At 41.4% G+C, this 62,293-nt stretch overlaps 2 protein-coding genes across 3 annotated transcripts in view; both read left to right on the top strand.

Annotated features, from left to right (window-relative positions):
- Window positions 1-23,332: 23,332 nt before the first annotated feature.
- On the top strand, window positions 23,333-52,168 carry LOC128784727 (ovostatin-like). 2 transcript variants are annotated; one of them, XM_053936581.1, is made up of 36 exons: window positions 23,333-23,412; window positions 24,961-25,144; window positions 25,810-25,966; window positions 26,737-26,789; window positions 27,278-27,298; window positions 28,062-28,230; window positions 28,881-28,965; window positions 29,631-29,748; window positions 30,368-30,488; window positions 30,717-30,826; window positions 31,680-31,838; window positions 32,590-32,814; window positions 33,027-33,084; window positions 34,085-34,230; window positions 34,615-34,758; window positions 35,369-35,539; window positions 36,121-36,241; window positions 37,288-37,378; window positions 38,030-38,258; window positions 38,399-38,525; window positions 39,141-39,262; window positions 39,889-39,940; window positions 40,246-40,329; window positions 41,311-41,487; window positions 41,973-42,054; window positions 43,146-43,302; window positions 43,761-43,835; window positions 45,125-45,290; window positions 45,459-45,679; window positions 46,773-46,988; window positions 47,117-47,241; window positions 47,436-47,526; window positions 49,964-50,035; window positions 50,597-50,699; window positions 51,473-51,547; window positions 51,975-52,168. In XM_053936581.1, exons 1-35 carry the CDS (start codon window positions 23,348-23,350, stop codon window positions 51,523-51,525), a joined length of 4,350 nt encoding a protein of 1,449 aa, XP_053792556.1. In that variant the 5' UTR covers window positions 23,333-23,347; the 3' UTR covers window positions 51,526-51,547; window positions 51,975-52,168. The 2 variants fall into 2 exon arrangements, with proteins under 2 accessions (XP_053792556.1, XP_053792555.1); XM_053936580.1 differs by having other exon boundaries at window positions 23,348-23,412; window positions 52,018-52,168.
- Window positions 52,169-60,992: 8,824 nt separating this feature from the next.
- LOC128784728 (ovostatin-like) overlaps window positions 60,993-62,293 on the top strand; it is a 25,681-nt gene continuing 24,380 nt past the window's right edge. Inside the window, exons 1-3 of the mRNA XM_053936582.1 lie at window positions 60,993-61,072; window positions 61,576-61,759; window positions 62,091-62,247. Of these exons, the coding sequence (XP_053792557.1) occupies window positions 61,008-61,072; window positions 61,576-61,759; window positions 62,091-62,247 (406 nt within the window). The 5' untranslated portion in view covers window positions 60,993-61,007. The remainder of the gene's footprint in view (window positions 61,073-61,575; window positions 61,760-62,090; window positions 62,248-62,293) is intronic.

The following is a 62,293-nucleotide window of genomic DNA, read 5'->3' as shown; positions in this document are numbered from 1 at the left end:
ATAACCCAGGGTATCTGAAAGTCAACTGAACACTAGTTTGTGTGTATCCAGTCAAGCTCACTGTTGGATAAGAAGTCAGAATTAGTTCAATAAACAGAGGCTCCAAGTGTTTTGCCTTAACTGGTTGATATGCTAAACCTGATCTCTGAAGTCTTATGTCAGCTTACTCTCTTAAAAAGTAACCAAAACTAGAAATCAGTATAAACTTTCATCAAAGAAGATCTTGCACACTCTCTGCCTGTGAACACTCAATGTCATGTTGTCCTCTTTGTTTACTTTTCCCGCCTCCTGCTTCCTTAGACTGCTCATAAGGAGGCTTTCCAGTAGATCCAACAAAAGTGCAATGACATCACATGTTTGTGCACATGAGAATGTGTCACTTCATTTGGTTTGCATCATGTACTTCCAACTGCTTTTCAGCAGGCCTCTGGATACACCCACACAAAGCATTTTCAGGTATTTCCTAGCAGAGTACCCAACCGATGCACATTTAAACAAATCGCTTACTGCTGTCTGTAGAGCAATGCTTTCAGCATCTCATCAGCCAAAGGGTGTTTTTTTCTTACTGCTTCTTCTTTCTCAACTTGTCTTGTGCAAGAGTTGTTATGGAAATAAAGTCTTATCTCAAAGAAATATCTTGCTTAGTTTGGATTAAATAAAATGAGCAATCTTCTTATGTTTCCTCTTCCAATAATAATAAAAAAGGCTTTATTCAATTAATAAAGCCTAAAAGACATGCTTAGCACATAGTTAAATTTTCTATACAAAGATCCAAACCTCTCTCGCTTTTCCACTGCACTGTTTCAGATATCCCACAAATTAGAAATAAATCCACAATATGCTATACACATTGGGAAGTCATGAAAATCATGTTTCTGGTTAAACCAGTGCAGTTTTTGAAGATGTCTCAATTGTAAATTAATAAGGTCAAGTTACAATCTGTTCACCAGTCAAGACCTCACGGTTGTCTACACCTCTCCTTGCTTGTAAAGCAGTTCAAAACATTTTCATGTTCTACTTGACAAAGGGGACAGGCTAAGACTATCTCCAGTACCATTAACATCCTGACTAGGGATAATTTATTAGGACACATCTCTGTGGCAGCTGTTCCTATCTGCCTTGTACTGTCCTGCTTTGCAGAGCTCCCAGGTTTGCTCCTCAAGAACAATGGTCTCAAGAATAAGGTTACAAAACCTGGCAAAGTTTTCTAGCCAGACACTGTGAGAGAGTTCAGAGAGGATTTAGGAGCAACTGGGAAAGGTGTGAAAGACAGGACCTTTACTAAAAGGTTGTGAGAGCTGGTTCGCAGAGGAAGGGAGAGAATTAAAGCATATAAACAGAAAGGGAAAATCTGAATCAGAGGGGAAGCAGGAAGAAACTCACAGAAAATATAAGTCAAATGTTGGGTGGCTTTTAACAGTCTCACCAGTGGCACAGATGTAAATGTGTGCTGGGATAAACCATGAACCTGGGGAATGCAGCAGAATCTGTCTCCTGGAAGAGGCTTTTTGCAAGGGGAAAGGAGTGGATGCTTTCCCATCAGTTTGGACTTAGAGATGTTGAAATGTAAATTATTCAGGACTTCTAAGACAATTCTAATTATCTTGGATGGATTTCATACTAGCCTGAGTGCCTAAATCCTTCTTGTTCCATTGATGAAAATTGTCCCAGAACAATCAAACCAATATATCCAAGTTCCTCACTGGGGGAAACCCTTTGGTAGGATAGCTTCAGTTACACCAGCGAAGGCACTGCTGCCATTGGTGCTCACTTTTTGTTTTACTAACAACACGTATGGGACAGCTGATGACATCAGGTGATGCTCATCTGGTTCCATGTATCCACCAACATTTTGAACAGTGCTCAGAGGACAATCAAGGTGAAAACTGGTGACACCAAGGGGAAAACCTCATCAAAAGTGAGGTTTTGTACAAAATATTCATTCTTTTAATGCATTTCTTGCTATTTCTTCCCCAGCTGTTCTGTATACTCTATCCTGAACACTGACTTCCTCTCCCTCTGTTCTTCACTGGACTTCTTCCATCTGTTTCAGACCATCTGTCTCAAACAGAACATAAACTCAACAAAATTTAAACCCAAGCTGAACTGTTGAACTGTATAATATTAAGAGTGTACCGGAAATTAGGTCAGTGGAATTCATGCACCCATATTTCATCAAGAAGTGAGGCCCCTCTTCCTTGTTTATTATTTCTAGAACATTTAAATTTTTAGAAATAATATTATTGACTAGAAACAAAACTACTCTAATTCGAACAGTCTTTTCAATGTGTCAAAATATTATAGTACCAATCAAGTCTGTGCTGTAAAGGGTGCAGGCAAACATGAATTGTGGGCTGGCACTGTGTCAAAAACACAGCTGTTCTCAAAAACATCTGACCAAGGGAAAATGGTGTCTACTCTTGACTGTTCATAATGTAGGCATAAAAACACCACCACAGTCCTATTCAAAAGGTAGAAGGCCAAATATTCATGGGAATGATTTTTTCCCTTTTTTAATATGTTCTTCTGAACCTGTTGATTTCTACAATGTAGGGGTTTAGATCACCAAGCGTAGCTGAAAGCATTTTTTCATCCATCATGTCATGGAGTGTGTTACTTTTAGCAAATGTAAAGGACTTCAAAGCAGCAATGATAACTTATAAACCTGTGAAGTTCCTTTTAAGGAAGATTTTTCATAAGAACCTACATAAAATTCACTTATAAATCAGTGCGCTCTTTGAACCTAGGTAGAGAAAAAGGAACTTTTTCTTTACGTGCTTCAAGTAAGAACATGTCCATATTACAGTTCTAGTGACTGCAGGAATCAGGACTATCCTGTGTATCAAAACATGTTTGAAAAGCTTCTAGTCAAATACAACCAAAAATGGTTGGAGAGGAGCATGACCTGGTGCCTCTCACAGATACGGAGGACCTGAATAAGTGTTTCCAAGGACACAGAGAAACTGCACAAGGTCACTCCATTTGGAGCATCCTTGTACAGTAAATATTAGCTTGCACACTGTTCTCACTCTGCAGTGTACATCAGTATCTCACACACTATATTTGCAACAAAATGCATTTTTCATTGGCCAAGGATGAAATTGTGCACAAGGCAGGGGTACTGCACTAATTTCAATGCATCTTTATTGAGTTTCCTCGTAACAGCCATTCCCCATCTCTCTAGATCTCCTGGAGCAGAAGCTAAACTTGAGACTTCCAGTTTAGCAACCAGACCAACAATCTGCTACTTGTCCAAATGAATAAGGCTTCCCTGTATTGTTCTGCTGTCCAGATGGTTGCCTTTGTCCTTCCCTTAGATTGGGAAAGGACACATGTGGCTGCCAGAAGAGAGATGGACCCTAGGATGCTGTGAGAGAAAGCACCTTTCCATTGTTTAGCAATACCTATGTAAAACTGGCTTTTGGATACAGTTGTAGGGAATAAATCATGCTCTTCCCAGACCCCGCCTCCTCGGTGCTACTGTTGTCCTTTCATGCAGTAACATAAATCAAGTCTTTCTATCTCAACATTGGATCAGGCTATGAGTACCTTCCTCCTTGAAAGAAACAGCCACTTGAGGAGGGTTGCTCCAGGCAAATCCTGTGCCAGGGAAAATGCTTCTGGGGAAAATGCATTGGACAACTCCTGCCAGCAGCTTCCTTTGGCCTCCACGAGGGTACCCTGCATGGATGGGTGCAGACAGCTGTATATTTGCTCTACCCTGGTGCTGAGCTGGTTGGCCTCACACCAGCTCTCTTTGGGATCTGGATGCCTTTGTGTGCCTGAGCTTCCACCAAGGAGCTTTCATGGGCACAACCCCAGACAAGGTCAGCTCATGCCTTACCACGTCTCTACATTGAGAAGCCCAAAGTCAAAGGCTGAAGAGCCAGGAGGTGACGAAGCTGTCCTGCAGGACTCCACTTCATTAAATTAGGAAGTAGCAGCCCCTTGGTCCCCTTGGGCTGGCAGCAATGACCGAGTAGCCAGACAGATTGCTCTTAGTGCTGCTTTTATCCAGTGTAAGGAAGCTGCCCCAGAAAGGGAAGCACAGTGTGCTAGCATGCTTCACAACACATGGTTTGCAAAATGGTTACACAATTGCTGCTAACATCACAAACCCATGACAGCTGGACTGATGGGCAGCTGGGATGTGAGGGATAAGGACTTGCTATGTATCACGTGATAAGGACTTGCTACGTGATCAGTCAACACAAGCAGCCCCATTTCCCTTTGGGGTTCTGGAGAAAGCTGTGGTACTTGCAGGATAGCAATGCTCCAGAGCAAACTATACTGGGTGCCTGGGGATGAAGAAGCAGGTAAGGATGGAACTAGTTTTGCAGCCTAAGGACTGAGTTAGGTGCAGTCCATTCCTTCCCATTGGGGAAGAGTGACCCAGACCTCAACAGGATTTTGTTTCCTCTACAATATTGTGGTTACACTCCAGCAAAGCACAGAGATAGATGGGACAAGCTTAAGCAGTCCCTTGACACAGACCCCAGCCCTTTGCTCTTTGTGTACTGGAGAGGGAAGATAATAGGCTGGGAGGGGTGAAAAGGGGACATAGAGCGGCACAGAGGAGGGGTTTTTTAGCTGATTCAACAATGTAACTTGAGTAGAATCTTTAGCTGCCTGCCCCTGACTGGGATGATTAACAAGTAAGTACTTCCCTGATTATCAGTGGCAGAAGTGATAGTCAATTTAACAAGCCAAATATTACATTTTTCTCACAGTGGGAGGATTGTCCCTATTGGGGTGGCCTGGAAAATGCCCAAATGGGCATGAGAAATTGGCTGGAGCGCAGGCAAAGATCATTGCCTGTGGAGACTGTCTTTTCCTGGGGTAGTTTTCGGTCTTTGGCCTCTACTTGAAAAGTTCCAGGTAGTGCAGACTGGTGTGCAGACTGGACACAGGGAACAGGATGTTTTGCTTATTCTTTTTCCTGTTGTCACCATTTTTTCCTCTAACCATTTATTGGCAGTGATTGCAAGGCAAACTAAGCATCCTTCCCTCTGGCATAGCTTCCCTTCTTCTGTGTCCTCACTCCCTGTTCAGATGGATCTCACTGCAGAGATAGAAGGATCTCTGGTTTTAATTTTCCCATAATTTCTGGCTTGAATCACAGTTCACATGAATTTTATTGCTGGAAGGGCAGAGGTCCAGAGGAGAGCAAGTAGCTGTTATCTCCTGTTGATAACAGGAGAAATCAACAACTAATCAACATTTTTCATCTATTTACAGTATTTTAATTAAAAATCAGCGTCTGAATATCTAAGTCCCTTTCTTTTAAGGTTGCCCAAACCATCACACTCCTATGGCACTACTGGGCTCTTGTAGAGTACTGAAGCTGAGCCTTGGAGGAGTTAATTGAGTGTAGCAGTGTAGGTGGAAACTAAAAGTAGAAGCTGTGAGTCACAGTCAATTTCTCATTTCCCTGTATTGTTTGTATTGCTTGTACTGTTTTCAGACCTTCAGTTTCTGAAAACTGGCAGCTTTAGCCAGGACAGTAGAAATAAACAACAATCTATAATTAACATCAGATAAATAAATACTCTAAAGAGTAACCATATATATAGCTATATATATATTATCAGTTACCTGACATCCCGAGTTTGAAACATTCTGCTTGTTGGAGAGGTTGTTTTTCATGATAAGGTTAACTGATGGCATAACCAAAAAAGGGCCATGTGGGGTTTTGGTTGGCAGAGGGTGGCACGAATCTAGCCAGGGTACCAATGCCAAGTCAGACAGGAAATTTGAGAACCCATTGAGGAAGCTAAAGGAGCACAAAGGGAACTCCAAATTCAAACCAGACAATAGAACACTATTGATGCAGAAGGGGGAAGAACAGCTCTTGTACACACACTGTACTTGCTTAAGATCTCTGAAGGCATTCATGTTGATAAGGCACGAAAATGCATCATCGAATGTGTTGGGTTGAAAGAGACCTTAAAGACAATCTAGTTTCAACACCTTCCACTAGACCAGGTTGTTCAAATCCTCATCTAACCTGTCCTTAAATATTTCCAGGGAAGGACAAGACACAGCTTCTCTGGGCAACCTGTGCCAGTGCCTCACCACCTTCAAAGGAAAGAATTTTTTCCTAATTTCTAATCTAAACCTTCCCTCTTTCAATATGAAGTCATTGTCCCTTGTCCTGTCACTCCACACCTTTGTCTAAAGTCTCTCTCCAGCTCTCTTGCAGCCCCTTTAAGCACTGGAAGGACCTCTAAGGTCTCCCCAAAGCCTCCCCTTCTTGAGGCTGAAAAACTCCAGCTTTCTGAACTTATTTTTCTAACAGAGGTGCTCCAGCCCTCCAAATATCTTGCTTCAGAGCATGTCCACATCCTTGTGTTGGGGACCCCAGAGCTGGATGCAGCTCTCCAGGTGGGGTCTCATAAGGGCAGAGTAGAGGAGCAGAATCCTCTCCCTTGCCTTGCTGGCCACGCTGGCTTTGGATGCAGACCAGGACGTGCTTGGCTTTCTGGGCTGTGACTGCATATTGCTGGCTCATGACATGCTTGTTCATCAGTGCCACCAAATCCTTCTCCTCAGAACTACTCTCAATCCATTCTCCACCTAGCCTCTGTCTGTGCTATGGAATTGCCCCTACCCAAGTCCAGGACTTTGCACTTGGCCTTGCTGAACTTCACAAGGCTCACAGAAGTCCACCTCATCAGTCTGACCAGGTCCCTTTGGATGACATCCCTTTCCTCCAGTGTGTTGACAAGCTGTTATGAGAACCAGGGGAAACATATTTTTAGCCCATTTCACCTAAGATAGAATATTACCGTTTCAAAAGATTTCAAAAGCTTATCAGCCTGAACTCCAACTGTGGAGCACAGTTTACAGTGGAACAACCATGGTTATTGTATAGGAGCTTTTTTAACATAACCTCCTGTACCACTGAATTGCATATGCTCTTTGTTAAGCATTTGCATGTGGGTAAAATATCAGTTTGTGAGAGGTTACCATGGAGATGAGGAGAAATAACAGCCTCAGTCCTGCTGACTTAACCCAATGTGTCAACATGGTCCCAGAACCCCTTATGTGGCTTCACATATGTGTCATTCAGCAAAATCAAGGGAAAGGTCACTGTGCATGATCCCACTCAGCTGGGAGAAGAGGAAGCAGAATGGAGCTTTCATCACACAGCTTGTCGACTTGAGAAGCCTCACTGCATAGACACATGGCTCTAACAAGACTGAAGAGAGGTTATTTATTTTTCTCTAAAAGAATGCATCAGGTTGCCTTGAAATCATGGCTTCACCTGGGCTGTATGTCCTGCCAAATTTCAACATTCTGCATGAATAACCAGAAAATCTGTATGAATAACCATAGGGAGCAAGCATGAAGCTACTGATATCACTGATGACTGATGATGACTCATGTGACAGATTTCCAGAGGCTACTGATGGAGGTGCTGCTATGAAGCAGCCTGGAATCTTCCATTTCATGAATGGCACATAATCCTCACCTTAGTTTCTGCTGATTTCTGAGCTAAATAGATCAAATTGTAGACTTCAACCCAACTGTTTTATTTGACCACCTCAACAGAAAATTACTTTAAAATTTCATTTCAGGTTGATATAACTTATCTGCATAGTTTCTAGTTTGGTAATTGAACCAGCAATATGTGTGATAGGATTAACCTTTATTGACCACAGCTCCACCAGCTCTATTCTAGACAGAAGCAGTCACCCTTTAGAGTAGCACAGCCTTAGCCAGACCCAGGAATTATTGGTTGGCTACGAAGATGCCACTTTTGTCTTTCATTTTCAGGGGGAAAAAAGTCACTCAAAATTTATAGCAGAAAACAATTTTGCAGTCATCCCAATGAGATACAAAGCAGATGCCTTCAAGAAACATAAGCAGAGCAGAGCTCACTGATGTCTCCGTGGTGCAGACAGCTTTGATCCATATTTCAAAGACTGAATTGAGAGTGGATCTGTGCTTTCAAACTTGGTTTGTGCTTCTTTCATAAAGGAGATATCCAAAACATTGTATTTGGATTTGTTTTCTTACAAACAATATAAAACCTGTACTCATTGTTCCTTATAAGCTCTTCTCTTTTCTCTTATTGTCTGTGCTTGGGAATGCCTGTTCTCAGTTTTGACTCCTAGCAGATATTTTCCTGAATTAATTCAGGTTTATTGCATTCTAGTTTTGGTATTCCAGTCTCAAGATGTGCCATTTTACACTTGAAGTATCTCATTTACTTCTAAAGCATTGCTTGAGATTTGAAGAAGACCTGAGATTCACCTAAGCTCAAGTACAACTGGATTGAGCACATGAAAAGTACCAAGAGTCAGTCTTAAAAGGATCCAGAATAAATCATTGCACCACTGCTATTGGAGAATGTGTTCAGTCTCAGCATTTCCAGAACATGTAGACAGTGTTCTGACACCAAAACAGATTACAAACTTGTATCTGGGCTTCAACAGAAAATGGGAAATTATCAGAAAACAGTTATTGGGAAAATTGGTTCCCAAAATAATACTTCCCATTACAACAATGTGTTGTGTTATGCTGGGAAATATATCCAAAAGGAAAAAATCTTTACAGATCATTAATGAGGTAACAACAGCAAAAATAATGATGCACTGACTCTGGTAATTAGAAAAATCACCAAGCATAATAAAATGGACTATCATCAAAGGAATCTTATATTAGAAAAATATGCAGATTACAAAGGGAGAGTGTCAATGATATATAGAAATTGCATAATAATGTAATGCTGAACAATCAGTCATCTGAAATCCTGTTTTAGACACATAAGCAATTCCCTTATTTACACAATAATTCTCTTGTTCCTTTCAAAAATATTTACTTTCTTATGCACTTTGCGTACTTAGTGATATAACCAGAACTCAGAAGGGCCTTTCAAACAGAGAATTCAGCTTACCCAACTAGTCCCTTTAAGTGCCCATTAAAGCTGTGATATGACAGCAGCAGCATTTACAATCCTGAGAGTCAAGATAATATCCTGGTGTACATTGCAAATAACAGAAAAACTCTTCCTGTTGTCATCAGAGTGGAGTGCTGAATTTTTAAGATGCACTTTATCCATCAGGCTTTGATGGAAAAATAATAATAGCAGGTGGGAGAGAAGACTGATGACATCCTCTGGTCATTTAGCTCTTCCCATTTACTCTCTACCTTGCAAGAATTTTTATGATACTTTTGAATCAAATTAACCATTTAAGGAGATATGATCTTAGTTTGCTACTGGCAGGTATTTTTCCTTACATATAGATAATCTCTTCCACCTAAGCTACAATGGGCTCACATTGCTCTTAAAACACATTTTAAGTCTTTATTTTGGTAAAGGATACTTTCTTTTTCCTTTTTAATTTTTTTAAAATATTTTTTTAACTAATTAAGTCTGGAATCTGATCACCTTCAGGGTCATCTTATGAAAATCTTTTTTCATATATGGGCTTATGAGTTCTGGCCAGATAATGGTCAGATTAATCCCATCTCACTCCATCATGCTTAAAGCTGGGCAGATAATTTGAGGTGCTGGTCTATAACCAACAGAGAAACAGAGGTACCTCCAGTGGAGTCTCATCACTAAGAAATTATTTTACCTCCTTTGGGGCAGAAAAGATGTTCTCCAAAGATTCTTTTCTCTCTCTGTGGCAAATAGTAGAACAACTTAAAGCAGGTATATAACTTTTCAGAAGATGAAATGAAGTGTCAGGTACAAAGAATCACCAGTTATTGAGGGATTAAGCCATCTGTGCATGTCTTTTCTACTGAAGTCAACACAGCACCTTTCATTAGTAACAGCTCAGACAAACTTTTTCAAAGGAAGGTCCAGGAGTGCCTGATTCACCCTAGGAGACTGAATAGGGGCTCAGGTAACCTCTTCCAGACCTTCCCAGTCTGTATCTCTATAACATTGTACGGAATAAAGATCAATTACTGCATCAGAGTCCTCTAAAATCAGTCTCTAAAAGTGCCTCTTTCTGTCCAACAGCAAAAAAGTGAGCTCAGTCACAAACATCACTATCAAATATGTTTATATTTAATCTAGCAAATCCCACCATTACAGTTCAAATAGAAAGCACATCTTGTGCAATTTAGTCTCAAATATTTACAGTTTTGATCTTGCAGCTGGGTATCTCCTCCTTTCTAGCAAAGGACAAAGATTTCCAAAGGCATTGCAATGCATACAATATTTATACAAAGTAAAGTCTCTCTGATATCTGTTATTGAGTGATAATGTGAGAGGTTGAAGAGTAACCTCACAGTTTATATTTCAGTGCAATTTCTGTTTGTCTAGAGACCAGACGTTTAAGCAAGGAGATGATTAGCACTGAGTAGGTGGAAGGTTTGAGGACAGGATGATAATGTAGAACTGAAGATTACACACTCTCCAGAATCTTATGGGACTATAAATCAGTTGGCTTCTTCAAGCTGCACCAGGAGAGAAATTCCATGTATGCCTTCTGTCAAAATGAAGATTTCTAACAGTGAAAATAGTTATGGTCTGGCTTTGACAGACAGTATTTAATAAACTAGTGGGATGAAAGCAATTTTATTTGAATTTTAAGGTAGAATGAATTTTAAAATCTATTGAAGATCCCGTTCTAACATATTGTTATAATGAAGTTGAATGGATAAACGAGTGCAACACATAAAAGTCAAAGAAATTCATAGAATTAGTATTTAGAAAAGGCAAAGATTTCTTCCTGTGTGTATGGAAAAGGAATTATAACACTGATTCATTCCCCAAAATGCTAAATCAGGGTTTAATACAGTAAACTACTGCTCTCTCTGTCCTTCACAACATTATGCTAAATAGACCCCTCAAAAAGGAGCAGGGATGAAATAGATCAGTCTCATCAGAAAATGGGTGACCAGTTTCAGGTGCATGGTACCTCCTGGGTTACAAATCCCAGCCATTTCTAGAAAGAGCACTTCAGCATAGTTCAAGAAGAAATATAACCCTTATTCCACCTCAGTTCTACATCTGATGACATATTATCTTTACACTTCATGCTGGCAACTTGACATACATTTTTCTGACAAGTTCAAAACCAAATGTAGTGGAAAAATTCTGGCATTGGTCAGTTCTAATTTGAATGTCACCAAAGTTTTTCCCAATATCTGAAATTTGGACACTTTTTCCTTACTCTGGACATTTTTTACCCAGTTTTAAATGTTGTAGAATAAATTCTACTTAGGACTGACTGGCTCAAGCCCTCAAACTGTATCCTCTTGCCACAGCAGCAGCAATATTATTGCACAATAGTAGAATTATATGATGAGTTTTTCATAGAGACTGATTTCTAAGACAATAGTTTATTTTCCTTCAGAGATAAGAAAGACATAAACAGGATCTAAACTTTCTTCCTGCAAACATTTACTTATGTTCTACACTTCATTTATCAGAGTGGGCTAATTGACATCAGACACTCATGCACACAAAGTGCATGAATGCTATCACTAGCACAGGGGGTCAAAAACTAAATGAAAGCCCTTAGGCAAACAGTTATATATATTCAAGTGGGGGGTTAGGAAGTCACAGCTTGTCAGCTGAGCTCTCGTACTTGGCTCGTGCATGCTCTTAATGTGCAAGAGCACAACTCCACTTTGACACGAGTGGCGGAGGAGAGATTTAAGCACGAGAATCTCCAAGGGCAGTTGACGTACACCAAGAGCAGAAACATGCACAGTGATGACAGCTCAAAAGCAAGCAGCATCTCAGTAAAGGTCAGCAGAGATGTGCTGCCAAACCCTCTGAACCATCCTTCTTCAAACCCACTTTCCAAAGGTCACCACCACAAGTGATGGGAAGACTTGTGCAGGGGGATGAGGAGTGTGTGTCTATTTTAGCTCAAGGAGCTGCACAAATCTTGCTGTAGACTTTGGGAAAGGACCTGTAGATGCCTTGAAAAATAAATCTTTATTTTATTTCAGCACTGCCTCTTTCAAGAAAGAGCAACGCTCAAAAGATTTGTACAGCTGAAGTGATTACTGAAATTCCTCTGAAGCATTTACTCAAACAGAGTGAACCCTTGACTAGCAGGAAAAATTTAAAAATACTATATAAAAAACTTTTTCTTTACAAATGATTTTTTGTTGATTCTCTGCTGACCCAAATTTGAGAAATGCCGCGCAAACTAACATATTTCAGCGTTGAATGTGTTATAGAAATGTGTCAGCTTGTCTGGGTCTTCTTCATCTATGGAGGCAAACCCAATTCTTCAGAAACAAAAGCAAGACATGAGTTTTATTTAACAAGCCATCATGAAGAGGAAGGACGACAGTGTTACTCAGCACTTTGTTGATACGAGAGGTGTACGTGCTGAAAGAGAGGCTCTTTGTGCCTTCCTACAAAAGGCCTGAAAGGACATAAAACAATAAACAAGCCTGACAGCACTCAGGTCTAACAGTGTGCTGAATAAACCTGAGTTGTGTGAATTACAATAGCTCATTTGTTAGAAACACAGAGGTGCACTCAGAGAGAGGAAACAAAAAAATAATTCTTGGCAGCATCAGGGAGCACACATTAACCAGTCTCTGATAGGATCAATCTCACAACATATCTCTTAAAAAAAAAGGCTTTGCAAAGGACGAAGCCTTTTTAAAAGGAGATTTGAAAAGAGAGGTTGCTCCAAAACACTCATCATAGATCCTGGGAAGGACTTAACTGCACAAGAGGATGTGATAGTCTAAGAATCACATAAAACTGGACTGTTCAGTTCTGGGGTGCCCATCATGAGAAGGACATGGACCTGTTGGAGTGAGTTCAGAGGAGGACATGAAGATGATTAGAGGGCTGGAGCACCTCTGCTATAGAGACAGGCTGAGAGAGTTGAGACTGTTCAGAAGGCTCCAGGGAGACCCTAGAGACCCTTTGAGCAGCTAACAAAGTTCCAAGACAGCTGGAGTGGGGTTTTTGACAAGGACAGAGAGTGACAGGAAAGGGGCATCAGCTTCAGACAGGTTTAGGTTAGGTATTAGGAAGGAATTCTTTCCTGTGAGGATGGTGAGGCACTGGCATGTGTCTCTCAGAGAAGCTGTGTCTATTTCATCCCTGGAAGTGTTTTAAGGCCAGGTTGGATGGGACTTTGAGCAAGCTGGTCTACTGGGTGTCATGCCTACCAAAGGCAAGGGGCTTGGAACCAGATCATCTTTCATGCCCCTTCCAACCCAAGCTATTGTGTAATTCTGATTCTATGATTATGTACTGCAGGAATTGAAATGTGGAAATTGCTATTATCAATAATTTTAAGCACCAGACAAAATAATTTTGTTAATCTCTGGATTTATCCCAAATTTTGGCATAATTTTCCAAAAAGCTTCAGTGGGAAGGTTGAGAGCAGGTGAGGAATGTAATGTAGCCTAAACCTACCCTCCTTCCGCTTAAGACCATTTCCCCTTGTGCCATCACTATTTGCCCTTGTGAAAAGTCTCTCTCCAGCCTTCTCGAAAGTCCCTTTCAGGTACTCTAAGATATCGTACAGCTACCTGTGCTGTCCTAGCAGGGATGGCAGCTGCTAGAGTGGGAATGGAAACCATGGCTTTGGCAGGCGATCTTGGTGTCACTGGTGCCTCTGCTGCTGGTACGTTGAGGAGCTGCAGCACAGCACCAGGAAACGCGGCAGGACCGAAAGCTGTTGCTGGCTCTTACCTTCCCCTCGTTGCCGCTCGATGTAACCACTAGATGGGGCGAGGCACCCGCCCAACAAACTCCGTGCACCGCGATGTTCCCCTTACGGAGCCAAGGGCAGCGCCAAATCTGAGCACATCCCGCGTTGCTCCGGCAGAAAACATCCAGGCAGAACGCAGTGCTGACCTTCGCTCTTCCACTGCAGCCTATAAACTGCTCTACCAGCTCTGGGGTGCATGCTCGCCTTCCCACCTCGATGTACATAACATTATTTACTCGTGTCAGATTCGAGCTCCAAAACTGAAAATGTCCAGCGACTGCTCTCACAGAAAAGCTGCCAGGCCAGAAAGCTGTTGCATGTTTTTTTTTTTTCTTCTCATGCAGGCTGTAAATCACACCAGAAACAGTGAGGCCGCGTGCTTTCCTTCCTCACTTAAATATGCAATCCTGTCTTTTTAATAGTCTGCAACTAAGCTTGAAAATGGTAAACATTCATGAATTGCTCCCACACAAAAGTGCCAGGACAGAAAATTCTTGCTGGCTTTCATTCTCCTATTGCAGCCTGTAAACTACTATAATTGTTGGTAGGCTGCATTCCCAGCACAGGCTAAGATCCCAGGTGAACTCACCCAGTACCACGAATCGTTTGAAACTGCAAAAAAATGTGATTGTACACTTAAATTAGGAAGGCAAGTACATAGCTCCAGTGTCGGTGCTGCAGTTTGTAGGATGCACAGGGAAAGAACAGACTACAGCAGGAAGGTAAAGGCCACCTTTCTGATTTGTCACCTATTGTTTTGGAGTCGTCACCAGGTATTTTGAGTATCTGAGCTTATTTGGTGTTGAGATGCATTTAGCTGGCTAGGCAAGTTCATATTCCCATCTGGATGCACTGTTGAAAGGCTACAAGGGGAAGGATATGGCCAGGACCAGCTGTTCTGTCACCTTCTGTGTTGGAGAAGTCACCAAGTCACCAGGCATTTTCAGTTTTGGAGCTCTCTCTCTGTTGGAGTCAGAGAGTGTGGCTGTACACTTAGTTGGCTAGGCAAGCACGGAGCCTTTAGTGTTGGTGCTGCTGCTGCTGAAAAGCTACAGGGGAAAAAGCAAAGCCAGTAAGACCTTTCAGGCATCTTTCCGTGGGAGCTCTCACCGGATGTTTTCAATTTTGGATCTGTATTTGGGAAGAGTTGCAGAGAGTCAGGGTGCATTTAGGTTCTTCATCTTGACTTTGTAGCCTTTCAAGAGGCTCAGGTGATAGTGATGATTAGGTGTTAAAGCCAGAGTTCTGGTTTGGCTGGGACTAGAAAATGGGCTGTCAATAGCAATAGTGCTCAGGGCTGACCGAGTCTTTTGTGTAAGCCTCAGTTGGCAGCCAGCCTTTTTCTTGCTGGCTGTGGTCACTTCCGTGGTTAGGTGTTAGAGCAGAGACAGAACTCTGTTTTTGTGGCTTTGGATGGGAATGCCAAGGAAAACTGAGGCCTAACAGCAGCTTTTGGCCTTGTCAATTCTTCGTGCATTTAGTTTATCTTTGCTCGTGTGTGCATTTTCACCACACCCATGGCCGCCACTCCCGATTCCTGACAGCCCCAGGATGGCTGGGGACATTTCAAGAGCTGTGCATGATTGCTCATTAATTACTAGGTAGTCATCCAGACACTATAATCCCGAGCTGCTACCGTTCCTGCACGCCTTGTTAGTGTGGTTCACTAGGCCTGGAGAAGACTACTACAGAATCATCTCCTAACCAGCTCTGCTTTGGTCTGTGGTTGGAGGACCTCATTCCCACCTGTTCAAGAGATTCCTGAGCTATGCAGCTGGACTTGTTCTTGTATTCACTCAGGAACAGCTATTTTTATTAGCTCTTATGGAGCCTGAAGTAGGGTCAGAAGGCTGCAACACAACAGTGTGATCCAGGATTTTAATAAGTGTACATCTGGCATTAACAGGAGCATGCAGAAATACCCTCCTTTCACTGCAGCACCAGTACCCAGAAAAATTGATTGTAGACTGGAAGGTGACATAGGCCATTTCTCGGTATGTTCAATTTTTCCTTAAGTGGCTCAAAGCATTTGCTTTCAGTATTGATTGAACTGTATTCACTGCTTTGAGAGAGAGATCATTTGTTCATTTCAGATTCAGGCACACAGAAAATTAGAGCAATTACTAATATATGTAAAGGGAATAAGTCTTGGTTATACAATTAAAGGCACTTTAACTATAGATAAAGACGCATTTAAAAAATGCAGATTTGGGCCATACCTAGACTTTTTCTCTTATTCCACTTGTTACTGCAAAGGTTTGACATGATTCTTGGCTACAAAAGTGTAAAACCCTATGCTGCCTCCAGAGACATGGTCTTCAGTGTAAGGGCTCCCTATGTTCAGTCATGCAATTACATGTGAGGATCTCTAGGAACACTAAATACAAATTATATACCAAAGCATTTCTTTGTTAATTTATGGAACTTTTTTTTTGCCATGTGGCTTTATTTTTAGGAACTCAGCAGCTAGGAGTGCTTAGAAATTTCCAGGATTTACATGGGTAAATAGAGAGAGACTGGGACACTGGCGCTTTTGCTCATTTCCTTTTCCTCCTAGGAAAAGACTGGAATAATGAGTTTACGTAGAAGTCTGCAAATAATGTAACATGTTTTCAGGCTCTGATCATGTCTTCAACATCCCTTCTACTGAAATGTCTTCTCTAATCAAATAGAAGACAGAGCCTGCTTCTTGTGCTTGACTCCTTAAATGTGTGTTTTGAAGGACACAGTGCAGAAGAGTGTTAAGGAGGGCAGAATTTATTAGCCAACAGATGTGAAATTCCTGGTGCAACTAGTGAGGTTGGGGTTGCTGTTTCTGGGAGGCACACGCTCACACACACCACAGATACACATAAAAGCACAGCCACCACACGGATCTTCTACACAGACACGCACATCACTCTCATGATCCCAAATGGCATCAACAGATGTCAGGGCTCTGTACCACCAAAAGTGATTCTCCTAGAAAATGCAAGGTCCTCAGAGGAATGACCTGCAGCACGATCTTACTGGCTGGAAAAAGTGAGATGGGCACACAAAGTGATTTGAATCTGCAGAGTCTTTGGTCCCTGGTCACTAGAAGAATGACTGGCTCTTCAGAAAAATGAGGAGGAATACAAAAGACATATTTGTGCTGCCTGAAGAGTCACTCTTAAAGCCTTCTCCAGCATTCTGTTGCCTGCAGATTAGTTAAATCAAGTGCTGCCCCTTGCAGAATTACAGCAGACAGCACAGCAGGTGCATGTGACTTGAAACTGCATGTGGCAGTTGTTTCACATCACCAGAAGAAAGCCTATGAGCTTTCCTTAGATTAAATAACATCCCTGAAAAATATCTTTTATTAAATGGAAATCTTGGAGTTGCAAGGCCTGTCTTGGAGCCATTACTTATACATTGTATAAAAGACTGGAAAAATGAGGTCTTAATATACAAAGAGGGATCACCTCACTTTATACAATATCTCTTCTATCTTTGAACTTCCAATTCTCCTCAACAACTGGTAGCACATAAGACCATGTTAACTAGCTATCAGGTTATCCATTAAATTATCTGGTCTTTGTAGTGCTTACAGTTTGAAGTTTCTTGATCAAGATGCCTGGTTACCTGCATGGCGTAGTCCCCTTGTCTTTTTGTTTCTTTGGACGTTGCAGCTGGGGAACAGTTGTCCTCAGGTTCTTGTTCCAACTCAGTTCTAGCTGATGCTCTAGAGTGAGCAGATTTTTCCTGGCTCATGGACCAACTACAGTCTCAACCTGATCAGACCTTGTGGAATGCCTATTGGCAAGGATCATAGGATCATTGAGGCTGGAAAACACTTCTGATATGATCAAGTCCAACCTCTGACTGGCCGCTTCCTTGTCAACTAGAACATGGCATACAGTGCCACGTCAAGTTGTTTCTGGAACACCTCCAGGGATGGTGACTCCACCACTTTCCTGAATAGTTAATTCCAATGTTAAACAACCCTTTCCACAAAAAAATTCCTCCTGATGTCCATCCTGAATCTCCCCTGGCACAGCTTGGGGCCATTTCCTCTCATCCCATTGCTGGTTGCCTGGGAGAAGAGATCAACCCCCACCTGGCTACAACCCTGTCTCAGGCAGCTGTAGAGAGTGAGGAGGTCTCCCACAAGCCTGGTTTGCTCCAGGCTAAACAACCCCAGCTCTCAGCCACTCCTCACAGGACATACCCTGTAGACCCTTCACCAGCTCCATTGCCCTTCTCTGGGCACGCTTCAGTACCTCAATGTCCTTCCTGAACTGAGGGGCCCAGAGCTGGATCGACTCAAAGAAGTAAAAGCAGCAATGTTTTGGGGGTATCAATCTCAGTTTCCTAAGATTGCAAACTTTTGCTTTGACTGGTAGAGTCTGGATGTTTCTGAAAGGGTAAAACCAGAGGATTTCATGAAATTGGAGGGGTTTGAGTGGGCTAGTGTGGGGCTTTGTGTATTGCTCTCTTTAAAAAATGAAAAGATGTAAAATCCAGGAGAGGTCCTTTAACTCCCAGGAGCGGGAGATTATTCAGAGCTTCAATCTGGAGTGAACTGATTCATTTTCTTTGTATCAGAACACAAAATTTGAGATGATGACATTTCAAAAAGGAAGCTCTCAAATAGATTCCTTAATTTTAACTCCATTACTGTCTGGGTGCTTTAAAGCCTGGTGAGTCAATCTGCCCATGTTGACCTAACACGCAGAACAATATGAATAAGGGAGCAAGTAAAACAGTGAAAACAGGAAAGCTTTTCGGCTGAAGTAAAAATTACTTTTACTCTTAAAAGGCTCACTGTCACACATTTTTGTCCTTTCTGATCAAATGAAATACACGTTCATGGTTCCTTGTGACAAAGATCTGTAACAATCAAATTTTAGAATTGAATATGTTAAAGATTTTGAGCTAATTCAGAATGTCAGCAACATAATTACTTCATAAAAATTGCCTTCTTCATATATTGTTGGGTATTTTGTTTTATTATAAATGATTTTTTTATATCAAGTTGTTCATTTAAAACCAGTAATATTCATTAATAATTAGATTAACTAAACCAGAAAGTAACAATACTGATTGTTTGCACTGTTCCTGCACTCTGCTTGACCTCATCTATTCTTCTCATTACATGGCCCTGTGGATTCTCTGGCAAGCTTCCTATTTCTGTTGTTTCTGAAGAAAGGCTGATGACTGATTTTGATTGTCTTTGCTGGTCTTTTTTAAACTTTTTTTTTCCTTAGCCTGCCCTGCTTTGTTTACACTCTCCTATTTTCATCATGTAGACACAGCAAGCATTTTTCAAGGATGTCTGTATACATTATATTACTTCATAGACAAAGAAGAATGGTTAGTATTTCAAGCATTGGTATTTCATGACATATGAGGCTGTAATACTTAATTTTTCAGAAGCAGAACTAAAACATATTCAATAATATTGTGTTGAAAGCTTAGCAGTTTATTTACTAACAGTCTATCTGTAAAAAAGACCTTTCAGGTACTGAATAGTTTATGGTTTTCTCTTCTCAATAGAACAGTGTTACAATTACCTGATCTTTACTACTACAGAAAATGAGCAATATCAGAAAAATGTTCTATCCATTCAATATGAAATTACAAAGAATACTCTACCAACCACACCATGGCCTCTTGCCAATGAACATTCTGAGAAATACTTTCGCTTGCAAACCTAAAAGCTTGCAGAAGAGGATGTGCCTTGAAAAAATAGAAGGCTGTATGGGAAAATTGATCCAAAGCATATAAACTTTAGGACATGCACAACACTTTTCAGAGATATGTTGGCTTTTTAAAACAAGATGTTTCATCACAGAGCATTTGATGAATGTGTTGTGGGAAAGCATATATCAGATTATAATTTCCTGAGAAAATCACAGTCTAGTAAGTAGCCTGGGACTGTTGTGAGTGTTTGCCTAAGTCAGATGGAAGCTGAGGCTCTGGTCCCATATCCACCTCTTTCAGGTAAAGAAATCAGGCAATAAAACAGGTATTGTAATGTGTGAGGTGTGGTGGATTGTCTGTACGTCATCTCAGGTGAAGTAATGACTTAGAAAGTACTTACAGTCCTTGCTGTGCAGTGTTATGCAAATATAAAGTGAAGCCATAGGGCAGAAATGAGTAATTATATATTACTCAGTCTTCTGGAAAATCCAAGTGCTCACTGCTAAAAGCTGCTCATATTTCTCATTAACTTCCTGCTGATTCTCTGACAAAAAAGAAAACAGGCATGACTTAGATCCATATTGACCAAAAATTTGAATGTCTCAGCTCCATATTCAGACTATGCAGCATTCTGCATGCCAGGTGGATATTGTTCAACTGCTTTATTTTCTAATTTGTGACTGTATCGAGTGCCTGGATTCTGCACATACAGATATGGTGGGCATTTTGGGACAGTGTAGGGCTATTTGACATGGCCTACAGAAGCTAATTGGGATATTGTGTGTGACTAATCACAGCCTCACAGAATGCTCTGTTAGAGCAGTGTACACACTAAACACTGAAATACTCACAGAAAATGAGTGGATTCAGCTTTGGTTGAAAAATGTCACACTGCTTTGGCCTGCATGTATGCCCAGTTGGAAAGAGAAAAGAAGGTAAGTTTAGTCTGATAAAATGGATTGGCAAATTCAACTTTGAAAGAAAATTAACTTGTGAAAAACATGTTTTCAATGCAACTCAAATCATCACTTTGACTCATCTAAAGAAAGAATGGAGGGAGGGAAAAGTAGGTGTTTATAAAATTGCTTAGTAACAGAGAGCTAATGCAGTAACTTTCTGAAGTCTGGACGGAGAATTGAAGACATGCCAATTTTCTGCTGTCCAAAAGGCATGTGACACAATTCTACTTTGAAAATCAAGCATACATCTGTATTTGCATTTCTTTGGCCTTGAAGTTGACACTGTTCCTCATTTCATCAAATTTCTAGCCAGACTATGATATCCAGTTACTCTTTCCTTATGGCAATACAAAGCAGGTCCACAGACTGGTTTAAGATTTCCAGTATCAAGGAACTTTCTGTGTGTCTTGTAACTGCTGCTTAGTGTGAGGTTCATTATCTCTCTGTGTTAAATCCTGATCTCTGTGCTTCTAGATTTATTCTCTTTGGCTCTTAATCATGCAACTAAAAATTTCTTCTTTTTCCCTTCCTACCAAAGACACCTGGAACAGTTTCCTTCTTGCTCTGCGACCTAAAGAATTATGCCTGTCTTAGTACTGATGTGTTCTTATCACAGCATTGCTACAATACAAAGAGGTCCTCTGGAATCAGTAATTTCACTAAAGTAATCAATTCAATAGCTTGTTTCCAGAGAAACGTGCTTTTCAATTGTTCTGAACATAGATTCTTTCAAGGTTTCAGTTTTTCCAGCGCTTTATCTGTTTCTTTTCCATGTTTGGTTGTTAACAAGAAGGCCCTCTTACCATCCTGCTAAAGGCACACTGCACTTAAATAAAGGGTGAGCTTCTGAAGCAATTTACACCAGGACCCTGGGGTTGTTGACTATTTCCTCTTCCCTCCTTAATTCTTTTTGCCGGTTACTTAACACCTGTTTAAAGTAAGAGATGGGGTCTGAGGCACTTCAAAGCTGCAAATATCTATGACATACTGTTAACTGTCTTCTGACATCATTTTAACTAATGCAAGCAGCTTATTTTAAATAGTGTGACTGCCCTCTTTGCACGCCACACACCTGCCACTCAGCATTGTCACAGTGAGGCCACATCATTCCGGGAAGCTTTGTGTCACGTTTCCCACTAGTAACACAGTGGGAGTAGTCGCTCCCATAGCTCCAACAGCATCTGGGGCAGTTCCCTTTCTGTCCCAACTTGGTCATCAGAAGGGTTTTAGGAGAGATAAGTAGTAATCTGGTTAGGCACAGGTAGTTTTAAACATCAGCTATGCTGATGGGAAGAAAAATTTAATTTATTATTATATTTATTATTTAATAATAAATAAGTGTGGCTGAATCATTAGCTAGAGGGTTGAAAGAACATATTTTACCATCAAAGCTGAAATTGGTAGAATCAGGCTTTTAACAGACACACATCAATTTCTACACCACATTACTATAGTAGTCCTCATTTCCTCCCCATATTCTTTACCTGAAATAACTTCATGCCCTCTATGCACTGCTCAACACCTTTTTCGGTGCCCCCAGCTCTTTTTCATGTTTCTAATTACTCCTGAAGTATATTCAGCTTCCTCTTCCCATTCATCATCTGCTTGGTTGAGAAGACGAAGTAGAAAGGAAATTGCCTGTTACTTCCCTGGGGCTGCAGTTAGAGACTGTTGTTTGGCCTACCTTATTTTGTTTCAGATTGGCTCTTTTTTCTATTTCCTATGCAAGGGTATGAATCCAATCCCCAGTTACTATAGATTATTTTGTTTCCTTGGTAGTATTAACAAGAGTTTAGCCAACATGTCAAGGAAACTGGTTCTTCCCCTCTGTTCAGTGGTTGGGAGACCACAATGAAGTTCTGCATCCACTACAAGAAAGGCATTGACACACTGAAGGAGTCCAGTGGAAGGTCACTGGGATGATCAGGGACTGAGACAAACCTACAGGAGGAAACAGTCTAATTTAAATTATCCTAGAGAAACAAAGGCTACGTGGGCAGATAATTTCAGTCTTCCACAATGTAAAGTGGGATAATAGAGAAGAAAGAGACAGATTCTTCCTGGAGGTGCACAGTGAAAGGGCAAGAAAAAATGGACACAGGCTATAATTTGGGAAATTCTGATTTAAGGAAAAGAAGTGTTGATAGCATGGATGGTTAAGCATGGGAGCAGATGTCCAGAGATGATGTGGACTCTCCATTTCTCCAGATACTTAAAATATGACCACTTTGAAGTTAGCCCTGCTTAAAATGAGAGATTTGAGCACATAATGTCAAGAAGTTCCTTTCTATCTAAATTATTTTGTGATTCTATATATTAATTATTCTGAAACTACTTCTCAGATTTACTAAAATTCACCAACAGATTAACAAGTCATTTAATGGGGGGAGCAGGGATGAGGGGGAAAATGTAGACTGACAGACAGATGAGTGAACAAATGAAGTAATGCCATCAGACTCCTTTCCCTAGAAATATGCTTGTCCTAACCTCTGGCAAAAATGGTAAACCACTAGGCAGCATCATTCCTTGCCAAATGTTAGTGTCTAATGTAAGAAATCCAGATTACCATTAGGAGTTTGCTTTAGTGCCAATTCTGAATGCAGCTGTAGCTGTATTGGTCTATTTTTACCCATCCTGGCTCCCATGCAGACATGGAAAAGCAGTGTATTATGATTATTTCTGTTGTGTGATGTGTCTACAGGACACCTTTGCAGAATAAGGAGTGGCAAATACTAACAAGTTGAAACATTAAGGAATCTTCAGCCAATGACACGATAATCAAACAGGTAAGCTTCAATGAAACAATCATATAGGCAGGAACCGGTTTGGCTTGCAATACCTCATAGAGCTATGTGAAATATGAGAGCTTTCCAAAGCTGTTGTTTGGGAGTTCAAGGAGTGTGAGAACAGACAGTAGTGAGGAAATTGAACATATGCAAATTTTATGTAAATATCTTTTGTTAGACTATGATTGAAGCCGTGGAGGAGGAGCATAATTTCAGGCCAATTTAAAAACCAGGGACAGGCTGTCAGCTTGAGATCAGTCTTTCTTCATGCACAGACATGTGGTCAAGGATTCTTTTCAGTATTCTGTCCTTGAACTGGTTTCCCATAGTGTCTTCTGAAACGTAAGTGGTCACGCAGTCTTTGTCTTTATGATAACATATTTAATTGTATTTCCCACCATCTTATTTCTTCTGGGACACTGCTATATGATAAACTGGATATTTGAGACATAGATCCTTAAATGTGTTGACTTGGAAGTAGATGACACTGAAGGATGGTTTGGAAGGGTGCTCTCCATCATGAAACTGCTGTGAAATCTAGTGTGAATGACAGAAACCTGGAACTTGAGTAGCTGAAGTGTGATGTGCATGGGTAAAGTGGCAAGGAGACTCAGGACTAGACTAACAAGTAATAATTAGGATTGATATGCATCAGCAGCACAGAGAGAGCACCGTGTATGGGGAGGTGCTTGAGGCCAGGCAGTGGCTGGGACTAAGACCATGCTGAATGGCAAACCCAGTAAAATTAGTATTCACATTAGCACTGTCAGTCTCCATGCCTTTATATAAACAGAAGATTTCAGCCACACTATTCAAAAATATACCAGCATTATAGCTTAAACCCTCTTCTCAAAAATTCTGAAGGAAAACACTAAAAAAGGCAGCTTAGCTTTGTCCAATACACTGTTAATATTAATACTTTTAATTTTGGTCTTTGAATTTCATGCAGCCTGAACTGGACAAGTGCAAATAAAAATAAAGGTAATATGAACTGGCAAAGATGTAGGAGAAAAAAAGGGAAAGGATAAAATTAGAAAGAAAGATTATGTGATTCATGTTGTGCTACAAAACCAGCTCGTGAATTCTGTCGTATGTTATTTGGAAAGAGTAGTTTGGGCAGCAAACTGCTGGACAGCAAGAGAGTTTTAGAGAAACATAGCAAATATGAAGGAATGTTTTTCAGAGGAGTACTCCAGGGAAGGAAGGCTGCCCTAATTATAGAGAAAAAAAGTATAAATAAAAAACTTCAATGGAAGAAAGAAACAAAGAAAACAAGACAGGGCGAAGCACCGAAACAGAAGCATGGAAACAGAACTCAGCATGCAGATTAGATTGAGCATTCCCTAGAATTTTCTGCAAAATGGAAAAGCAAGATCACTTCTTGTGCATGAAGTGGATTGACTCATGTCAGTTCTTATCCAGGAGATATCCAGAGAATGAGAAATTTAAAGATTGTTGCGACTGTTAACTAGTATTTTTGTCATTGGTCCCAAGAAGAAGCTAAATATTGCTCTTCCTTAAGGCAGGCTGCAGAGGTTTAAGTACACACTTAGACCATGGGAGGAAAAATGTGGCTATGCTTTAGCCACTTCAGTAATTGGAGCTGTGTAAATACCTGGAATGGAGAGGTGCAGTATCATGCTGGGTAAGACACTGCACAGAATGATGCCAGTCCCTCAGCTCAGAAAGAATTGTGAAGGATTAAAAATTGACATTTGTACTTCCTTTGCATATTATTTAAAATCCATTGAAAGAAATTGAAATCCTTCCATTGGTTTGAGCAAGCTTTGGATCATGTCTTCCTTCACACCTATGGCACTTCTGTGGTATTTTCCTTACCTGTTTGCTCTGACTTTCTGGCATGGCTGAACTTTCTGATTGGTCTTACAGCCAGTATGTGCTGCTGGTCCCATCGGTTGTGCGGAGCGACGCTCCACAGACAGCTTGTGTGCAGTTACACAACCTCAGCGAGCCTCTGTCCATGAGCATTGTCCTGGAATATGGCAGTGTCCAAAGGACTCTCTTTGAGGAACCCGTGACAGAGAATGACTTCTTCAAGTGTGGCGAGTTCAAGGTATTTTCTCTTTTAAATCTACTGAAGAGGGTGTAGTAGCTGGAAATAATTGTGATGGCAACTCTCCTTGTCAGTGAGGGAAAGAAGACAAAGTGTTTAAAATAAGATAAACTGTTGGAAAGGCTGACAAAATGGGAAAAAAAGACCTATGGATTGTAGAAGGGAGCTAGAGAAAGACTTTCCATCTCCATTCCCAGAGTGAATAGAGCAAAGCTTTAGATTGTTATCACAGTTGCATGCTCCTTATGGAACTGTTGAAGCATCAAGAAAGATGATAGGTCCCATATGGATCCCAGTTATTCCCTTTCCCATGACTCTGCAAATCTGTACACACAAGGAAAAGAGTCCCAAGGTGAGGTCTTCCAGAATGCATCAGGAGAAAGCACTTCAGAATTAAATCTATATGGCTGTGGCAACCTGCATGTAAGCGGGGAAATGCATAGGACAGAACACAGCTTCAAATCTTATTACCTGATGACAGATTATGGGCCTTCCACAGCAGAAATTCCCAGAAATTATCTCACTGACAAAGGTGGGGCTTCTCATGACTTTCCATAAGCTGTTTATGACTCAACTGACAGTATCCTACTCTAAAACCCTGGGCATCAGGGAACCTCAGCATGTCTCATTTACCACTTTTCCTCTGGGGTTTTGCTCCTCTCCAGGTTCCTCCTGCTACTTCTGATGCCCTGGCATTCATTTCCTTCTCAGCCAAAGGTGCCACAGTCGACTTAGCTGAGAGAAGATCAGTGGCAATTCAGAATGTGGATGGTGCTGTCTTCGTCCAGACAGACAAACCCCTCTACAAGCCAGGACAAACAGGTGGATGAAGGGTTTGAGTCAGCCAGAAAAGTGAGAAATTGAGTGAAAGGGTGGGTCAAGGATGACAGAAACTTACTCTTGTGGAATAAAAATCTCATCTGAGCTTGAGATCATCAAAGTTATTGAAAAATAGAACCAATTCACAACAGTGCAACAAAGTAGAATTTATGTGTTTGTACTCAGTTAATTGCCTTTACAGGATCTCAGGTTCTGTCAGGTTTACTTGAGGAGAGTCACATAAAAAGTATCCTTAAAAATACAGAAAATAATAGGTTAAGTTTGGAGCTAATAAAGTTAATATAAAAATGAAGCAAGCACCTCATTTCCTGTCAACAACTCTTTCTCCTTAACTGTTGATCTATTTCAAAGTGCTGATTCCATCACAATATTTAAATGACAGTACTAGCTGTGGTGGAGTTAGCTATCTCTTCAGAATAATTATACTTTAGTCCAAGTGGGTAATAATTAAAGATATTTCAGCTGACATTAATTTTGGTTTTCTTTTTTGACTGGCTAAGATAATCCTTTCATGTTCTCTGGGCACTCTTTAGTTTTCCGACAAAGCCTGGTCAAAGCTGTGTATTGGAAATGATTTATCACTGCTAATGAAATAAATGATAGAGGCATCTGCATGTGACACTTGGAGATCTGACACTTGGTGCCAGGTTGATGGTTGGGCTAGACAGTCCTTGAGGTTTCTTCCAACCTTTGATTCTGTAATCCTTTTTTGTCCTGTGGTGTTTTTTTTGTTTTGTTTTTTTTTTTTTCAGTGATGTTTCGTGTGGTCACTTTAGACACCCAGTTCAGACCAGTTCAGGAGATGGTAAGTGTGAGTGGTAGTCAAAATTTTTCAAGTACCCTCTTAAGGTACCTCTTCACTGACACTCTCTCACTTAGATATTGAATAAGAAGGGCCTGGAATAGGCTTCCTGGTATTATTTATATTTTGTATTTTTTGTATTTTGTACATTTCCTGTAACTCCTTACCTTTGCACTCCATTATTTCCCTGCCATTGTAGAGGGCAAGGCTCTGAAAGCACTTGTGGAAATCGCTCACAGCACACAGATTTTGTAGTCACAGATATGTAGAAAAAGACTGGATATTTTTGCAGAAAAAAATCATAAACAGAATATCCTCTTAAAAATTATCTTTTTAATTACAGACATGAGTTGTAAACTGTTTCCCTGGCCCAGTCTTTCTATCCAGAAAAAGCTGTTCACAGTTTTCCTTATGTTCTAGTGTTTATCAACCTCCACTGTTAGATTTCCATTTTGATAATTTTTTTTCTCTCCCTTTATTTCCTCCTCCAGTATCCCAGAATCATCATTGAGGTAAGAGATACAACATGAAATTAAAGCACAAGTTCCTTTGGAAAGACTGTACATCATCATTTCCCATAGAGTCAACAGATGAGGGAGACTCATCCAGAGCACACCATTTAAAGCCAATGGATTTTGGGTTGAACAGTGGCAATATCCTCTACCAGCACCAGAGGAGAAGAAATCAGCACAACTGGAGCTGTTAGTCAGAGGTGGTGTGGGGCTGCTGCTCCGCCTTTCATTAGAGTTCAAACAGGGGTGTTCTGTCCAGGCTTACCTTGGGAGGACTACAGCAAATAACTGGTGAAATAGCCTCATTCTCATACACAGGCGTAAGAATAGTGACTTTCTGAAATGCCATGTTCTCATGGGGATGGGCTAACAATGAATCATCTTCTACCACATTTCACATCGCTAAATCTCCAAGCACTTTCTGAGAGGCCAGCATAATATTCCTGCTTTACAAAGGCAGTTGAGTCAGAAAGATTGATGCTACGAGTGTTCTAGATAGGAAGCTTGTGTCCCATATGCAACCTATGTCCCACTCAGGAGCTGTTTCTGAATGATCTGAGGCCATCTGTCAGTGTAGCTAATTCCCAGTTCAACGTAAACTTAGGTTTGTTAAATCCACAAGCAGAGATGGAAAGTCAGAGCACATGTCATCAACCCCAAAGCACTCTTAGCCTGTGACTCATTTAGCCAATATGTTAGAAGACAGGCCTTGAAAGAAGGCAAGAAGTGGTGATAAAGGTTTTGCTACATCTCTTTCTTCCAGGATCCAGAGCAAAACAAGATCTTCCAGTGGCTGGAGGTGACATCGAAGCACGGAATCGTCCAGCTCTCCTTTCCACTAATCCCAGAGCCTATTCTGGGGTCCTACCAAATTACCGTGGAGACAAAGTCAGGTGAAAAAGAGTACCAGTCCTTCAGAGTGGAGGAATATGGTAAGTAAAGTCTCATAAACTACCCTGTGCTAGCAGTGAGGCTCTGCCTAAGTCAGAGAAAAGCTACTAATGCAGAGTTTAAGTCCTTTGAATTCTCCATATCATGCCTGGAAAAGAAAGACATGGAGAGAGCTGGGTGGACTGGTGCATGAGAAACAGGCTTTTCCCAGCTATGTTGTCATTATTGCTGGTGACCTGGGATAAAAGATAAGTTGATGATAGGTGGTGTCAGCAATCTATTTGATTTTGTTATTTCACTTAATCTGTTGCCTTTCTCCTTCACTGCAACTGGATTGCATAATAACTTGTTCTCCAGGGCTTAACTAGTTTGAGACATTGGCATTACTCATTTTTCTGTAAGAAAAGAGATTAAAGTGATTTTACCATGGGTTTTGCTGTGACTGTTATAGTTATTAGTATGATTATTATTTAATTTTACAGAAGTTACTCATCTTACCATGATAGGTTATTTTTTCTATTGTAATATACTACAGTCAGTTCCTAGTTAGGTGGTTCTTTAATCCATTTCCTCTCCCTTGTTAGTGAAAATGATTTTGACAACTGTTTTTTTTTACTGTCTTACACACACACACACACACCTGTGTATGGCATGCAATTGTTGATCAGTCATATTCACCTTACATTCTCAGTGCTGCCAAAATTTGAAGCGACAACCAGTGGGCCAAAGACGATTTCTTTCTTCGATGAAGAAGTCAGGGTGAATGTTTGTGCTTCGTAAGTATCAGAGCTGAAGACAGCACGATTGTGCCCAATGAATGGGATAGGCGTTGGATGGTGGGCTCTGCTGGGAAGCAGAGATCCTGCTGCTAGCTCAGAATGTGGCTTAGAGAAATTCCTTTAGCTATGACTTTCATGATATAAAATAGGATAACTCTTCTCCTGCATAGCAGAATTAAAATCAGGAGAGTTTGTGTGTATCCAAATGAAGCACTTCCTACTTGCTAGCTGTCATGTTTTGTTATCTCAGAAAATGAGCGTCTATCATTAAAATTACTGGCTGTGGTGCTGCCAAAGTGTGGAGTGGCAGGAGCTAAAAGGGTGAATAGGGTCAATATGTTCTGCCTTGTGTAAGGTGCCAATGAGAAAAAGCTGCAGGGAATGATATCCTGAGTCCAGCACTGCTTTCCAGCTTCAGACCTTAAAGAATGATTGCACCAAAACTATGGTGAAGCAGGTTTTTTTTTTTTTAACAAAATGGCAGAAACAGCCAAAAAAATAGAAGGAAATTCTACTAGGGCTGACTGATTGTAATTCCCAACTGCTCTTCTGTCTGTACTGTGGATACTGCAGAGGGATTTAGAGTCTGCATTGCTCTGCAACTTTTGCAGGTCTCATGTTAAATCCACATGATTGAATTCTCATATTTCTTCCTCTCCTAGGTACACTTATGGCCAGCCAGTGCAAGGGAATGTCCAAATTAATGTGTGTCAGCAGCGCTTTTATAGTCCACTGTGTGTACAAAACCGGAAAAAAACCTGTGAAGCTGTCACTGGACTGGTATGATACATAACAAGTCCTGTCTTCCCTGTCAGCTTTACTACCCAACATGTAGCACAGTATTCAGTGGCCGCATTAATTTCCAAGGGAACACCAGAGAAACAATCTCCGTGGTGCGGTTTTTCTCACTATCTCACAGGCAATGCTGAAAGACCTCACTAAAAGATTTATTTTCCCTCAGAAAGAATCAGTAGGAAGGAGGGAAGCATATGAAACTGTAAATTTGTAATAATTTCTGAAACACTGGGGCAGTGTTCATACCAAATCTAATCAGCAGAACTCTGCTGGGAGTCTTTGAGGACACAATATTAAATGAATGATTAATTTGTCCACTAGCTCAGACTCAATGTGCTGTGGTCATGGAGCAAAAGTATCATGCAAGATGGGTTTAAGAAGGAGCATGAGCATAGAGAAGACTAGAGGGGATAAGGAGAGAAGTTTCCAGGTGCTAGAGTAAATAATATTGAAACAGTCCTCTGGGATGGGAGCTGGGGAGCAAGAAATGTAAGGTAGGCAGGGAGCTCTTCAGAGATGCACTAATACTATACTAATACATAATGAGAAGCAATTTTGAAAACCTTGAGAAAAATGGGTTTTCCCCTTTGTACTGCTGTTTCAGCTGGGAAAGGATGGCTGCCTCAACACTGTCATCTCCATCAAAAAATTCCAGCTTTACCGCAGCTATGCCATGATGTATGCAAGCCTCAACATAGAAAGCATCGTCACTGAAAATGGGACAGGTAACATCAAGTGGATATTGGGAGTAACTGATTAAAGCTAATGCATGGATCTTCCTGAGAGGAATCCCCTGGATCGCCATCTGTGTGGCAAACAGGCAGCAATTATGGTTTTCTTTGCGTAGCTCTCCCTCCAGAGCATCACCACTCCATACAGTTTATCAAAAGGAACAGCTTTCTGCCCGTGTCTGATTTCTGTTTCCCCTCCTTTGTACTGGCTGTGTCTCACAGGTATCCAGATGAAGGCCTATGACTATGTTTCAGTCAACCAAGGAAATGACCAAGTGCTGTTCAGGAATATGGATTCCTATTACAAGAGGGGAATTCCTTACCATGGTGAGGTAGGTACATGAGAGAATATATTTAGACCCAAACTCCCTGAGGTCCAGCACGATGATCTCCATGTTGCCCCATTTTTAGCTGTCACCTGAATGTTCTGTCAACTTCCCAAGATAATGCTGCATAACACTGACTGTATAGTTCTCTTGATACTCCTAGAGAAAAAAAGAAAATTGTATCACGCTTGGTGTGTCAGGGTCTCTTGTCTGCTATAGTCAGAGGATGCCTAAAAAGTGAGTAAGTGGAAGGTCATATGAGTGGGGAAGAGGAGTTTTCAAGAAAATTCTTCAGAAATGGTTATTATGCATAAACTAAAGGTAGAATTCACCCTGTGTTGCATCACGCAATCCTAAGGATGTTTACTTACAGCAGTATAGATGTTGGAGCACGTTCCTACTTCTTAGCAACCTACACATGCAGGATAAACCAGGCAAAAAAAGGATGATGACCTGTACAGCATCATCCTGATGGGCAATGGAGACTGTGGGTGTGCACAGACGTGTAGGAGTTAAAAGGTTCTACTGAGCTCCACAGGCTGCTTGTGGCCATGAAGTCATCTGGTTGTTTTAGGTGTGTTAATCAATGTTCTTCAATAAATATTTCTCCTCCCTTTGTGACACATAGCTTATTCTGCACTGATGGGAATTTCCCACTGATGGGAATTTTCCTGTCACAGAACTCCTGCTCCCTGAAAATATTGAGAAGCATATGCCTCTTCAATACATTTCACTCTTGATTTCTACTCCCTGCAACTGTCCTCAGTGTTCAAGTGACCATCGTCTAGTAAACAGAGCTTTTCTTTTGTTGTTATTCTTTGTTTTGTTTCTGAATCCCTTGGGTATTCATTATGTTCAGATCACTGTGACAAACATGGGTGGTGAACCTGTTGCCAACAGCACCGTCCTGCTGGAGCTCAATGGAGATTATCTGGCCAACTATACCACGGACAAAAATGGCATTGCTGCTTTTTCTATTGACACATCCAACTTCTTCGATCCCAGTTTGAAGCTGACAGTAAGTAAACACAGGCTACAATATAATTCATGGATAAATACTTCATAGGAGAGAGGGTTTAGAAGGAATACCTGCAAACTCTGTGAAAATGGTATAAGAAAACACCAGTGCCTGAGAAGAGGCACACTGCACCCCAGCTGTGGTTTTGGGTTGTAGTGATCTTCAGTCCCTCCCTGCTTTTCCCTCCCCTTTAGAAGCTCTTTCTGCATTCATCTTCCTTCTCTTTATTCTGTCTGTTAGGGGACCTTCCTCAGAGACTGCACTGCCTTCCCCATCTAGCCTTAGTGCATGCCAGCACCTTTCACTGCTGCTGACTGCTTCCCTGCATGTCTGCTGGCACAAACTCATGCCTGTTGTCATCACATGGTCTTCTTGTATTGTCATGCCTTTATTCTGGTTTGATGGAAAGAGCTGAGAAAAAGTGTGTCGTTTAGAACAATACCATTCTAATTCAGTGTAATTCCCAGCAGTGTATGCAACTGGTCCTAAGCCTGAAAAAAACCTGAAATAACCCCCCTATTGCAACATGCCACAGGCATCTGGTTGCCTAAAGGTGTCCAGAAGGCTGCTTACTCTTCATTAATAAAACACAAATTTTTCACACCAGTTCTTGCTCATGGCTTAAACAGCCTCACAAAATCACTTTCCCAACAGAATATTTTACAGAAAAGAAGCCTTTGCCTCTCACCTGCCTTGCATTTTCTTTTTTTTCACACTGTTGACTCCACGTGTATGGTTTTCCATTTCATAGGTCAAACAGGCACCAGATGAATGTGCAGACTTTATCTGGGGGATTGATAACGAGCCCAAAGCCTCGTTCCTTGTCCGGCGTTTCTACTCACGGACCAACAGCTTTCTGAAAATTGAGCCAGTGACAGAGGAGCTCAGCTGTGGCCAGCAGAGAACAATCAATGTTCACTATGTCCTGAACAGAGAAGGCTACAGCAACACCACACACACAAACTTCTACTATGTAGTAAGTCCTCCTGTTACATCTAAAACACCTTTTTTTCACCTTCTCTCAAACACCCTATAAGGTAGAAATCTTGCCACAAGACAGTGGCTATGGATCATGGCTCAACCTGATGGCTTTCAAGGCTTCTCAGAACAAAACTCAAAATCAATGATTTCATGGTGGAAGGGAGAAGATGCTTTTGGTCCCCTTTAATGAGATTTTTCTGTGCCCAGGTGATGACACAAGGAAAAATTACTCTCAGTGGCCAGAAGCAAGTCAGCATTACTGGTGGTAAGTTCTAGATCATATTACTACTCATACTGCAAGTGATGAAAGCAGAGAACTGTGGCTAAATCAGGTACTAGTTCCTAAATCCCATAACCTCTTACTGCTCACAGAATCATTTTCTTTTGCTGCAGCATCTAGCCAACCCCCCATATCATCATCAATTTTATCTTGTTAATAGAAAGATATTTTGTTGTGATCAAACACATGGAATGCAATCTTCATCTGTTTTATTGTTTTATTTTATAATGCCAAGAAGTATTTATGGTCTCACAGTTATTGTGTGACATCCTAGTCTTCACCAAATAAAATAATAAAACATTTTAAGGTTTGGAACAATAGGTGTCCCATTTGAAAGGGATATTTAGCAGGCAGCTCTTGAAATTCATTGCCCTTTCAGAAGTCTCCAAATACCCACAAATGACAGTGATCCTGACTTTCATTCTTTCATTGTTAAAAAACAGTTTTCTTGCAGAACCTGGTCTATTTGCCCACTGCAGGAGGTGGCTTAATTAAGCCTCTCTCCCTATATAGGACTTGTTTCATATTTACCATCTTTGGTCTTAAGCTTAATTCCTGTCCATGTACTTGTAGTTTTCATCCATGTAGAGAAGAATTTATTATTTCTTAATGTTAAGAGAACTCTCCTTTAACTCTGGATATTGCTCTATTTCATCTGGTGTAGGAGGTTCTAGTTTTGAGACCCAAAGGCAAAGTAATGTTCTCCTCATAGCAATTGTGCACAGATTTCCATGTTTAACTTCTTCCCAGCATAGACCTCTCTCTGCAAAGCACCCTGGTCTCAGCATCCTCCTGTTTGTCTCTGTTATCTTCCTGATGGGAGCTGTCCCTCAGCCTCTGAGAGATAAGTCTTCCAATGTCTGATTCCCTGGGTGTTAAAGGTGCTTATAGGTTATGAATAAATATCTGTTCCTTCCACCAAGGCTGAGATTTGTGTAAGCTCTTTTGCTGGCTTGTCCTTTCCTGACCCATGTTCGTTCCACAGCTTCCAGAGGTACATTCTCCATCACACTGACTGTCACTGAGAAGCTTGCCCCCAGCGCCAGACTGCTGCTCTACACGGTGCATCCTCAGGGAGAGATAGTGGCTGACAGCTCCAGGATACACAGTAATATATGCTTCAAAAACAAGGTGGAAACCTTTACTTTCTTATTACGGGGTATTGTCAGGGTTTGCTGAAAAATGGTCAGGAAATTATCTCATCAAGAGCCCTGCACTGGGGATGGCATTTAGGAATGGAAAAGGTGCAGGTATGTCTGGGATCATGAGAAGCCGTCCCTGGATTTGGCACATACGGTTCAGGCTCAGACAAAACTATCCCCACAGAGGAGAGAGAAGGGTGCCTAGAGGGTTATGTGAATTTTTACAAACTGATCCAGAAGGGCCATCTAGCGGACAAAGAGGCGCTTTGCCCTACAGAGAATGGTGAGCGCCGACGAAAGGGAGATTTAGATCTCTGTGCCAATCCGATTCACCTAATTTCCGTGGGGTTGTCCTGGATTTTCTGATTTCCAGGTCCAGCTCAAGTTCTCTGAGAAGCAGGGTCTCCCGGGCTCTAAAGTTGGACTCCACCTGGAAGCTGCTGCCAACTCCTACTGTGCCCTGAAAGCAATTCAGAGCGTCCTTCTTCACTCTGGGCAAGAATTATCTGCTGAGAGTGTAAGTCACATCTCCAGCCCTGTTTTCTTTTGAGCTAGGAACAATCTAGTTCCCACCTGTGATGTCTCTGCTGCTGACTGTATTTTTATTTTCTCTTTGGAAACAGACATCTGTGAGTAAAGGAAGGTCTAAGGCAATTGTACGCTTCAAAGACAGAAATTGATAGCACAGCACTGCTTTGGGGAACCATGACAGTGTAACATGTATCCCAAAAAAATGCCTTATGTAAATCCTTGACAACACATTTCACATTTCCTCACTGTGGAGTGATTATGTCAAAATTGCATTTTTACAGCTCAGATAGGCCTTGGGCCCAGAACAAAAGCTGTAGATGACAGCTAGTGTCTTCTAACACTCATCTCCTCTTTGCTTAACTCAAGAGTGTATCTCCATGCCTTCTGCTCAAGTTCACTCCACAAAACCATTGTGGCTTAGAACGAGGAGGCTACAGCTCAGTCCAAATTGCTTGTTCATCTCTAAGTAGGCATCACTAGTTAAGCCCACCAAAGTCTACAGGATTGCTCAGGGACCACCGTATGCTTTGAGTATCTGTGATTTTGCACCTGCCTGAGACCTTCCTTGTGCTTAAACTACTCACTCTCATCTCCAGGTGTACTACCAGCTTGGTAGGGGTGATTTGTATGGCTATTACTACAATGGGCTCAACCTGGAAGATGACAGGCCACAGGAGTGTACCCCATCCAAAACCATCTTTTCTGGTGGCTTGTACTTTGAACCGGTGAATGTCAGTCGTGATGGAGATGTCTACAGGATTTTCAGGGTATGTGTGGGAGGCTATTTAAGTGGGAGAGATTCCAGAAGAATTCATCAGCATTAGCACTGAACTTTCTCAGGTGGTGGTTCTTACTGCTGAGAAAAGGCAGCTGATGCCTGAAACTGCCTAAAGCCTCCGATCACCCTATTTCTGCCTTTTTTTTCCCCTCATCACTTACTCAGGAGCTCTGAAAATCACTGCTAGAAAATCACTGGGTTACTGTCCATGGTTCAGTAGACATTTCCTAAGCAGGACCATGGCCTTGGCTCATGACTCCAGGCATTTCTTGTAAAGATCTGTGTCTGTGATGCAGGCCACTTGGTTCCTATACACTGGACTCCACTGGCCCTGTACCCTAAGGCATAAGGCCAACATCAGACTCATCATTGCTGCTCTTTGCAGAACACGAGGTGTCACTGCTCCATAAGAAATACACAGAGGCTGGAGAGGCAGAGCTGTAACGTTCAAGGCTGAAAAAACAGGATAAATTGGGATGAGAGAGGGGAGAAATGAGGAATGATAATCAGTGATATGCACTGGCAGCTAGTGAATGTCCTGAGTGATTTGATAGATTCTTTCACATTTAGGATATGGGTCTGAAAGTGTTCACCAACTCTGTGCTACGGAAACCAATTCTGTGCAATGAAGAGAGATCAGACACAGAAAATTACCCTTCTCATTATTATGACGCCAATCTCAAGGCTGCAGGTAAAAAGAAGGTTCATTCTGTATCTCCAGTCTCAGTCTACCTGGTCTTTTAAACTGTTGCCGGTATAAAATAACAGCCAGTGTAGTGAGGGGGTTTGGGAAATAGGCCTGTGCGTCCCAGTTTGCATCCTATAATCTCCTTCTGGCAGTCCTTGCAGTAGAATCAATTTTGTTTCAGGTGCAGGTGCATGTAGAAAAAATGGGGCATACTGTGATGCTGCTTCTTTTATAAACTGATATTGGCTTTTCAGGGGTTTTCAGGTCAGAATCTTTCATCAAATCATAATTTAATTAAATATTTAAAAATCAAGAGTTCACACAGCATGTGGCATACTTAGCACATAGTCTCCAAGGCCTTTATAGATCAGCAAAAGTTATGATTCTCTCTCCATCAAGTCAGATTGCTCAGCAAAAGAACAAGAGTAGCAGGCATAATTTGCCACAAAGGAAAGCGTTATTCAACATTAGGAAAAAGTTCTTCCTCATGAGAATTGTAGTACACTACAAAGGGATCTCCAGGAGGTTTTGGAATCTCCATCACTGCTGGTTTTCAAAACTGAGCTGCACAAGAAGCAACCTGATCTGACTTTGAAGTTAGTCCTACTTCAAGAAGTTGGACCAGATAATTATAGGGGTTGCTCCCAACCTAGATTTTTTTTTTCAAAGATTCTGTGATTCTAAGTCATTGTAAAGCATTTATAGGCCTTGATGACAATACTGGCTGCTGGTGCCCATTTGCAAATCAAAGAGAGCAAGTTCTAGAGAATGGGGGACACATTTTTTAAACTGAATGACAAGACCTTCTGGTATGAAATGAAGTGAAATGTCTTGTAGCTAATATTTCGAGTATTTTCTCATGGGAAAAGAGAATAGATAAGAAATTGTTTCTTTGCATATCCCCATAGCTCTTGGAATTTTCCCTATTATATGAGGGGGTGGGGATTCCAAGAATGCTCAAACAGGATACTTAGTCTTCATTTGTGGTGGTGAAGCATGTCTGACATGATGTCTCTAATACGATCCTTTAATCATATCCCCACTTCTAGGTGAGTCAATGATTATTGGTGGAGGTCATGGTTTCAGCACTGTTCGGAAATACTTCCCTGAGACCTGGATTTGGGAACTGGTTAACACAGAGTAAGTATGCTTATTTTCACTTCTTTCTTCCTTTTTGAGTTGATTCATTTAGCTAAAAAGGACTCTGGGAAGGAACCATGGAACATATATTTGCTTTGTAGATGCTTTTCTCATCTTGATCAATGACAATTGCAGACAAATATTCTGTACCCTGTCTATCTGGTGGGGAGAAATAAATAGGGGCTAAGAGTGTAATAAAAGTATTTTTTAAGGAGAGAGAAGGACCTTGTTATTTTTCATTCAATTTTTAATTCAGCAGCAAAAAAACTCAGTTTATTTTATTTTCTTTCAGGCTATCACAGTATCCTCAATGATAATATTTCCATTTTAACTATGCCTTCAGATGCTGTTCTAGAACATTAATCTAAATTTATTGATTCTAGTCTGTGTAGTTGGGCATTCTGGTTTTTCAGCAATTGGTATTTCTAAATTTTAAAAGTTGAGTATTTGAGTGCTTTAAGATGTACTTAACTGGCACCTTTATCTTTACTTCAAGCATTACAGCAATTTTTTTTTTTAATATATGGAAAGGTATCTTGTAGAAAGTGAGATGAAAACAGAAGTTCTAACTCAAGCAGAAAGCCTATTCTATAATTTGTCTTGAAAAATTCCTAAGATCATTTCTCATTCTGTGTTTCTTATTCTCTTCAGTTCCAGAGGAGAGGTTGACGTCTCTTACACCATTCCTGACAGCATCACCGAGTGGAAAGCCAGCGCTTTCTGTGTGCAGGATGATGTCGGGTTTGGCATCTCCTCACCCGTTTCCCTGACAGCATTCCAACCATTCTTTGTGGACCTCACCCTGCCATACTCTGTCACTCGAGGGGAAAAATTTAATTTAATAGCCAATGTCTTCAACTACCTCAACGAGTGTGTCCAGGTATATCAAGTCAGAGGGTATGGGTACCGTGCTGTGCAAAACACAATAAATACTAATGCAGCAGCCTCCTTTGCTCTGCAGCCTGATTTTAAGGTCATTCTCTTTCATTTGTAATCTTGCTCCTTCTTTCTTTGTCCCAGATTAGTGCCATACTGGCACAGTCAAGTGACTATGAGGCAGAGATCCTTTCATCAGGGGGCAACACAGCAACAGTGTGTGCCAATGAAAGAAAAACATATATTTGGGCTGTTAGCCCCCAAAAACTTGGTAAGCTTGTCTTTCTATCACCTTGATATATCTCTGTTTGATCTTTCTACTTTAAGGCAGCATCAGTAATCCACAAGCAGGCATTTCTGGACAGCTCCATTAATTGCTAATAAATTTGCCAATAATTCTGGACTGGATTCTCAATGGGCAATAAGGACACTGCTCCTTCCCAGTTTTGTAGCTGTGTTAATCCACACTGCCTTCAAGTCCACATTGTCTTTTTTTAAAAAGCAGTTGTTAATTACTTGCATGTGTAAGTGCTCCAAAAGTTGAAATATGAATAAAGGCAGAAGAGCTATAATTAAACTATTGCAACACTGCCCTAGGCCAGAGAAAACTGAGTACAAGGCTAAGAAGAGGTGGAAATTGATAGTGAATGTCTGGTTTTTGGCCAGGATGACCCCTCTTTTATTCCTCATCCCAGGGCCCCAGGCAAGCACTCCTTTCCACTAATGAACAGATATGGAATTTTGATGAAATTTGGTTTTACTGAGCTGTCTTTAAAGAAAATACATTTCTCAGCAGTTCATCAGCCTAGAAGAGGCAGTCAAAACCAGGGGTAGTTGTAGACATTGAAGATAACTTCATTTTCTTGGCTGGTGGGTGCCTTTCCAGGTGAGGTGAAATTTGTGATTACTGCTGAGGCCAAACTGAACACCAGAGATACTGGAAACAACACATCTTCAGAAGAGGAGAGCATTTACAGGGACACCTTGTTTCAAACCCTACTTGTTGAGGTACGGTTGGAAATCTGCAGGTGCTTTCTGCCTGGTGGAAACTGGAATTCCTGTGGCTGAGGGTTAGAAGCTATTAGGAGGGAGGGAGTACTCCTGTGTACAGGAGGCTTCTCCATATCAAAATAAGAGTGAAATCATGGTGGTTACAGTATCCACTGTCCTCCTCCCACTGGCTCCTTCTTGAAACCATGAGCACATGTCCTGACAGCCCATGGTGCCAGAAGGGAGGAGATTGCAAGATTTCATACCTTACTTTTAAGCACCTTTAGCACATGACTCGAATACTAGGGAAGGGGGTGGAGGGAAGATATAAAAGGAAAAGGGTTTATCTTAAGCATCATAAAGCAGCATAGGATTAATTGGACAGAATTCCTCTCAGAGGCTAAAAATACATATTTTTTTAACTGCTTTTTGAGTAGGAAGGTGCTCTGGAAAGGATCTTGGGCAAGAGAGGGAGCCATGGACCAAGAGATATTCTAGTGGAGCTAGGGTAGGACTGGGTACAAGAGGTGCATGGTCTGGATAGCCATATTCACATACTGTCTTACACTGCTAAATGTCATGGTTTCATTGTGATGTTCTGCACTTTTCTTTCTCTTCCTGACCACTTCACTGCAATCAAACAGCCTGAAGGTATTAAAAAGGAGTTGACTCAGAGCTCTCTCGTCTGTGCAAAAGGTAAGGCAGGTTCATTCATTCATTCATTCATTCCAGGGAGTTAAGTGGAACTGCTTCACTGTCTTGTAGATCTTGTCCTACAAAGCCCGAGACCCTTCCAGGGGAGGAAGGAGATATTCAGGGTGTCCTAGGGTCTCTAGGACACAGCATCAGGATGCTAGGCTGAAATTCAGAATTTTCATATACCTTTGGCTCATTGGGCAAGTCTCTGTGGCATTTTCCAGACTGAAGAATGTAACAGTCAAGACTTCTGTAAAAAAAAAACCCTCATTCTAACAATTCTTCTTTTCACATTTTCTCATCAGGCAAAAAGATTTCTGAACAAGTGTCTCTCAGCTTGCCAAGAAACCTAGTGCAGGGATCAGCCAGAGCTTATTTTTCTGTCATTGGTAAGTTTAGTACTTAGACTAAATACAAAATGGCATATCTCTTGTGCTGCACCAAGTGCCATCATGTATTCACACACAAACCTTATGTAAAGTTAAAGAAATAATTATTCCTGATTTTAGAAGGTACATTGTCTACTTTGCAAAATGGCAGTGGGAGGCAAAATTTGCTCACAATTCTCTCATATCGAGAGAGGACAAAATGGTCCAATAATTTCCATTTATATTGCATTTCAGATTATACTTCATTAGCATATCCAGCTCAGTGTAGTGAAACAGCTGATTCAGATGAAAAGTAGCATAAGGCAGACTTCTTTGAAAAAATTATCTTAATTTCTTGGAAAGAAATCTTCAGAACTTCACTGACTACATAATTTCAAATTTATCACTTTGCATAATGAAAAACATTTGTAAGTCAGTAAGTTCCCACAGAATAAAAGTTTCAGGTCCCAATTGACTCTACTAATCTGAAAGTCATTACTAAGACTTGAGGGTTCTCTTCAGTGAAAATTTTTTGAGGCTCTGAGCTCAGATTGTTTTCTAAACACAGTCGGTTTGGGTGCCTGTGTCTGTGTGAGGTCTGCTGATGCTGTGCAATTACAGCCTCTGCAACCCGTTGGCATCATACCCCACGCAACATTTTCACATGTAGGTGCAAAAACAGGAAGCAGGTTATAAAGGGCAGGGAAATCTAACTCTTACAAGGATTCATAGCTTTTTCTCAGAAGCCGTGCCAGCCAGTATTGGTGGTCATTTTTTTCTCTCAAAATCTCTGTTTCTCCCAGGTGTCCATCATCCAGATAAGAAATGAAAAATGGTGACAGTTCAGCACTTTTCTTCTATGATGTGTCTTTGGTTACTGTGATTACCCTATATTAGTCATTGCCCTTGGGTTCATAATAAGAAAGTATAAAGCAATGTATAATGCTATGTAATAAAAACACATCTGAACTGGGCTGACTTCTTACATTTTTCACTCTTCAGGAGACATTTTGGGCACAGCCCTGCGGAACATAGATAACCTCCTCCATATGCCTTACGGCTGTGGAGAACAGAACATGGCCTTGTTCACACCCAACATCTATGCCCTGGATTATCTGAATAAGACTGGGCAGCTGACTGAAGAGATTAGAATCAGGGGTACTGGTTATTTATCCACAGGTAAGAGGTTTTCAGATTCTTCCATCTTCTTCCCCAGGGAAATGGTCACAGGACCAAGCCTGACAGAGTTTAAGAAGCATTTGGACAATGCTATCAGGCAGAGGTGTGATTTTTGGGGTTCTTTGCGTGGTTAAGAGGTGGACTTGGTGACCATTGTTGGTCCCTTCCAGTTCAGAATAAACTGCGATTCTGTGATCTAGTATTGTGATTGTTTGCCTTGAACTCTTTCACTCTGCATGTTGAGCACTGATCTCTGAATTCCAGTACCACAATAATTGCACGGAAGCAGGCAATAAGAGCACCCCAAAAGCAGCATGTCATTCTTCCAGGAGCAAAAGCAGCTGGAATTCATAGTGGTTGGCATTATTTGCCAGACATACATTACCTGATACCAAATCCAAAAGTCTTACTGCTTCAGTTGAACAAATAGCAGAACAAATCCTTTTCTGGGATTAGAAAATGTGTCTTCTTCATTGTGTTTTCAGGCTACCAGAAACAGCTATCATACAAACACCGCGATGGATCCTACAGCTCCTTTGGGTTACGAGATAGGGAAGGGAGTGTATGGTAAGTGATGACAATTTCTATTTCCCTAGCACAGGATCTTTAGGCTTTGGAAAACAATGCAAGTATTCAGTGATTCTTATTTTTAATAGACTAAATGAATATAGTTCAATTAATTTGAATCTCCTAGTAAAGGAGAAATTAATAACTGGAAAGTAGGCAACAAAAGGACGGTATGATGGTTGGGAGCTGGAGTACATAATGTTCAACAGGAAACTGAAGGATCTGGGTTTACTTAGCCTGTAGAAGAAGAAGAAACTAATGGGAGACCTGGGTAAAATTTTCTGCTGCCTAGATGGGGACTCCCCCCTAGATGGGGACATTTCCTAGATGGGGAAATTTGTATTTGGGAAGTACAAATTTTGGGGAAATTTGTATTTGGGAAGTACAAATTTCTCTGTATTTCACTGTAGAGTGGGAAATACAGAGAAACACTCTGTATTTCTGTGGAAGTCTTGGCCTTTCTCTGTGCAGCTCCAACAAGAGTCTGACTCAGTATTTCTGTGGAAATACGGAGTCAGACTCTTGTTGGAGCTGCACAGAGAAAGGCCAAGAGTTTGTCCTTACTCGAGTTGCTACAGAGACAACTCCAAGTGAGTAGAAAGAGTAAAAATCTTCCCCAGAAGAAGGCTGTAGCACTGAAACAAATACCCAGAGAGGATGTGGATATCTCTATCCCTAGAGACTTTCACATGACTGGACAAAAGACTGAGCAGCCTGACACATCTCTGAAGTTGGCCTTAGTTTAAGCAGGTGGTTGAACAGGAGACTTCCAAAGGTCCCTTCCAACCTGGTTTGCTTCATAATTCAATTAACTAAGACTAGAAATTGCTAACATCAATCACCAAGCTGTGTCTATACTTTACCACTGTTCTAAAAGAATGGTTTCAGCACAGTAATGGAGACATAGGAGGTCAATTTTTGGTATCAGGATTTTATGTATATTATTTATTTAAAACTCAGAAAACACTTTCTTATTTTACCTCAAACATTATGAAGTTATTTTTATGTCATTTTCTATGCACATCCTGTGCACTGGTAAATGTCCTTGGTCTTGTTCACACACCCGCCTTCTGTTTCTGGATCACCTGCAGGCTCACTGCCTTTGTGTACAAGTCACTGGAGCAAGCCAAACGCTACATCTATATTGATGACAACGTCCAGCATCAAACTTTGATCTGGCTGGCAAGCAAGCAGAAGTCAGATGGCTGCTTTGAAAATGCTGGATCACATTTCAACAATGCTTTGAAGGTAACTGAGATAAGTACAGCCCCAAACTTCCAGCCCTGCCATCTGAATTTATTTGGATAAGACACAAGCTTATTCTTCACCACACCCTTATTCTTCCTGGTACTGTTATCTCTTGTCTCTCCTACACAAGTAGGGCATAATTCTTATGTGTGCTTTTGATGATCAGGTAAAAACAACTAGAACTTTCTAAGTCTCAGGTTTTAGTTTCCACCACTGCATTTTGTGTTCAACCACAAGCTATTGTCTGTTTTATTGCACACATATGAAAGCCAAGAAGATGCAGTCAATTACTTTGGCTTTATCCTCTGTGAACTTGATCTTTCTTGTTCCTGTGCACACAGGGAGACAGAAATTACTGCTGATTGAAATCTGACTGATATATGAGCTATGAATTAATTAATATGTTGTTTATTTCCAGGACATTTGTCCTAACCAGTTCTTTGCTTGTTTTTCATCAGGGTGGAGAAGAAGCTGAATACTCTCTCACAGCCTATGTTGTGGCATCATTGCTGGAGGCTGGACACTCTGCTGCAGTAGGTTTTTGGTGCTGTTAGCCCAGTCAGACATTTGTCAAACTGCTTAGGTCACAGTCCTCACATCAGCTTTCCTTTACAATGAGGAACTCAAACACTGTTTGTAGGACAGTAGTTGATTGTAGACAGTCATTTTCAGAATGCTGCAGTCCCCTTCAAGTATTTAATGAGTGTTACAATTCAGTTACATATTCAGTGCCTATGGATTCACGTGAAACACCCCTGAGGAATCCAGCTGTTTTAGACAATGGTAGTCTAAGTAGGTGCAAAATCCAGACTGAATTTTCCCACTCCATCCAAAGTCCACTTTGAATTTTTTTCTGAATTTGCCCAGTCCAAAGTTCAAGCTATCCAAATCTTCTACAAATCTACAAACTCACTTTGTGCATTTAGTTCCAATGCCCATTTCCCTATGGAAATCTTAATAATGGTAGGAAAGTCTGAGTTGCTGGTTGTACTACTAGGCACTGGGAAATGAGAGCCAAGTTCTGTTCTCTGTAATATATTTCCTGCATATCCTTGTGACCTTGTTTTTATGCTGACTTTGTTCTTTATATAATGGGGAGGAGGAGAATTGTTCCAAATCTGACAAACATGTTCTAGATGTGCTGATTTTTTTAACATCCCTCATTCGTGGGGTATGGGCCATCATCAAGGTACACAAGACCAAGAGGATGAAAACTTTTGTGCAGAATCAAACAGTTCTATAGCAACATGAATTTAGTTTCCAGTATCTTCATAAGCAGCTCCAAAACTTGGTGTGACATGTTTAAGTGAAGCTGTAGAGACATTACATGGTTAGTAGTGTGCTGGTGATGTCTGAGATAGAGAAGAGTTCACAGAGATAGTAAGACTAAAAGGTCTGAAGAGTTACCTTGGTAGCTATATCTAGCAAATGAGCAATATCCATTTGAGAGAGCCTGCTTAATCATGAGGTCTCAATGCACTTTACATAGTTCTGTAAAAACAGTCCACGTTTTATTGCTACAGCAACCAAGCGACAAAGGTTTCACTTGAGTAGAGTCATCTCATGAGTCAAGAAAAGAAACAGTGCTCTCTTATTTTGGCCATGCTGCCTCTAAATAAATGCAGAAAGGAGGCAGCATGACTGGAAGGGCATTTTCTTACAGTATACACTCTGTAGGCCCTTAAACATGCCATGGATCATGTACATTTCTAGCATGAAGAGTCAGAGATTGCAGCTTAAGCAATGATGGAAGTGTGTAGAAAGTATTGTGTGGAGACACAAATCCAGGTACCTGACACCCCACTGTGTTTTGCATTACCAGCATCCTGTCATTCGGAGTGGCATGAACTGTTTGGAGACTGCATTTGACAGTGGGGTCCACAACCTGTATAACCAGGCCCTCCTTGCCTATGTTTATGGCTTAGCTGGCAGAGAGGAAAGACGCCAGTTCTTCCTTGAGCAGCTGGACGGGGCAGCTGTCAGGGCTGGTAAGTGCAGCATGGCCATGGCAGCGGCAGCGCAGCTGATGGATTATGTAAGCTGTTCTGATGCACAGTTTTGTCAGGAATGCTCTCCCTTCCCTTGCCTTTCATGCCTGCTATGCTACTGAATTTGGTTTTTTCCATGCTTTTTACACCCCACTTCTCTGTTTTCAGGTGGATCTGTTCACTGGCAGAGAGAAAACAAGCCACCAGCAGAACGTTTCTCTGACTTCTATTCCCGTGCCCCTTCTGCTGAGATTGAAATGACCAGCTATGTGCTCCTGGCACTGCTTAACAGAACCAAACTCACTCCAGAAGACTTATCTTATATTTCCCGCATTGTGTACTGGCTTATCAAACAACAGAACCCATATGGTGGATTTTCCTCCAGCCAGGTAACAGCTGGGTGTGGTAAAAAGAAAGCATCTTGGAGCAGTACTGTCTGCAAGCTGAATCTTGAAAAATGACAAATCTTTCTGACTGCATATGGATTTGAGTAATACTGAATAACTGGTGCTTTCATGGGTTGCCTTGTCAAAGGCACATCATGATCTGCATAGCTTTACACATAATTTGGCTTTAAGCAATGAGAATTTACCTGAATTCCAAGTTAGCCACGGACAGCAGTCACTGCTGACACAACATTATCCCAGGTCTTCTGCAATAATTAAAATCTGTTGCTCCAGAATCACAGAATCCAGAATGGGTCGGGCTGGAAAGGATCACAGGGGGTCATTTGGTCCAACCTCCCTGCTCAAGCAGGGTCATCCCAGAGCAGATGGCACAGGATTGTGTCCAGACAGCTCTTGAACATCTCCAGTGAGGGTGACTCCACAACCTCTCTTGGCAGCCTGTCCCAGTGCTCAGTCACCTGCACAGTGAAGGAGTTCTTCCTCATGTTCAGGTGGAATTTCCTGTGCATGAGTTTCTGCCCATTGCCTCTTCTATCGCTTAGCACCATCAAGAAGAGCCTGGATCCATCCTCTGGACATCCTCCCTTCAGATATTTGTGAGATCCCCTCTCAGTTGTCTCTTCTTGAGGCTGAACAGGCCCAGTTCTGTCGGCCTTTCCTCATAAGAGATGATCCGGTCCCTTAATCATTCTTGTCATGATGCTCCTCTGGACCCACTCCAGGAGCTCCATGTCTCTGCTGTACTGAGAAGCCCAGACTGGACACAGCACTCCAGATACACCTCCCTAGGGCTGAGTAGAGGGGCAGGATCAACTCCCTCCACCTGCTGCCAAAGCCCTTCCTAATGCACCACAGATGAACTTACTGGTCACCAGAGCACACTGGTGGCTCAGGGACAGCTTTCTGTCCACCAGGATGAGTTCTACAAGAACTTGTGTCTTGCCTCTTTGGCTCTTTGCAAAGTCCCCCTGCTTTCATGAGTACTGACAAGGTATCAGGGAAATAGGAGCTACACTAACCTCACACACCATCTTACACCTGGGTATCTAATTGGGGATCATGTTATTCTTTTCAGGACACTGTGGTTGCTCTCCAAGCTTTAGCCCAGTACGGATATCTCACTTTCTCCAAAAAAAGTGTTAATACGGTCCAAGTCCACTTCATGGAGACCCCCAGTAAGATTTTCCAGGTGAACGACAAGAACCGCTTCTTACTGCAGCAGGCGTCCTTACCCACCATTCCAGGGAATTACAGTGTGGAGGTGAATGGCACTGGCTGTGTCTATCTGCAGGTAAGCAAGCTGGGAACTCAGCACCACCCTCTGGGAACTAAGCAGGGGGCTCTCCATGCTTCATTCCTCTCCATATGTCATGCTCTTCTTTACATCTGTGACCATCTCACACTTTCTATCTCTTTCAGACCACCCTGAGATACAACATCCATTTGCCAAAAAAAGCTGCAGGATTCTCTCTTTCTGTAAAGACAGCAAATGTGTCTTGCACAGGCAACTATCCACCAAAGTTTGACCTTGTCCTCTCTGCCAGGTAACTTCCTTTTCCTGACCTACCCCCTTGCATTCGCAATTTGGTAAAGCATCCAAGAAAGGATCTAAGTAGAGGCAGTTAACTGGTGCTCTTCAGCTGTAGGAAGAAACACGGGATTACTGGGAGCTAAAAATGGCATTCACTGGTCTCCTTTCCATTTGTAGACCAGACTAACAGAACATTTCTTATTTTAGTTACACAGGAAACCGCAACATCTCCAACATGGCTATTATTGATGTGAAAATGCTCTCGGGATTTGTTCCTGAAGAATCTTCCCTGAAAAAGGTAAAAAATGGGACCAATGTGAATGATAAAGCTAAGAGCATAGGAAGTTGATAAACACAGTCTCTGATTAGTAAATTTGAGCCCATGGGAATACTGCAAAATCCCTGAGCACAGCCATATCTTGCATACTCTGGGCTTCAAATTTGTAGCTGTTTATGTGTTGAAGACAAATCTGTTAGGAGTTGCCAAATCCAGTAGCCCAGGAGAGCTAAGACTTCATATCCCCAGGCCCAACCAACAGCAAAGTTCACTGTATATTCCCAATAAGCAGACATACACACTATACATATATATCCATATATACATAATAGATGTGCTACACAAATCAGCAGAAAGACAGCACTTCCACAAACACAGATAGCACAAATGGCATTATCCTGTTCCCTTTTCCTGTCTGATCAGATTAAAATCTCATTTGCAGAAAAGAGAACTACATAAATACATAAATATTCACAAGCACATATATACACAATGTGGCTTCTCATGGTAGCTGGCCTTAGGCACTCAGTCTACCCAGCAGCTGCCCCTGGACCCTTGCTCTGTTGAGTTGCTGGCACCTGGACATGTACCTCCTTTAAGGTCTGAGCACCACTTCAGTGCCTGGAGCTGAGGTCCCCATCACCCACATGCATGCTTAGGTGGCCTCTGTTTAGGACCTCTATAAGCATTCTTAAACATGCAGCAGATGAGCTGGGGTCCCCTGGTTTCACAGTGATGTCAAACAGTCACATACACACAGAGACATGCAAATAAGTCTCCACTAGCTGCTTCAGACCAATGTCCACCTCCAAGACTGTATGGTTTCTCCAGAAATAGGCTCAGACACTCTGGTCCCTTTGGTAGCTGTCTTGGATCCTCTGGTGTCTCCAACATTTGGGTCAGGTTTATGCCTCACTCAGTAGCTGGCTGCTATTCCAGTTCATCACCAGTGAGCACATGCTGACATACATACCCCCGTCACTACAAGCCTGCAGTCTGGTGTCTCAGGATGCTGGCACTCCAGGCACACTGTCCCTGTGATCTCTGATCCTCTCTTCAGTGACTTGCACTCCCTGCACACACGTTCACATGGAATAGAGAGCCTTTCACCCTGGAAAATTGCCAGGAACAGAGATTAATAAGAAGGCAGGAGAGGCTGTGGTGACCAGGTGCAGGGAAGACAAGTGTGCTGACCACCAACCTGTTCATGTGCAACTGGCCTCGTTTATCTCATTTTCCACCCTTTTTCCTTCCAATTGGATTTTATCCCTCTCTTTGTTACTTCTGGTTCTTCCCCTAAACAACCCGCAAAAACTCTTTCTTGAGTCCCAGCGTCCCATACTCAGCCCCATGGTCTGTAGGCAGCATTCCCCTTCAGTCTGCAAGGTGATCCGGGGATATTCTGCTGCTGACTCACCTGGTGACTCTCACACTGACAATGGGCTGGTCACTGCCCTGTGGCAGCCCCAAGGGGCAGAGGGTCAGAGTGATCCAATGGCTCTGCTCAGGTTACTGGGTTTCCCTGTGCTCCTTAGTGTTTTGTGTGCATGAGTCTGTAGTCACACAGCCTGACAGAATCTATGTGAGAAATACTTCTGCCATAGTTAAATTGCTTTAATTGGCATTTTGCTTTATTATCCCTTTGAAAAGGGTTTATTTCTTCCTCTACAGTGCAGTTTAACAAGCAACCAAAAAAAGGAGCTCTTTGATCCTCCTCCTTTACTATCCAGAAATTTGGTTATGATGATGATAATTCTGGGGACAACACTGATAAGCACCTCGTTTAGGTTTCTACTACAATTCAGGTTCACAATAGATGAGTTACTTTCAAGTCATGAGCTGTAATTTTCAAGCAGATAAAAAGAAGAATGAAATATAGCTGCTCATACCTTTGTGTATTTATAATCATTCAGCATTCAGGCTTGAATTTTTTTGGCTAGAACTGTATGAAAATAATAAATTTTCTTTGGAAGATTTTTTCTGTTGAGATGCTATTCTGTTTGGCATCCTACTCCTCTTCATATACACTTGAGGAAAAATAGCTGTTTTTTAAAGTTTGGAATATTTTAGGTTTGTATCCTTTGATATCAAAATAATTTTGTTCACATTCTTTTCAAAACGTTTTTAAACTTTTATTTAAAGCATACAATGGACTAGCAAGCGAGTCAGCTTGAGCTGCAGAAATTAATTGCAAATTCTCTTTGAAATGAGGGAATTCTTAGGTTGATGATGAAAGTCACAAGTACCAAAGCTGGCTGGTGGAACTGTTTACCACTGTGACTGGTCTGCACGCATCAGGTTATAAAAACACAACCTGCATTTCTTTTTTTGGCGACTAGATGGCGGGGCGGTATAAAAGGAGCACGGCAGCCGCTTTAAATGCATTTTACTGTGGAATCTGTAAGTCTCCTTGGCAAGTCTCCCGTGCTAACATTGCTGTATTTTGCCTTATTTAAAGCTTCGGTACGAGAATTCTATTGTGGATCGTGTAGACATCAAGAACAACCACATACTCTTCTACCTTCAGAAGGTAAGTTTGGGAGGTTTCCTTTCAGTTTAATAAAACTGGAAGTTTAAAAGAAGCTCCCAGATAAAAGAAAAATCTTATTAATAGCATATTAACAATACCCATGCCTTAAAGATGTAAAGGTACTTCGCTCAATCCAGCATCACAGGGGATAATGGAGATACTGTGATCAAAGTAATTTAAGGGAGAAAAGTAGGGAGAGGATTCTTAGGGGTACTGAAGGTGATTTTAGCTGGGAAAAGGCAAGGAAAGAAACTAACAGCAATTTTCTATTACAGGTTGAATGCTGATGTGCTGAAAACCACACTAACAGGGAATTAAGTTGGGGTAATTGGCAATGGAAATAGGAGGAGGAGAAAAGAAAAGAGCACACAATTTTAGCAACAAAACATATTTAGCAACAGCTTTTAAACAATTGTCTGATTTAACTTCAAGTTTACAAACTGGAGGAAACTGTAGAATAGCACAGTCACACAGTCTGACTAAGAAATGAATCTGTTCAACCTTAGCCTCAGGGATCGTTATGAAAAGTTCTGATGCATCTTCTTGTCTTGCCATTTCCAGGTCTCCCAGAAGGAAATCAGCTTCTCCTTCGGTGTGGAGCAAAGCCTGCCAGTCTCAGACATCAAACCAGTGCCTGTGCATATATATGATTACTATGAAACAGGTAGGTGACCCAGCAGGCCTCAGTAAAACCCGTGACAAAGGAGGGGCAAGGAGAGACCCACTTAGCAATTCTGCTGGTTTTGATTACTAGACTGCAAAGGTTTTGCAGAGCATAAACAGTTCCTGCCCTCCTGTGTTTACATTTCTTGCTTCATTTCAACATAAAGCAGATAAGAAAGTGATACATGAGAGCTTCTTTCTTACAAAACACATACAAAAAGACATGGGGTTCAACTTTCTTGCCACGGTTTGGACATGATGGTTAAAATCAGTAACTCAAAAGCAGCAGTGTTCTTCACTTCCCTGAACTGCATTAGCTAATTTTTATTTAATATTGTCATTGTAGGCTGCAGCAAAAAGATCTTCCTTGGTGGAATTTATATACTTAAGTATGAATGACAGTCCCACTTAACAAAAGAGGAGTTTAATTAACTAGAACTAGAAAAATAAGTGCCTGACCACCTTTCTTGAACTGAATCCTAGCAAATTAGCAGCAGCAGCAGCAGTCAGAAAATTGACCCTGGAGTGCATTTTCTGTCACCTGATCCACATCTTGCATGGTGACAGCAATGAAGTGTCCTGACAAATATGGTCAGACTGCACTGGTCTCTGACTATGCAGCCCTGCAACTCAGTGCCTTGACAAGTGGGAGTCTACCACAAAACTTATCAAATGTCTTCTGTTTTGTAGCATGTTAATGACAGATGCAGGTAGGCTGGGGTCAGAATGATTTCTCACTCTCATACAAATGTCTTCTTCCTTTTTTCTTTCCAGATGAATATGCCCTTTCAGAGTACAACACTCCCTGCTCCCTATCTTCCAACTGAAATCAGATGTCTGCCAGAAGAGGTAATGATTCAGAAAGTAGCAGGCAAGCAGCTGTAGAACAAGAAGAGGATAAGAAACTTGTTTTTTTTTTTTTTGGGAACACAATGAAAAACATATAGAATAATGAGGAATAAGCAAATCCCATTTTGCCGTAGATCAGAATGACCCATTCTGGCCCACACTTCCAAAAGAACTGGAATCAGTGTGGATTAGAAACTGCAGACAAAGTGCTTTTCCTGACAAGGGAGATACTGTGCAATTGTTGACTCTGACCATCCATCTTGTTTTGAAACTTATGACAAATTCCAGTGGGAGATTTGTGTAAAGGTACTCATTTGAAGTGTATGTTCTGGGCTATAGATTCCTCTTAAGGAATCCTAATATCAGAGAATAATGTACTGGTGCTGCTTCTGTAGATTTTACTTGTTTTGGTATTTCCATTATCCAGAAGGAAAATCCTGAAGAAATTACTTTGATCTCACCTTTTTCAGCAATTGAACTGAATCACCTACAGATGACAGAATTCTAATCATAGGAAGACAACTTTTGTGCAAGTTTTGCCTCTATCTAGAAAGAAATGTTTCCTTCAGATTAGCATCTCATATTTTACTGTCCTTTGTAATAAAACATTCTGATTGGCAATGGTATTTGTCCCAGCCTCCACTCCTTGGTCTGTCTAGAGCTGGGTGAGCACAAGAGCCCAGGATATGGTAGGAGAGGAGCAGCCCAGTGCACACCCTGAGAGCTCTGTTCTGTAGGATGCCAGGCTTGCCCAGAGATAGCTCCAGGGAAACTAATCCTGCCTCACAGTGCAGGAACCCCTGTGACAGGGGGAAGTCATGACAGAGACAGGCTAAGAGTAATCTCAGAAAGATGCAAAAAAAATTGGAAGCTGTAGGAGAACATAAATCTTGGTTTGGAAGGACCTGGGGATGACACCAACTGCAGCCTCCTGTTCTAAGAACCGCCCAGAAGAAAGTAACCAGCAGAAGGGTGTTCAGCTTGAGAGTGGCTCTGGGGTCCAGCAAAAAAAAACAGAATTCAGCAAAACCAGGACCTATGAAACCTTGGGAAGCAGCTAGAGAGTTGCTCCAAACAGATGAGGAATCTGACATAGGAACCTAAGGCTCTTTGTGAATTTAGGTTCTGTTTGATGTGAGCTAAGTGCCTTAAGACCCTTGAGAACCTGGCCCCATGCCTTGATTCTCTCAGCTCTCTAAATACACCACTTGGCATGTGAAAGCATCAGGCACAGAGCAGCTTTTCATGTGGTAGCTCTGTGCATGCAGGTGAGCCTGAAGGGGCACTTCAATGCATAAAACAACATTTATGATCACATGTGCCACCTATATTTCTGGTTATTCTCCTTAGGATGGACAGAAATATGGGAATGGAGTTCTCTGCTTTTTTTTCTCTTTCTTTCTTTTTTTCTTTTCTTTTTTTCTTTTTTTTTTTTTTTTAAGTTGCATATAATCTTAGTTTACTGAGAAACAAGACTACTTTCTTCCCCAACACTTCTGGTGGAATTTCTACCTTGTGAAAAAAATAAAGACATTTTGAGAAAAAAAAGGTATTGTGAGGTGAGTAGCTTTCAAGTCTTTCAATTCTGCTCAAAACATTGAGTTTCTATCCCCAGCATTTCTCTTCCCATCAGAAGCAACCCCTGGGCACAACCCTTGACCCAAAAAGTCACACTGAAAGCAATGTTTTCATGTTTGCATGAGACCTATGGTGACTTTTGCTACATGCTGAGAAGTAACTTATGACTCTGAAGATGTTAAGTGGCCAACTGACCCCAAACTCCCCCTTGCTCTCCCATCCCTGTCAGCAAAAAAGATTGTGTGAGCTTCAAGAGGGGTCAGTCAGGCTACTTCAATCCACCTTACTCAGCTGTGTAAACTCAGCCTGCTGCTGAACAAAAGCCTTTGTTTAATGCCATCCCAGTGAATGGCCAACTGCAAGCCTTGTCAGAGGGAAACTGATATGAAATGCAGATGCTTTCAAAAGCACAGCATTTAAATTTTACTACAAATTTCCAAAACAGTAGGCTGAGAGGGAGTGGATGGAACAATGCCAGCAGTACCTAGCCAAGTCTGCATTTTACAGCCTTCTTTTACCTCTTTAACACATTTAACTGCAGTGCAACTAGTGACCCAATTTTTTTTTTTTCCGCATTGAGCTTGCATCATGTGATGCTGCTGCTTCACAAATTCAGTTTGCTTAACCTCAGTGCAAGTCAGATGAAAAGATGTAACAATTGAAAGGAGCTTCAGATACTGACCTTGTAGGACCATGTGAATCAATCAGAAAATGGTAAGGGCCATATCCCATCTCCAAAAATTGCAAATACATTTACACTCAGTTTTCTTTGATTGCAATAGTGAGAAAGATGCTCTACAACTCTAAAATTACCATGAATCAATCTTCCCTTTGACTTTCAGTGTGCAAAAAGGTGCAGTTCCTACAGGACCCATCTGCTTAGCCCATGGCAATGTGCCAGGACAGGCTCTGGAAGTTTTTCCCAGAGTTAGATGCTGCCAGGACTCTGATACTGTTTTGTGTAACAGCAAAGCATTTGTGCTTGGAGCAACTATGAGTGACACTAGGCATGGATGTGGTGCTCCAGTCACTCCCTCATTTCCACACAGTACTCTCCAGCAGACACTTTTGCCTAGTGCGGGTCATTTATGGGTCAATAACAATAAAAAAACCCTAGTTCTTCAAAAGAGGACAATCAGGACTTTCTCTTATTCCCTGTTTGCCTGAGGCCACTTGTTTGCCCTGAGACAACTTGGAAACCTCAACCGTTTAGGAAGATAATAAAAGTTTAAAAAGACTGACAAATCTTCATCCAGGACACATCCTCCAGCTTGTTCTGTACAGTGCTCAGCAGTTCAATACCTAGCTGCAGAATATATTTTCACTGGAGACAAAGGAAAAATAGCCTTTATGTGAGGGGAATGAATCAAAAAACTTTTCAGGCTTAAGGTCAGGGGTTGAAGGCACAAACAGGCTCTCCCTGGGGGGTGTCCTTAAAGTAGTGCAATTAATATATCAGGTAACACAAGAGTATTGTTTTGCTGCCAAGTAGATAATAATAACAGATAAAGGGAGAGAAAGCTACAGGCTCTGAATAGCATTTGCACGCCTTCCATAACGTGTCTGGAACAAGTTCAATTTCTGGGATGTCGTAGTGGAAAAAAAAATTCTTTGTAACAACAAAAAATGGATTTAGAAGCAAGATATTGGTCAATGGCAAAAAGATCAAAGTACTCAAAAAGAGACTGAGCCTCCAACATTTCGTGTTATCAGCCTGTTGTGAGAGACTCCTAACGCCAAGCTCTCTTTCCCATTCAAGTCCTAGCAGCATCACACCTACACTGAAGACAGGCTTCAAAGAAATGAGAAGAGGTAGTCCCTGCTCTAAAAGATGTAGGTCTTATGTCTTGCATTCATATCCTATGAACTCTTGGTTCTGATAAAATCATTTTACAGCCTTGAAGTGAGATCTCCCCTTCCTTTTTCAGAGCACTTGGATTAAACATGCAGCATTTCCAAAATATGTCCAAGAAATTTCCTTGGACCCATAAAACTGCATCCAAAGACACAAGTAAAAGCACTGCTCCTCTGTACTGCTCTTCTCACAGACCTACCTGCAGTTCAGACAGGTGATTCAAGTCTCTTATGTCAACAGTGCCTGAAACTTCAGGAAAATACTTTAGGAGTATGATTACTTCAGTAAAACTCTTGTCGGATCTGTAGGCTGATGGCTGAATTCTTAAGGGAAAGCAGAACTGTATGACCCTTCTCAAGTCAATCCAGAGAAAAAGGGCAACCAGTCAGGGAAGGCTGGTCCACTCTAAACTGATGGAGAGAAGGAGAAGAAAATAAGAGGGACTAATGGAATCTCAAACGCTTACAAATCTGTCATTACAATGTATTTATGAGTCATTTCTGCAGAATGAAAATAAAAAACAGGCTTTCCATAAAGGAGAGAAAAGCTATTGCAATATGAAAGCCTCAGAGGGCTACTTCTTTCTACATATGCTTGTCACGAGTTGTCACCTAAAATGAAAGCAAATGCTTCTACTTTCAGAGTGAAGAAGTTGCAGCTATGAAGAGGGAATAGTTGTGCACAGCTGTGAAATAGAAACAAAGGGTTAGGGGTTTGATCAGAGGTGAAAAGGTCAGAGAATGATTTGAGCTTCCCTCACATGCTAGAGATGGCTGGTCTCAGGCACCTTTCAGGTAGCCAGAAAAGCCAATACATGACAACATCATGTGCAGCTTGCATCATCTCTTAATACACAAGATGATTTCTCAGTACCAGTCATGAGCTGATTGCTGGCATGGGAGGTTTAGGGAGGAACATACAGCCAGACTAGTTGTCCCAAATTAGCAAGTTACATTTTATGGATTACATGTCCAATGTTCCCCACTTGATACTCATTGTTAAGTATTTTCTCTTCCCATTGTAATAAAAACCTGATTTATATTTGCAAGTGTGAAGAATGAACTTACTAAGAACCATAGATTTTTTTGAGGGGCTTATTTAGATATTTTACTGGTGACCTCTTCGCATTTGAACTGAACCCTTGAAGCTGCCCAGAAAGACCACAAAGAAAGGAGGGCTGAAAAACTCTAGTTCCTGTCCATGCAAGGACAGTAAAATTACAAAGCACTCCCAAAAGAAATGCAGACTCTCTTATTAGCCTGACTATAGCACCGCATAATTTAGCCTGAAAACTGCCAGGTAATCTGTGTGCAACTAGGAAAGATAATTTAATTTGTATATCCACTAGTATCCACTCTGAGGCTTGTGCAGGTATAGTGACAGCAGTCAGATTCCAGCTTCACTCACCTTTCACTGGCATTTGTCACCAAAACTGCACAGCAAAGACAGGCTTAATACTTCAGCTCACAGTTATTCCTGCTCAGATCTCAGCCTCCACACATATGTGGAAAAAGGTCTCAGTTTTGAAAACAGGATGTGGATGACCCATCCACGCTCAATAGAGTCACTGAAGCCTTGCAACTGGCTGACCTTTAAATACCTTCATCTTTTATATGGCTGCCTTTTCCAGGCATCATAAACCACTGAAATAAACTGCAGTCCTCCCCACCACCACATTTTGTTGAAAAGAATTCCATCGCTCATCAAAATCACTGCAAGCTGTGACTATTCCATTAGCGATATATGTATTTTCTTTTATGACCTCACCATCCTTTCAGCTGCTAGAGGACTTTGCCAAGGCTCACACATCTTAGAACAATGAAAGAAATCTTGCATGCTTGACTAGAGACCCTGTTGACCAAGCAGAACTTTATCTGTAGTTACCATGTTTCAGCATTGTTCCCCAAACACCTGGGCCAAACCAAGCATTTCGACCTTTGCCATGTCTAAACAAATCGTTACAATCTAATTTTCTTAAAGACAGTGTTATAGGAAGCAGTCATAGCCAAAATCACAGATTGATTCAGTGTTTTTCAACTAATTTTTGTAGCTGTAATGGCCAAGTTTCTTTGCATTGATCTTCTTCTGACTGCAGCAAGTAACCCATTCACAAGAAAGCTGATGGTGCCTACACCACAAATATATGGTTACAGGTCTTGCAGACACATCCAAGCTGGCTTTAGACTGCATGAGTGAGAAGGAATACTAAAATTATATGAAATGTTAGCAGCCACAAATGGTTCAAAAACAGGAAAAACCATGGAACTCCAGAGACTCTTGTAATTTTCCTTAAGCCATTTGATGATTCCCACAAGAAAGAAATACAGCTCTTTTCAGTAATAGTGAGGTAAATTTGAGGTCAAGAAATCACACTGAAATACACAGAAATGATTGTAACCGAGCAGCCCTATATGAAAAAATTAATTGCAGTTGAGTAGTATTACTACAGTTTTTCACAGCAAGACAGGTTTTAATTGTAAAGATAATCTTGTCCTGGTAGAACATATCTAGTGTCTCAAATAAACCAAACCACAACCATAAAGGCACAGTTTTTAGTGTCTAACTATGGCTGCAGCAGGACTGTTTCAGTGGCAGAAAGATATCTGTACTTAGCTGGTGGGACATTTTTAAACTAAGATAACTAAATCAAATTTAACTAAATCAAATCATTCTTCTTTTGCCAAGTCTCCCTCTCATTGCTCTCCATCTACAAACACACAGATCTCTCTCTTTGTGCTACAGCTAAGCACAAGTATCTGAAGTCTGAAATTAATGGCTCAGGTAACACTCAAAGTTAGGCTGGCAAAAACCTCCTTTTGAGTCAAGAATGCAAGATAATCTGTCTGTATACAGACATTTCTCCAACATTGTCTAAAACCAAAAAGCTCTTCCAGAACCTGAAGCTACAAGAATTATGGAGAGAGACCACTTAAAAGCCCATATAGTGACAGGACAAGGGGGAATGGATTCAAACTGGAAGAGAGCAGGTTTAGATTAGATATTAGAAAGAAATTCCTTACTGTGAACTTGGTGAGGCACTGGCACAGGTTGCCCAGAGAAGCTGCAGATGCCCCATCCCTGGCAGTACTCAAAGGCAGTCTGGATGGGGCTCTGAGCTACCTGGTCTGGTGGAAGTTGTCCTTGCCCACAGCAGAGGGGTTGAAACTGGGTGGTTTTTAAGGTCCCTTTCAACCCAAACCATTCCATGATTCTATGAAATACAGACCTGGTGATGAAGTATCTTCTCTCTGACTTCCCCACAGAGCAATCTTCACAAGCTTCTCATGCATATGCAGTTGAGTTCAAAAGAATGGGTAGGATTTGAAAAGCAAAGACAGCAAATAATAATGACAAAAAAATCATAAAAAACAAATGTCAATGGTTTTGTAAATATTTGCCCCATAAACAACCTTTTTGTTGTATCCAGTGGAATGTTGTTTGATTCTCCTGTGAAAGACAAGTTATTATATGTTATGGCCAAGAAGATGGGATGACCTCTGTTTTCCTTCGTTGCAATAAGGTTACAGGTACCTTTTTTTCACCCAGAGGACTTGTTTGGTTGCAAACCTGTTAATTCAATAACTTCTCTATTACAGATCATTGCATTTTTTGTTTGATTATTTCCTTAGCAGATGCACCTTCTTCATTGTGATTAGTGGAGGCTATAAACTAGTGCAGTGAATTGTCTGGATATAAGATGCATGGGGAATCTTTGTCGTTCATTTGGTTACTGTGCAGAAGGTACATGTGCACAGAAGGCATTGTGACTAGTGCCAGTTCTTGGAGATACAATAGTGCACTTTCTGACCAAAGCCACAATCCAGCCTATATTTTGCGCGAAACACCTGCTCATTATAACAGTAAGTTATAAACAATTACCCTTCTCTACCTCCACAACCTTTGAATGTCACCTAACCCACTCCACCCTCTGATTAAACGTTCAAAAGTAGACTCAGAAAGCTTTTGGATTGTGATGATTATCAAATTGACTTGTTTGGAATGAATATTTTATTACGTTGCAATAAATTTATAATTACATGAGAAAGCCAAGAAAAGCAAGAACCTGCAATACTGGTCATCTCCTTTTTCCACAATGTCAGGTCAAGCCCTTGACAGTGAATTTCTGTTCTTGGCAGCTCCTGGTATGGGTATCCCATTGCAGAGAAAATAAAGCCTGATCCTTGGGAATCTCCTTAACTGTAGGATCTGTGGAGATCCTCTGCAACAGAAATGACAGTGAGGTGGGCTTTCACAACAGAACCTCAGTCAGTTTTCTGTGTTCTAAGCATGCACACTGTGCCACAGAGAGACCTCTGGGGAACCACCTGCTACTTCTGCCATGTTCCATTTACACATGGTTTGATACTTCTGTGAAAAATTTGAAGGCATAAGGGAAAGCATTTCATAGCCACCCTATGTACCCGATGTTTCTATTGAAGAAAGTTTCACAGCCTAGCAAGAAACTAGAAGAGACAGTCACAAAACACATCGGGATATTAGAGAAATTTGTGCTCCCATACAGGTGCTCTGCCCATGGACCCATATCTCTCTGGCAGCCAAGCAAACACCCAATCTTTCACTCACTCTCATTTTCCAGGAAAGATGCCAAAGACACTACTGAGTTGAAATAACAGTTTAAAAAGGAAAGCAGAAGCTAAAAGAGGGACTTATTCACTTCTTCCCATTGGCAGGCAGATGTCCAGCCACTCCCTGAGAAGTGAGGCCTCAGTAAAGGTAGTGGTTGCTTTGGAAGACAAATGCTGTTACAACAAATGTTGTCCCTCCTCCTCCTTTCCTCCACCTGTTATTGCTAAGCATGGTGTCATATGGCAGGTACAGGATATCACTTTGGCCTGTTTGGGTCATCTGTCCTGTCTGTGGCCCCTCACAGTCCCTTGCCCACTCCAAGTCTCCTGGCTTATGGCTGGGAGGTGGGGGAGGTAGAAAGCCTTGACACTCTGCAAGAACTCTTCAGCAAGAGCCAAAATGCTGGTGAGTTATGAACACTGTTCTAGCCTCAAATGCAAAGCACAGCAGGCTACTGTGGAGAAAGCTGACTTAATAACCTCATGCCAGACCGATCCAGCGCCAACATTAATGGAAAAAAATTATTTACAGTTATCAAATAACTACTTTCCAGCATTGTTTTTCTTGTAGGCAGCAGCCCACCTGAGTGCCTTTTTTCTCTTCAGAGTACAAAAGAACAAAAGAACTTCCTTCTCCCTAATAAAAAACTCCATTAGCTTCCACACAGGTGTGAAAACTGGAAACCTAGGGAACCCACAAATTCCCACAGACCCAGCAAGTGGCTAATTCTGAGCTGAAATGAATCCAACTTCAACAACACTCTGAAGTGCTCAATGGCTAAGGTAGAAGTAATTAAGACCTTTTAGATATCTTTCTGTTTCTAGCTTCTCTCTTTTTCCATTTCATCAATTTTCTAAATACCTAAGAAGCAAGGGAAAAGAGAGGTCAATGTATTATTTTAGCCAGAATCCGGTGACAAAGTATAGAAAATTGGTCTACTTCACCCAGACTGTCAATCCAGTTGGTAAATTCCAAGAACAATGGGGAAAACCCTCAGATGTTAATCTGGTTTGACAGACTTACTTGGGTTTAGGTCACTTTGTGCTTTTTCAGTACTGTGACAAGTCTCAGTGTAAAACCCAGAGCCCCTTTCCTTGAAAACAAGGTATTTTGTGCAGACATTCAGCCACTAAAGGTATTTTGTGTAGACATTCAAAGAAGTGCAGTGAAATGTTACAGTCTGGAGATGGTGGGTTGATTTTGGTTGCAGTAGTGTTAGGGGAGGTTCTTGCAAGGAGTAGGATAGACTGGGATCTCCACCCCTTGCTGCAGTTATAAAGGCACTAACATCAAAGGAAGGAGCCAGGGAGGAGTTGAAGAACAAACTCCTTTCCTCTGGAGCACTGAGTGAGGAATGCTGCAGAGCTGTTAAACTAGTAGGCAAGGAACTGTTTCATGGGAAGAAAACTTACCTCTTTCTTCTGTCTCCCAGTGAGAAAAATGTGGCTGAAGTTTCTTTTGGCTATTCTCCTCTGGCATGTAACAGCTGCAAAGGAACCTGAGCCGTAAGAACTACCCTCCTACTATTATTAGTATTTATGAAAAGGCTTTAAAGACAGTGCTAGTCGGTGTTATTGATTTTTCTCTAAAAATTAAATACCACCAGGGCTCTTCTTTTATATCTGGAGAGCTAAAGCTAAAGAATGGGGATGGCAAGTGAATCATTCTTATTTAATATGATCAGACCTTTCACCTATTGCAGAACTTCCATGGAAGTTGATGTGTGTCCAGAAAAGGCAATAGCAGTAGTGACAGCAGGGTGCTTTGCTAAAACCAGGTGGGCCCAGGGCTCAGATAAAGAGTGAAAGGGCAAGAGCTGGGGGCAATAGCAGGACTGGGCTAGTTCAGAGCTGCAGGACAGAGTGAGGAGCACTGGCAGTGTGTCCTATTTAATCTAAAGTAATTGGTGGGTACTGAATAATAACAGTGTTATGTGTTTACTTTATCCTCTTGAGGCTGTTTCTCCTTTACATATGAAAGTGATCACTTTGATGTTGGGATTTCACAGGCAGTATGTCCTGATGGTGCCTGCTGTCCTCCAAAATGACTCTCCAGGTCAGGTTTGCCTACAGTTCCTTAACTTCAACGAGACAGTATCCGTCAGAGTAATCCTAGAATACAGCTCTGTTAATACCACTATTTTTAAGAAAACCATGACAGCAAGCAGTGGTCTACAATGCTTCAAGTTCAAGGTAAGTTAATTTTCATTTATGTCCCCATGGAAAAGAAATGTAAACAGGGACAAGAAAATTAAAGCAGAGAGCACGGAAAGAAACAAACAGGGAAAGAAATGAGACTTGTTAAAGGGAAAAAGAAGCATAGGAGAGTAACATAGTAACAGAAAAGAAGGCATTTTTTGTAGCTATAACTAATAAGAAAAATCCCAAGAAAGGTGACAAAGTTGGTTGAAGTGAGATTGTGTCTCGTTGTAGGAGACCAGGCCACAGGTATTGCTGTTCAAGAGGTTCTGGAGCAAATTACTTCAAGATTAACAACCTCCCCATGTTTTTTCTTTCTTCACAGATTCCTCCTGTCCACTCTGCACCACTGGCTTTCATTTCCTTCTCTGCCAAGGGCAGCACCATCAGCCTAGAGGAGCGGCGGTCAGTGATGATCTGGAAAACAGACAGCATCGTCTTCGTGCAGACAGACAAACCCATCTACAAGCCAGGACAGACTGGTGAATGTCTACTTTGTCTATAACATGGGCCTTAGGAGGCAATTTC

This window comes from Vidua chalybeata, chromosome 2, assembly GCF_026979565.1.
Source record: "Vidua chalybeata isolate OUT-0048 chromosome 2, bVidCha1 merged haplotype, whole genome shotgun sequence".
In the NCBI taxonomy this organism is placed as follows: Eukaryota; Metazoa; Chordata; class Aves; order Passeriformes; family Viduidae; genus Vidua; species Vidua chalybeata.
The sequence above is the reverse complement of the archived record's forward strand: the minus strand, read 5'-3'. Positions and strand labels throughout refer to the sequence as shown.

Coding starts and splice junctions, on each gene's coding strand:
- LOC128784727 (XM_053936581.1), top strand. CDS start 23,348: ATGTGGTCAAGGATTCTTTTCAGTATTCTGTCCTTGAACTGGTTTCCC. Junction 38,259..38,398: donor ACCTCAACGAGTGTGTCCAG/GTATATCAAGTC, acceptor TCTTTGTCCCAG/ATTAGTGCCATACTGGCACA. Junction 40,330..41,310: donor AGCTTATTTTTCTGTCATTG/GTAAGTTTAGTA, acceptor TTCACTCTTCAG/GAGACATTTTGGGCACAGCC.